A 72,089-nucleotide genomic window follows, 5' to 3' on the forward strand; every position below is an offset into this window, starting at 1 on the left:
TGATGTTTTCCCTTTTCTTAATGAAACCGGTACAGTTTTCTGAAACTATTTTAATGTACATACAAAAGTATTTCTGTTTTGAAATGTCATAGAAGCAGATTGTTCTCAGTTGAGAAAAGATATCTTTTAATTCTTCTAAGATTTCAAATCAAGCTTTTTCTACGTGTCTATACCGTACACAAGTTTATTTCCAAATCTGTGTATTTATATGGACAAAATGGGAAAGTGAAACAGTAGTTCTGGTGAAGAGGTTAAAATGTAAGACTAAATATATTATGCATTATGCAGGTATTAAATATTATGTAAAATGGAAGAATATAATCAAAGTAGCATTTTAGAGTAGTTCATATTGTCTGTGAGATGGGTATACACATATACAACCTCTTTGTCCTGTAAAAAAAAAAAATGGAGAACGGAGAGTACTTAGGCTGACTTTGTTAGGCCTTTGTCAAAAATTAGTTTGTAAGAATTGATCATAAAAGAATGGAAACTATTCACATGGCCTCTTTTCTTCAGAATATGAATCACTTTGAAATAAAATATTGAAAACTTGCTAATTTTAACAAAAATTTATACAGAATTATTTTAATTTATTTTTTTTTACTTCAACTCCAGTATAGTTAACTTATTATTATTGTGATATTAGTTAGGATTTGACACTCTCAGAATTATTTTTATTAAGCCCATCATTATTAAACAGAGCCAGCTTACTACAGAAATTGTAAAATATTTCCTGTTATTCATAATAGATAAGAAATGGGAGTGTTTCTTCTGTTGTCTAGTCTGCATTTCAATGTTTTCAAGGTTTCACATCCTCCAGAATTTCCAAAATGCATGTTTGATTTCAAAATACTCTCTAACATTAGACAGTAGTGTTTGAAACATAGCCTTATTTTTTTTTTTCTTTTTTACGATACTGGAGCATGTTGCATATTGTTTAAATTGAAGTGACATGGCAAAGATTAATTATTGGGGAATTATCTCCTAACAGGGATCTTGTACAGATTGCTTTTGTTCTTTCATAGCCTATTTTTATTCTGAGAGTAGAAGTTACCGCTCTGATGCGGCAGGGCGAGCAGCTCCCTTTGGTCAATTATCAGACATCTGCTTTTTAATTACGTACCACATAAATTGTTAACAGTGAAATCTAAGAAACTTATTCATGGTCTGGTTTAATAATATGTGCGGAGAAGATCTCAGTGATTTTAAAAAGCATAGAAAGGATCATATTTCTTACAAATAGATACTCTTGAAATAGCGTTGCCTAAATATGCAAATAATAGATACCTCACTGACAAATATTGAACACAAATTAATGATCAGTTCAATCATATCATGTTATTTCTCATTGTAAGTAAAATTTTAAGATGCTCTTTAATTATCTAATTATCTAATAGAATATATTCATATTTTTACCATATCATTTTACTTAAATGGTCTATATCATGATTACGCACATTGCTTCCTTTCATTTTAACACAGTGACACCACAGATCCATGGCAAAATAAAGTAAAACCTATGGTATATTTTCCAAAATTACATACAGTTGAATAACTGAAGGGAAATGCTTGAAGAGATACTGCCTTATTTTGTTTCTTAAGCAGTGTTTAAGGTTTATTACTATCACTATCATTATTATTCCTCTTGTTTCCCTTAATATCTTCTTTGAAATCATCACTATATATCACTTACGTCACCTTGCAAAGAGACAGAAAATTTGTAAGTAGGCATATCGGACACTGGTAATATATGTCTCTGGTCACAGTCTGGAGTCTTTAGGCCTATTGAGTAAACTGTAACTTTTAATGAGGGAGCAGGATGATTTCCATATAAATCCATGATCTCTCCCAAGATTTCTCATGTCTTTCTACACTCACTAAAATTTAGATATTCAAATAACAGCCTTTCTGTTTCACAGGCATTCATAAAAATATCATAAGGTGAAATAATCAGCCTTCTCCCTCTCGCCTACAGAAGAAAATTTAAATGCCCTTTACTGGATAAGATCTTCTCTCTGAACTGATTCCATCATCCATATTCATGTTGTCATACTTTTATTTATTTTAGTCCACCATTGTTCCTCATCCTTCCTTCATAAACTAGAAATCTGAACCTATCCTATGGTTTAGCTTCACCGTATTATTTTATTCTCAGGGTACACCATAGACTCTGACTCCATCATGATCTTGTTTACATTGTTCAAAAATTATATGCATTCTTTCCCTTCTCACTATCCCCGCTTTACAACTTATTCTTTAAGCCCCAGCTTATTTCACCCTTTATTGAAAATGTTTGTCCAAGTAAATGAAGATTTCATGGCTTCCTTCTTTATTCTTCAACACTTGTAAGTTTACATACCTTATTTGAATGAATTACTGATAATTTATAATAATTATTTCTAGTTGCTGGCCAGAAATAGTCACATGCTCTTGCCTAATCATGAAGGGAATAAGAAGTGTATTCTTTCACTTTGCCCGGAAGTGAGGGAGGGATAACCACATAACGGTAAATTCTCTACTATAGTGTAGTATCATATACTGGATTGAAACAAATCAGCACATTTAATGGGTTGGGATTTTTTTTAAGTTTATTTATTTTTGAGAGAGAGAGAAAAAAATGCAAATGGGGTGAACTGAGAGAGAGAGGGAGAGAGAGAATCCCAAGCAGCCTCTGAATCATTAGCATGGAGCCCAACATGGGGCACCACGTGGGCCTCCAATGGGACTCAATCTCGGGGTCATGAGACTGAGCCTTTCTTGGGCTTAAGATTCTCTCTCTCTCTCCCTCTTCCTCTGCCCCTTCTACATTCACACTTTATCTCTCACTCTCTCTCTCTCAAAAAAAAATTATTTAGTGATGATAGTATTGATATTGCTGGAAATCTCAAGGGCATAGAATTAGGTCAAATGGATGGACCACAGCCCTATTTACTCAATTGCCAGTACAATCGAGCAAACATGCAAATGCAATTTTCAGTAACTGCTGCTGAATATAGCAGTTTACACATTTGTGTTACAACTTTTATAAGTGTATTTTCTTCCATGGGCAAATTCTGTTTCAATAGAAACAGACCCATTTTTACTTATTCAGTGTGTATTTCTATAGAGAAACTAAAAGTAGACGGTGTTTTCTTGTTCTTTGGGAGAATCAATGAAGAAAAGAATTTCTAATTAGTGTATGTATTACTGGGCTTTTTTCCCCAAATAAGTATTCTTAGATGAATTAAATTGACCTTAAATTACATATTAGCAGCTAAGCTCTTACCCTAAATATATGTAACCTGTTTTAAATTTCAGTAACATTTTTAGTCAAGGCCATACGTGTAAGTGCTCTCTCATATTAACAAACTTTCTTAAGCTGTAAGGGAACAGTCTGTTCTCAATATCAGCATGTCTGTGTCAGCACAGATAATAAGTACACAGTGCTCGCTTCTCTTTTCTATTCCATCTCCGTGCTAAATCTCTCCTCCCCATTACACTGTGTGCTGTCTATATCCACGTTTACAGATATACACCTTCTGTTTGCTGTCCACAAACTGTCCAAGAATAAGATGAATATATTCCTTCTCTCTTTTACTTACAAACCCCACACCAGCCCAAAACCAAAAGATTAAAACTATTAAAAAGAAGTGTTTATTAAAAATTAAGCTTCAAGAAATGGCATCATTTGTGAAGGCTCACATAGTAAGTTATGTTGCCTCTCCATTTACATTTCTGAAAAATGAGCTCTATTTTACGTGATGATACTTCTTATGCTTAGGTATAAATCATTCCCAAATATCATCTTTGATTATACTGCTAGATTGCAATAAGATGTAATTTTAATCGAGAATGTTTTAATGAATTTAATGTGATTTTATGTTTTTCAGAATATTTTGACTTCCATAATGTTTTGATTTTTCAAAATTACCATCGAACAAAATAATCATCATATAGGTTGCATTACATAGGAGGAAATTGGCATACAGAAAAATAAATAAATTACTCAAAATTAATCTGCCACCTGTAATTCATGACTGCTAATCTCCCATCAGCATTTATGCCACTGGAAAAAACTGGCTTCTCTTCAGTTGCACCACTATTTTAAATAAAGAAGTGGTTTTATTGCCAAGAGAAAAGAAATTGAATCCGTTGAAGGGGTTTTAATTCTTGCCTATGTGCCCAGCGATGTAAAAGGACTATTAAATACTTTGTTTTGATCTGAGAAATTACTCACATATTATGCTGTTTTACACATTTTTATAAATTAGGAAACTTATGCTTAAGAAAAAATAACAGTTCCGTGGTACACCCAAAATTATGAATCTGGAATTTCAACTCAGAGTCATCTGAGTCCCACATAGTGCTACTTTTTAGCACTGCAGTAATTGTAGATCAGGAAAAACTACATTGTATTGCATAAGGATAAGAGGAAATCCCTTTAAGCACACATATACTGAATATTTAGTTGTCCGTTTTTATATAACATAGTTAGTAACTTTCAAACTGACTCGGCCTGGTGGCAGTTTTCTCCTTCCCGATACTGCTGTTTTAATCTCATCATTCTACTTTAAGTGTATTACTTATTCATAGTAGTGCTTTTTTTTTCTAGTTTTATGGAGATATAATTGATGCTTTATTGAGATATAATGTAGCACTGTATAAGTTAAAGGTATACATTGTGATAATTTGATATTGGTATAAATTGCACGTTTACCACGGTAAGGTTACATAGCAGTCCTTCTCACGTAATTACCATTTCATGGTTTTTGTTGTTGCTGTGGTAAGAACATTTAAGACCTATTTAAGAACATTTAAGAACATTTAAGAACATTTAAGAACATTAAAGAACATTTAAGATAGTACGGTTTTGTTGACTATGTTGTACATGTTGAGCATGAGACCCCCAGAACTTACCGTATAACTGGAAGTCTGACCAATATTTCTCCATTTTCCCCATTCCCAGTCCCTGTTATCCATCAATCTACTCTCTTACTAGGAATTTGATGTTTGTGAAAATGACTTTAGATATAATACCATAAAATGGGCTCAGGATATAGTGACAAACCCCATATACTGAAAAACTCGTTCAATACAAACCTTTATCAAGAATGGGGAACTGTGGGCTTGCATTTTCTATTTTCAGAATGTATTTGGTTGCTAAGTTCTACCAGATGAAAACAGATTATATTGTGTACCTGGCTATTCTTTCATTGCTTTACACATCAGAATTATTTGTGAAAGTACTATCAAGGAGAAGTATCCAATAGACAACACTGTGACTTCAGTCTGTGACAGTCCATTTTCTTTAGCCTTCCAAAAGTTAGATATACTCTGGTGACGTAGTAGCAGAAGGAAAATGTCTTTCAGTATTAGTTTGTTAGTGAATTCAGCCATATGTTTGGAGAGCATATATCGTCTGCAGAAAAACCATATGAGACAACATGTAGATGTTATATTAGGTCAGCTGCAGTCACTGTTTAATTTACCTTTCATTTACCTTCTTCCATTGGTGGATTTTCAAACATTTGTCTTCTACAAACAATACTGTAACAACCCATCGCATGTGTCTCGTACACGTTTCTGTAATGTACATATGTAAAAGAAGTATCACTGTGTATATGTCTGTATATAGAATTTTGTTCTGTAATCTATAATTTTCTGGAAATATATTGAAATAACGCAATACAAAGGGAAGTGACATAAATGAGTTCTGGAGTGATGGAGCCCAATCGATTTTTGCTGAGATGCTATTCATGTGTTTAAGTAGCAGTGTTTGTCATATTGCCACTTCATTACATATGACCCGTATACAGTTGACAGCATCTCATTCATTGCTGTCTACAGTTCAGTGACAGATATTTGGCGTCAATGGTGAAAGAAACTTTTGCTTGACCATCAATCTTCAGAGTCCTACAGATAGGGAAATGATGAGATAGGTCAGTAAATAAATGGCGCAAGATAACAAATGACAATATAGGAGTTGGGCTTTGTTACTTGTAAAATTACTTGACTACAGAAATCTGCGTTAGACTAAATATAGCCACAGAATGTTTAGTGCTACCCCCGTTAAGAAGGGAAGCCTATTTCCCTGTACACTCACCTGACCTTACAACTTGCTAGGTGGCAATAATGATCATGTGATGAGGCTTCTGAGTCTCCTTCCCAGGAGACCTTAAAGCGTCTGCGCTCTTGTTCTTGGATGCTGGGATTTCCAGGTGATGGAGGAGATTGGGTTGAAAGATCATATAGAGAAGTCAGCCAGTCCAGCCCAGCCCAGCCACCAGAGAATCTCAGGTGCACCAGAAAGCTCAGGTGAGACCAGCAGAAGAACTATTCACGACCCACAGAACTAGAAGAAATAGGAAATCATTCTTATTTTAAGCCACTAAATTTTGGGGTAGTTTGCCACACAGCCATAGATAACTCAGATTCTTCCCCTTGGTATTATAGAAATTAAAGACAATGTTTATCTGATAATTCTGTATATACTTCCCCAGTCTCTTAACTAACAATTAAGTCTGTATCTGGGTTTTTGTCTCCATAATCCAGCCTCCCTTCCATAGCCTCCTTCCCACAAGTAATTAATGGCAAGTTCTCAAAGAATTTTGTAACTTGTATTCATAGTAAGTATTAGTGGCTTTTTTTTATGTTGACTATTTTTTAAAATGTTTACTATTTTGAGAGAGAGAGAGAGAGAGAGAGAGAGACCGAGAGACAGAGAGCGCACACAGGGGAGGGGGAGAGAGAATACCAAGCAGGTTCTGGGTTGACGGTCTGACACAGGCCTGGATCTCACAAACCATGAAATCATGATCAGAACTGAAGTCAAGAGTCAGACGCTTAACCAAGTGCCACCCAGGCACCCCAATATTAATGGCCATTATTATATACATAATATTTATGAAAAATAGTAATGTTATCCATTTTTCCTTTTAAACCATAAATTATAAATCTTATTTTGAAAAATTATTAATTTGTATTACTCAATATATGTTCAGATTAAATAATCCAAATGTCTTATTTTATTTGCTTTTAAAATCAGAGTTTAGTTCAATTTTGGAACAATTAAACCACATGCATCTGTCATGTTGAAGCATTGTTGTCACTACAAACAATCCCTGCCTTTGTCCTGCTAGCCTTGGATATGATTTACCCTGTGTGATGCTTTTCTAACAGACATCAAAATACCAATGGGACTACTACATATTTAAGTCCCTTTGATATAGTCACTCTGTTAAATTTGGTATATTCAGCAAATGGCATCCACAGCAGCTGACATTTAAACACACTGTCATATGCATAAGTGAACAGGACCCTCCTGGGTTGATGATAGCAGAAGTTGCACTTGTGGCTCAGTTTTGGAAATCAGAATATAAAGTAATTATAACCCAGCTCAGGCATTTTCACACAGTCCCTTCAGACCAGATCTCAGTCTATTCAAGAGGCACTATACCAAAGGTCTACAGTTCTATGCTAATGAGATGGGATGAATGTTCCTTTTTTTTTTTGACCCAATGAGTAAAAATCCATTGCTCCCTGGGAAGATTGGTTATTACAAGTTTTTTGTTTTTGTAATTCATCCAAGTGGTTTAAAGTCTTGTGGCAGGAAGATAGCTCTGTGGCTTGAAACAAGAGCATCCCCACCTGGGAGTCTCAGGCTAAACAAAAGTCCAGATGAGGCACCGTGATTGGTAGCCATAGAATTAGAAATGTCACCTAAGCCTGTCACTGGCCATGGCTTAAGTGAGGCTTCAGGAAATGGAGTTCATCACGATTATAACGATTATAAGAATAACTGCATTTGAATTACTTCTTCCCATTTAATAGGGAAATTAAGATTTAAATGTCTCATGAAATGTTACATTGCTTAAAAAGGCAGAATTATAAAATTTATTTCAAGTGCCCTGACTCCAAAACGATTCTGTTTGCCACCATATTTTGATTCCTTTGACACAACTTCCTTAAGTCAGCCATATTTATCTGAGCTGTTTGGGGGGAAAAGATTTATTGTAATCGTATTTGTGGTTCAAAAATCCTATAGATCTATATTTATAGACAATCTTACATTAGTCTTAAAATACTGGGAAATTCAAATTCTTAAATGATCTATCTTCTTATACATATATGCCTTATATACAAACATCCTGTGTGTGAGGTGCCCCTTCAATATTCAGTAACCATCCCTTTAGAGTTTAGAAACGTGGGACAAATTTTTATTCTGCACATTTAGTTAATAGCTGCACAAAGTAAATCACTCTGACAGACAGAACCCTGGGGCAAGGGGAGTGGAAAAGTTTCTCCTTGCTTGTAAACCTCCGTTGTAGTCCCCAGAGAAGACTAGAAAATAGGACCCAGCATTTCAAGTACTTATAATTCCTTGAATCAAAGTAGATACATAATCCTTATTATTATAATTCAATGCTCATGGGCTCTTAATGAAACATTTAATTGAAAATAGATTTTAAATTAGATGTGAAGTTTACCAACTTGTTAAAAGTGGTTTAACATTTAATAACTTCAGAAGTATTTTTCTGTAAAACTTTAAATTTATTTGTTTCCAAATGCATGACTCATCCTGGTCATAATTCAATTGCGTAGAGTCTGAAGTACACATTTCTTTGCTAAATTCTCCATCCTATGTAGGGAGCTATTTGAAAAGAACACTGAGTTACCTCAGGATAAGTTACCTCAGAATAAAAAGGCATTTAGACCTATTTCATAGATACTAGGTACAAAGTTTAAGTACATTTTGATACTCAGTGTAGGATTTAATTTAATGACACTGACCCTGACATTTAATATAGAAGAGACTGTTGTGTGTTGCGTTGATAGTTCAAAAAATCCTCAGGGGGAAAAATTATTTTGAGAATAATATTCTTCTTACAGACAGTCCAATTTAGCTTGCCACATTACTTCCTCAGTTGCTTGGCCAGAATGGGAAGGATGTTGGTCCCTAGAAGTAGAGTCTTAAGATCCTTACCTAAGAGTTCATTTCCTCATTCCCTCTGCCAGTATGATTCTTAGCATTAGGAGGGCATTTAAGGAATTCACAGGTTCCTATTTGTAGAGCCAAACTTAAGCTCGTCACCTTCTGTTTTAACCCCGAACCATACTCAGTGCACTGTGATAGTGGAACTTCTGGTTAGCTCCTAACAGAATTTTTTTTTCTTATTTTAAAGTCCATAACCTGTCAACCTGCCTAGTAATCCATTCACTCTTATAGTATGTCTTGGTTTGTTATTCCTATTTTCAACCAGGAATTGGAGTTCTTTCCTTCTCCCAATTTTCATAGAATTGTTCAGTAGGTATTCTGAAGCCTAATCACTGAAAATATTCTGTTAAATTCTTTTCTAGTCCCATATTTTTCTACTATATGCTGATAATTTCTATAAATATAGATAACTCCTAAAAATATAAATATATATGCCCAATAGGTTGTAGTAAGCTGCCTTATACTTTCATAAGCTGTTTATCTCATTTATTACCCAGTATTATATATATGTACATATATATTCATATAGAATGATAGTACATATATACACACATGTATATGTATATTACTGTATGTAACGCATCCAGTGCATGTGTTTATAGCAGTAAGTAACAATAATTTGACTAGTTTTACTCTGTCGTGCAACATCCTGAGCAGTTTCCATGTGTCAATTCAGAGAGCAAGTATTATTTCACACATTCATGCATTTTATGTACGAAGAAACTAAAGCGCAAAAGCACATGGCATTTAAATCACCTTCTTAATTTCGTGTAGCTAGTAAATGACAAAATAGGAACCGAAACCATATAAACCGGACTTTCCAAAAGAAAGATTTTATGACATATACATACATTCTAAGAAACACTTAGAATCCTTAAAACCATACGTGGCTTGGGAGATGGCGCTCTACGGGCTTATCCGAGGAGGTAAGATTTGCCTTTGTTAGCAAGTTTCCCTGACAGTGCCTCAAGGGAATGCACGTGCTCTTTCTCATCACACCACATTTTCCTGCAGTCAGGCCTTAGCCAGCGTGTTGGAAGAGAAGATTGCTATAGGCAGCACCGAGGATCGCCTCTAGCCTAGCCATCAGGCTTCTTGGAAACGGGAATGCATTAAAACAATTCACATATCTACTTTCCAGGGAAGGCTTGGGACCGGGTGATGATTCAGGAGAGTTTGCTGCTTCACTCCCAGAGTCCACTGAGACTGATGGGTCTCCATGGCATAAAACAGTATGATATTAAGAGCAGACCATAATTGTGGCTTCAGAAATAGTCTTTCTCTGGTATGAATCTATTTTAAAAATGACCTAAGCAAAGTTTATTTTAAAATTTGTAGTTCTACATGTTAGTATGATTACTTTTGACGATCCTTATATACTACCATAATTTCTAGAACATCAGCCCCAGACTCTTCGCAATATCTTATTGTCAACTTTCAATACATCTTTCACGTTGAGAAGTAGTTACTTTTTTTTTTCCACGTGCGAGACAAAAGAAGAGGTTGTTAATTCTGAGACAACTGTGCTCTTCTTTTTTTTTCATGTTTTCTGGGGTGAAATGCTGAATAACTATTAACTAATAGTGAATACTGGTAACTATTCAGTGTCATTCCACTGAAAGTAAAATTCCTGCATACTGTGTTGACATGCTTCTACTGGGTATTCTCAAAAAATTTGATTTTATGGTTCTTATTTTCATGCAAATTAACTTTGTAAATGTGTCTAAAACTTCTGAAGCAGTTGTAACAAATCCTAATGTATATGTGCCTATAAATACTGTATATTTAGGATATCATGGTCTAATTATCAGTTACTTCTGAATTTCTCAAAACCCTTTATTAAATATTTGTTGAAATAGTATATAGCATTTCAGGCAGCAAATTCTGCCAATGAGCCAACACCCAGAATGGTTTGAATTTTTTTTCTCCAAATAACTCCAAGATAGTTTACTTTTTCATGATGCAATATAATGCATATCTGAACTCTCAGTGTTATCTAATAAAAGATTAACATTATGAGAAGCACAAGGAATAATAGTTTGATTAGTCAGAAAGATTCTAACATTTGGAATGAATACCTACCCACACATAACCACACACACACACACACACACACACACACACACACACACACACACACTTTAAGGGGTCAGGATAGCCCACAAGAGAGGTATAAATACCATTGGACCAACAGGCGATAATGTGATATAAGGAGAGTTGTACATGAGAGGCAATAAAAAATGTTATGAAGTATATATAAGATTTCATTTTATAGCCAATAAAAGGTTAAGGAAAGGAGGTTTCTTACTGAAAAGTTGAAGAGCATAGAAAGGCGGTTTTTATTTGGGGAAATATAAAGAATATGTGTGGGTAAAGGTGAAAGGAGGGTGAATTCTCAGGAGTTGATCTAAGGGAGGTATTAAGGGCCAATGATTATACTTTGATGGTGTCAGGTAAATGCCTGGTCAGAATTGATCAAAGGGTCAACATAATCCATCTGTCACATTTACATTTTAAGAGAATACAGTAGCACATATATGAAGGGTTGAGTAAGGCCAAGTAGGAAAACAGGAAGAAGAAATTATGGTAGGAAATCCCATTAAAATTACTGTCATAATTTTTATAAGTAATGGCAACTAATATAAGAAATATTTAGCAGTTCATATCAACGGATATTAAAGTTCTGTTTAATACGTGTATGCATACCTTTGCATGGAAAAGTTTGGAAGGGGCCAAAGAAGGTTTGAGTCCTGGCACTCAAAGGTTAGAGGAATATAAGCCTGAAATAGGTAATTTGGTTACGGAAAGGCTACACTAAACTTGTATCCAATCTTGTTCTTGGCCCACTACATCTTTTGAAGTTGCCGTGAAGTCTTGATCAGTAATTGCACTTAGTCATTTTCTAAATCTGTTTTGCATTCTCTTGAGTTACTGATTTTAAATGACATTATAAAAGAAACACTTCAACTAGCTTAGTTTTTACACTTTGGGCACAATATTTTTCGAGTATTTCCTCGACCTTAGTTTCTAGTGAGGGGTGACTGGTAAATCAGTTATTTCCTATGGATTATTAAGGATCCTAAGGATTATTAATGTAACTATTAAGGATCCTAAGGATTATTAAAGTAATTAATATAAAAACTCAACTTCATAAAATACGTTATAATTTAACATGAATAAATTATTGCTTAATGAAGGTCATCGTTTCCCCTGTATTTTGCTGAAAGCATATGATATTCTTTTGAATCTTTCTGTTAGATTTACCACCTAATATATCTAATTATTTTGGAAATTTTACCTAAAATTTCAGAAATTTAATGTGGAATTCTGCAAGTAATAAAGGTCAGTTTCACTCTTTGATTTGATGGAGTAATTTCACATATAAAAAGATTATCAGGACCACATGACATTTATTACTCAATTTTATTTATCATTCCTTAATACTCCAATGAGGTTTATTTTAATTATCCACAAATGTTCATTCAACCTAAGCTGAATTATCAAATGACACTGAAGCATTCCATTCTGGGACAACTTGCAATATCTTTGAAGAACCTTTTTCTCTGTTGAAAAAAAAAATCATCTCTTTGATAGGTAGAAGTCTGGTTCCTAATTTAGTCTCTTAGAATGTACCTTTAAAGTAACACCTTCTAAGAATCTTTGAAGCATTACATGATCCATCATATGTCCTCTTGATACTTTCTGACTGTTCCTCTTATTCATAGCATATATATCAAAAATAGTAACTCATTTTTTTTTTCAAATTGGTTGTTTGTTTCCCTCTGAAAAGCTCTGTTGAGGTCAAGACCACATCTGTATTCCTCCATGTTATATTCTCAGCATCTAATACCAAACATAATAGGGAGACAAAAAAAATGCTTGTTTAATAAGTGCTTAGCAAGTCCAAGTGACTTTTTCAAATACCTGGATACTATCTCTTTCCTGACTTTTCTTTTCCTTTTCCAGGCTAGTCATTCCCAAACTTGTCCATATGACTTAGTTTTGTCACCTATCTCCATCTTAATTGCTTTTTGAACACATTCCAGGGTGTCTAAATGCCTTTTAAGTTGTGATCACCAGAAATGAATGCAATTATTTTCACTAGTTTTCTGTTTTTCTGTTCTGTGTTTTATGTTCAAAATGTTAACACTTTGATAGTTTTAAACTGAGACCTCAAGCTCCCATCGGGTATTTTGAGACTGTTAAGCTTCACCTGCCTATGATTCTATCTCTCTTACATGATTACTGTACAAAGTGATACTCAAATATAGTATTGGGCGACATTTCATTTATTTTCTGCTCAATTTTTAAAAGAGGGGTAGATTTTAATTGTTTTCTAAATAACTCTAAGAGAACACAACATGGAGTGATGGTTATGATGCATACCTTAGACATTACATCTGCAAATCAACCAGAACACAGCTTAAAAAGAAAAAAAAAACCTCCATATAAGGTTTCATTTGGAGAAATAAAAATCATACGCTACAGGGGCGCCTGGGTGGCTCAGTTGGTTAAGCATCTGACTTCAGCTCAGGTCATGATCTCACAGTTTGTGAGTTCGAGCCCCGCATCGGGCTCTGTGCTGACAGCTCGGAGCCTGGAGCCTGCTTAGATTCTGTGTCTCCCTCTCTCTCTGACCCTCCCCCCGTTCATGCTCTGTCTCTGTCTCAAAAATAAATAAAAATTAAAAAAAAAATCATACACTACTAACAAGGGGACTAGAGCCAAAGAGCCAAATTCTTCTTCTTATATTTTACTTTATTTTGCTTTGGTGTAAATGGTGATAGAGGGTGGGAGGAGGGGTTGGACTTGGTGAGCTAACATGTATATTAAGTTATTTGAACTATGTAACATATCTTCCTCACCATCATGAAATGAAGACATTTGCAATGAACTGTTTACTTCCATTGTTCAGAAAGTATCTCAGATATAATACATGAAGCTTTTGTTTGCTTTGGTGGTGTTTCCCCTCTGTAATTTACTAATATCGTCCCAAAATTTCTTGACAATAAGACAACGTGGGTGGTGTTTGCACTAGGATTACTCTTTAAAACTGACAATGTATTCAAACTGCATTTAGATCAATTCTTCCTGAAGTGGAGCCCTTATTTCACAATTCTCAAGAGTTACTTCAACCCATAGCCACTAAATACTTAACTTTTAGTATTGTCCTGTAAAATCACTCAAGGATAAATAATGAAAGACTGTGGCGCAATTAAGCATAATACACAATGTAAGTTTTGAAGAGTCATTTTGCAATGTGTTTTCCTTATAATGCAGCTCTTGCTCCTCTGGTTTCTTGCAGTGTTACTGTGCTGTCCCCAGAATGTGTCTCATTGAGTTTCACAAATGGTGTTGTCAGTTCAACTTGACATCTGCCATTTTATTTTTCTCCTGTTTTGGTTTTCTATGCTGATATCCTCCGATCTGCTTAATCTGCATCCACTGCTGCAAAGTCATCAAGGCACTCAGCAGACACCAAGGAAGTCTATACTTTAATTTTTTCGCTCTTCTAGAAGAATGTTTGTCTTGTTCACTGCTCATTACTTGTGTGAGTGTGATGAGCTTGCGTATTCTACAAGTCACCCCCAGTGAAGAAATTGCCCTTCAGGCTTTCCTACGTTTAGCAAATAGGAAACAAGATATTGTTTCTTAGATTGTTGAAACAGCTTTAACATTTACTTGTTCTTTGTAAGAGCTCCTTCTTCAAGATGCTGGAATGAGGACAGTACGAATAACAATTCCCCATGTTTAGGTAATTATTCTTAACCGTCTGTGCTGTTTTTGTTCAAACTTGGGCATTTCCACTTCCTCTACACTTAAAATTATTTGTTTTTCAAGAAGTTCCTAGTAAAAGATATTGCCATACATTGTCCAGCTATAATCAGACATGTTTGCATATTAAATGTGATTATTTCTTAGATGCCTACTTTGCCTCTTCAGGACATACAGTATTATGAGCAGTGTGTATATAAATCACCAATATTCTTACAGTCATAGCATTGCATGATCTATATCGAAAAACGTATATTTCCTTTAACAACAAGTTTTTTTCCTATAGAAATTCTATCCATTTCCAGGCAAACATATAAAAATGAGCCAATGTTTACTATATCATATTATTTCAAGCACCAGATTATCATAGATTCTTTAAAATTTGTCTTTAAATATTTTTTCTCCACTGAGTCTGTCAGGGCCACGTCTATATTACTTTATACCTAGATAGCGACTGGCACATAATAACCAGTTAAACTGGTAAAACCAATTATTTTGGAAAGAATTTTTAGATTTAGAGGAAATCCTCAAAGGTAGTGCCAAAAGTTCCTATGTACCCTTGACTTAGGTTTCTGTAATGCTGGCATCTTACGCAGCAATGATGTATTTATCAAAGTTAAAAAACATAGTATTGGTACAATACTATTCAATAAACTATAGTCTTTACTCAGACCTCATCAGCTTTATTGCTCACTTCCTTTTTTTCTTTTTTTTTTTCCTTCCAAGAAGCAATTCAGGTTCACAAAACTTCCTGATCTTTAAGGACCTTGAAATTTGAAGAGTACAGGCAAGGTAGACTGACTGGTCAATTTTTTCTCCCCTTATAGTTGATCTTCTTCAACCTAATTCTCACCAGCTTCAATGCAGTTTCTTCATGTTTCTTGTGCTTGAGGTTGGCTGAGATTCTTGAATCTGTGACGTTAGCATCTTAATTGAGTTTGTGATACTTAGAGCCATTATCTATTCAAATATTGTTGTTCCCTCTTTCCCTTTTGGGATTTCAAATCTATATATTTCAAGTGACAAATTTGTTCTACAGTTCATTAGGTTTTCTGTTGATTTTTGTTAATTCTCATTACTCTGTTTCATTTTTTATTAGTTTCATTCCTGGCGTTTCAGTTTATTAATTTTTTTTTAGCATGGCCTACTTGACCACAAACCCCCATTTGGGGTATCCTCACCTCATATAGTTTCATGACAATGTTTTATTTGTATCATGTTCATATCTTCCAAGTCATCTCTACTTAAATTTTAAACCTACAAAATACAATTATATTTCTAACATCTATGTCAATTCTCTGTCAGTTTCTATTGATTGACTTTCTCCCTCTTCACTGAGGTTCTTATTTTCTTGCTTCTATGTATGCCTGGTAAATTTTAATTGGAAGTCAGACGTTGTCATTTAAACATATTAAGTAAAGACTTTATTTTGGTTTTCCATAAAGATTATTGAATTTGGTCTGTGGTGTTATTAATCGACTCGAAATGAGCTTGAAATTTTACAGTCTTGCTTTTCAGATTTATTCAGCAAGACCAGAGAAATGTATGTGATGGAAAACTTGTTTACCATGTCTGAAACATTAGTCTTTTTTTGTACTCAGCCCAATGCTTCATGAACGTTGTTTTCCATTCTGATTGCCACAGGCCTAAGTCCCACTCGGAAAGGAATTAACTCACCCTTTGTAATTGTTCTTCACAGCACTGGGCAGTCTCCTTATATCCTTGTGTTGATCATTACTCAAGCGAATGCTGCAAATGTCTGGTGTGCTCTTTCTGTGCAGCTCCCTTTTCTGAGATGCTCTGCCCTGAGAGCTCCATGTGCCTTAGTCTCTCCCAAATCTCACTTTTATCTCCTCAACTCAGGAAGTAATCTACTCCAAATGAGTCTCCTCTCCCCGTGCCATAGCTGGGAAACTTCTTCAAAAACAGTTCATGTGAGCAAACATGGGACTCCTCTTTATTGCCTTCCATTTTTCAGAATTATTGCCATTATTTGCCTGATGTTCATTGTTTTAGAAACCATTTTCTCATCTATTAAGTCTGTTTTTTATTGTGTCTGGCAGGAGATTAAATTTGGTCCAAGTTACTTCAACCTGAGTGGAGGTACAAGTCGAAAACTACTTTTGATTTTAGTCCTGAACTCTAAAATATTCATGTATAGAATAATATTACTTTATAAAGTTATATATTAACATGTGGAATAATGCATTACTATATGATAAATAACATAGTATATTTTAATAATAACTTTGATATACTACCATATTCAATTTACTAGTTAGTGTTTTTCTAATTACTAGGTTTTGGTTTCTAATTACTATTTGTAACATATATTGTACCACAAAACCAGAAATATATTTACTTTTATGCTAAATTTTTTTCTTTTATTTTTGACATTTCCACTTGTGAAATAATGATTTAATAACTTTTGATAAATCATTGTATTAAAACTATTAATGTTATTTAAAATTTGTCAAATAAATTCCCCTTTTTCCCGAGTATAACTTGAGAGTCTGGCATTTAAAGTAAAAAAGAAAAATGAAGAAGCTGAAAACTATTTATTGTTACATGCATGTTTTAGTTCATACATTTATACAATCTTCAAACTAAAATTTTCTCCAAGAGAGTAAAAAAAAGGCATGGAATAGAAGATGGAAAACAAGAAGTCATATATTACTATTCCTTTTTCTGGTGAGAAAATTGAGAACTGCTGATTATAAATGACTTGGAAAAATTCATGCTCAGGACCATTGGTAGGACTCAGAACCATATCTCTGTCTCCAAGTTACTACTTCTTTCTAATGAATTTCATCTACCCTAGTTCTAAAAATTGTTTTTGGATTTTTATTCCCTGATAAGAGTAAGAGTTCTACCGAAAGAAGAGCCTAGAAGTAATCCCTCTATATCATTATATTAGGAGCAAAATTGCAAAGCAGAAAGAATTAAATGTTATTCTAGTCTTACTTAGGCAAGATGTAGGGCTTTTAACCAAGCTGATTTCTTTATTTTGCTGATACAAAACATTATGGCTACGTGAAAAGGCAGACATTTTCCTTATGGACAGAAGGAGAAAGACCTTTTTTATCCAAATAGATGGATGAATATATGATGGATATTGCAAACATTCATATTAAAACTACATTACTCTTAAATCTATTTGTGATTCTTCTACATTTTATCAGTTTCAAGAAACCCTAGTAAATGATACATTTGAACTGTCACATGAGATTAATTTGATGGGTTAATCTCATAAGATTTATAAATGTTGATGAAAATTACTAGTTTGCCGAACTTAATAGAGCTAATTTTAGTGGTAGAAGAATCACAATATTCTGTAAAATTTTGTGTCAAGGGCTAATTGAAAATAGCACAAAACCAAACCCAATGATTAAATTCAATTATCAAATCTACACCTTTATACATGTATACATGCATATAATGGCAGCTGATATGATCATTATTCTAATTACTACTTTGACTACTAGCTCAAAAGGGCACTGATATATCTTAATAACCTCTGCTCTATAAATATAGAGAAAATTTTTTAAAATTTAAAATCAATAAATTTGGCTATATATGTACATAAAAAGAGGATAGGAAACTAAAGTTATTGCAATAACCACTTACCATTCATCCATTACTACTTTATTCATATTTGTGTATATACGTAGTTTTATGTGATGTATATGTATAGGCTTCATGTGAGACAGATGTTTCCCCAAATAGTTAATAATAATTATTGAAGTTAACAGTATTTTAAAATGTAAGAGAACATTAATACAGATACAGAACTTATTGGAAGTGGTTGCAATTAAGAGATGTGGAAATAAACAGTATAATCAAATACAATGTTATCAGAGTAGAAATAAAAAAACTACATTAAAAAACTATAGTATGTGTTTAAAAAGAAAACAATTTTAAAATGCCTTATCATTAAAATAGTTTACCACTAGATTAGAAAATTAGAAGGGAAAAACTTAATACGGATACTATCTCTATTAGACTCTTCTTATAGAAAATATAACAAGTTGTATCTTGATAAAAAAAATTCAGAACATTCCTGCTCTTATATCCAGGTTAATAACTTTCTCCTTTTTATTTTTTATGACAATACGAGTTCTACAGTAATATAAACAGACTTGAACTGTACCCCCCCCCTTTAAAATTGTGGGTGTAATTTAAACTCTCTGAACTGATTTCTTAATATGTGAAGTTGATGATACTGGAGAGGTACCATACACATCGCTAGTTGCTTAATGCCCAACACAACAGATTCTCATTAAATGACATCTATGAATTTCTCAATAAATATTTATTAAATATCTACGTTATGTAAAAAACTATTTCGGAATGTTTGGGATGTACACACATACAAATTTGAATGAAATGCATGAACTAGTGCTTAATGTAATTTTATGGGTTTTTTTTTGAGACAACCCAAGGCAAAACCTTTATCAGCCCTTGAGCATTGTGTATAGAAATACACTGATGCACTCCACCTAATGTCTGTTCTGATATCTTGGTATCTGCTTTTGAACCTGGTCATGCAGTGTAATTTTGTCTCTGTGACCACAAGTGTATGAAAGATGCCTCCTGGAGCAAGACTGACAGTCTCCTGAGACTTAGGCATCTGGCACATATATTTCTGGTTCACAGTTCAGAAACTAATCCCAGTCTACACTGAGAAAGGACTCTGACACTGCTCCTCTTAGGCTTGATCTGCTCTAATGTTTGCTTGGTCACTCTCTCCTGCTGTATCATACCCTTTATCCTTATTGAAGCTTTACACATTTTGGAGTTTCATGAATCCTTTAAATTTTCTAACCCTGTGTAACTGCTGTACTTGTTTTATTCCACTGTGAATGCCCATGTGCTAACACATACTCTCTTAATTACCAGTTAATTATTGAAAACTTGATTATTATAGGGTGTAGTGCTCTACTGTATACTCCTATTTGCTGATGTGGGGCGCCTGGTTGGCTCACTCCATTAAGCATCTACCTCTGGATTTCAGGTCAGGCCATGATCTCACAGTTAGTGAGTTTCAAGTCCTGCATCAGGCTCTCTTGCACTGGCAGTGTGGGGCCTGCTTGTAATTCTCTCTCTCACTCTCTCTCTGCCCCTCACCTGCTTGTTCTCTTGTTTGCTCTCTCCAAATAAATACACTTAAAATAGGATTGTTAAATTCCCATGCCCTCCAAATTAACTGAGGCTTTGATTGTGATTACTTTGAATATGTAGATCAATTTGGGGAGATTTACTATCTTTCTGATATTTTTCTTATCCATAAATATTCTATATCTTTCTATTATGCATTTTAAAGTCTCACTAAATTTTATTTATTTTCTCCATAAATGTCTTGGACATGTTTCCTTTTATTCACTGTTATTACATATTTTTTGTTTTTAAAAGTGTTAAATTTTATTTCCAGATATCTCTTTTCAGAATATAGAAATGTAGTAGATTTCTGCTTAATGTTTTTTAAATCCAACAAATTTGATATATTCAATTAAATTTCAATTTCAATTCTGTATCATCATAAAATTATACATGGAATATTTTGTTTTTATATGTTCTAATATCGGCTACAAAAAATTTTATCAACTATTTCTTAAACTTCTGGGTTTTTGGTGTTTTTTTTTTTTTCTTTTTATTTCTTCTTCCCTCACTGCATTGAACAGAACCACCAATATAATGTAGTAAAGATGAACTTTAATAATAGCAGTCATGGTCAATTGCTTTATATCAAAAGATTATTTCATTGCCCCATTAACTAGGTTTATGTATTTATTAAGGTTATACCTTTTCTTTTAAAAAATTTTTTTTAAAGTTTATTTGTTTTTGAGACAGAGAAAGACAGAGCATGAACGAGGGAGGGTCAGAGAGAGGGAGACACAGAATCTGAAGCAGGCTCCAGGCTCTGAGTTGTCAACACAGATCCCGACACGGGGATCGAACTCACGGAGTGTGAGATCATGACCTGAGCCAAAGTCAGATGCTTAACCGACTGAGCCACCCAGGCGCCCCAAGGTTATACCTTTTCAAATTAGAAAAGTTGCTTACTCTTTCAAGTATTGCAGAGAATTATAGCATGATTATTTTTAATTTTTTTCATATTCTAATATACTCTGAAATTGTTTAATTCAAGATAATTCTTCTAAGAAATATTTTTGTCTATAACTGCACAGTTCTTACCATATCAATTATTTGTGACTTGTATTTTTTACCTCTTAATTTTAATTTTTTCTATTTTAATTAGTTCTTATATGAATTTTAAGTATAATACATTAATCATGTACATTTGCATCTAATAATTCTGTTACTAATATCACTAGTGATATAATTCTTCTATTTCACTTTTTAAAATAGTACCTTATTTCTTTGCACCTAATTTTGTGTTTGTTCTTTGTAGCATGAGCTTACATTCACCATCTGCCTGAGTCATAAACAGTCCAGAATCACTCTACTCTAACATCTTGCTTGAGGTGTCTTTGTGTGACCAATGTAGTATGTGAACTTGTTGCATAAATTTACGTGATTGCTATCTTGCCTTTCCAAAATCTCAAAGGTGATTGTAACCCACCAGCTAAAATCTAAACCAAGGTCCAAATAGTCAAAGTGACCTCCAAGGTAGAGAATTATTTCTTGGTTCAATCATACACTAAATTTGTAGCCCTTTATGAACCCAGGCATATGGAAGAAAGATCTGCAATTAGATTCTCTATCCTGTGTGTTTGTTTTTTTTTCTTTTATTTTTATTATTTCTTGTGCCTCCTGCTGAGGAATGAAAACTGAAGTTTACACCCAAGCTCAATATCAGCGTGTGAATTTAGGTTTAAATCTAAATCCATCTTACACATGGACTTGACTAGCTTTTACTTAGTCTTTTTGTTCTAAGAAATCCTTGTTTCTGGCTGGCTTACTGTTTCATTTAAGACTTCTAGAAAAACATACAGAATTTTTCACTTTTTGAAAATTTAGTCAAGATATCAAATCAGATATATGACACAATTTGAGGTAGTGCTTGTCACATTGTAGAATATATGAATAGGGACTTGTGATATTACAAATGATACAGCCTGTACAAACATATTTGGCTATCTGATCGGGCTCTCAGTATTACCAAACAATGAAGTCTTAGAGGATTTTTTTTTTCAAAATTGATGCTTTTAAAATCATTTGAATATAAAGGATATTAACAGACTAAATTTTTTTTTTAAACTCTTCTCCTATACTATGTATCATAAAAGATCCCATTGAAAGGGAGCTTGAGAAAAATGGCATGTACTTTCTTTTGGCAGTTAAATACTTCGAGGTTTATGATGACAGAGCTGTATTTTATGATGTACTGTGGGTATATAAATCAATGCATGTGTTACATAGACAATAGAAACAAAAGGATAGAAGCTAGTCAAAAATGAGAAATAATGTAAAATAATGTTTTATAAAATAATTCAAAATTATTAAATGGGGAAACTAAGTAAAATATATAAGAAAATAATAAAATTCCTATGATTAGTGAAGACAAAAAAAAAGCAATGGCTAATTGTAACAGAAAAATTTAAGCATTCAGAGAGGTTGCTGAAATAGCAAGTAAGCACAAAAAATGGGGAAAATGCAATATTGAAGATGTTCAAATTGAGATTTTAACATCAGAAACTTGTTAATTTAAGAACTTATTTTGGGAAGTGAGTACATAATTACAGGGTCAATCACAAGTCAAAATAGATGTGTCATGCTCTAAATCCATTGCATGAAATCAAACCAAACCAAAACAACAAAAAAAGATGTTAAATTGCTAAATGAGAAGTAGAATATAAAGAGAATATAAAAGGAGAAGGCAAATGATCCAATGTTATGAAAGCCACTTGAAGGTCTTGTACAATCTTAACATCCAGAAAATAAGCTACCTTTTACAAAACGAGGTAACAAATATGTTATGTCCTTCAAAATGTTAAACTAGACAGCTCTATGTGAAATTATTCATAACAATACTAGTTTAGAATATCCTCTGGCTTGCAATTACTGGTGTAGGTATTTCTAACTTCCTTCAAAAATGTCCATAAAGATAAATGAAAAGATAAAAGGAATGATTGCCAGTAAAAATTAGGATTGACTACTCACATCTTCTCCCAGAATGTAGGAATTATCTTACCTAAAGATAGCGTAATAAAGAGCATTGAAAAATCCTGTTAGTAAAATATGGTCGTGGAAATAGACTTAAATTGCCTACCTCAAGTTAGATAGAAATTCCATTTAACCTTACTTGATAAGTATGCCTTACTAATATTCATTTACCGTGAGTCCTCTCCTTTGAGAATATTATCCAAATTTTCACTCCCTAACCCCAGTATTATCCATTTTCACACATCCATTTGAAAACTAAAAATCCAGAAAAGAGTCTTATTTGACACATTGGTAATATAAGTTATAAATTCTCTTATCAGAGTTTAACTCAGAAAAGAAAACCCATTCTATAGAGTTTAGATGAGAAAAAAATAATGCAGCATGTTGAATACAAAGAAAATCTATAAAATGGCTCAAGGAGCCAGCTTGTAATGGCCTCTAGAAATATCATGCAGAACATACTATAAAACTGATAAACCAGGAGACCTATTAACCCTCTAAGAAAAATGGAAGTGGAAAATTCATAAACTGCCACGCAAATAATTCAGTTCAAGAACATATTTCCTTAGATCATATTGAGATAAGAAAGCTGAAATCAGAAAGGCACAGACACCACTACTGTCATCATTTTCACTTAATCCTGATGTGATGTCACTGTACTTCTGCAAAAAATATTTCCAAATATCACCAATTTTTTGACAACATCAAATAAGTAAATGAAGTTGTATAGGACCTAACATCTCATCAGCTGCTGTATCTACTTCTGTGTGCCGTTTATTCTTTAACTGACTCTTAATCAAATATTCGCATTCTGTATTCTAAAGAATACATTAAAAGTTATTTACTATTGCCTTACAATTTCAGCCAAGGTTTTAGAATAGCAAGAATTTACCCTTCTTCCTAAAATGATAAAAACAAAATAAAACCAAAAACATACAAAATATAGGAAACAGTTTTCAAACTGGATATCCAGCAATAAGGGACAGTAATCCCTGAAAAAAAAAGAGAGATAAATAAAAAAGCTGAACCCTACAACTGTTCCAGCTTACTGTCTTGAAGGAGTTTTCAGGTTGTTGGGAATGTGATGAACTTGGCAGAGTCCCTGCATTGAGGAGTCTGAGCTGAGAGTCCAAGAAGAACGAGGAAACAAAAGTCCATAGAATAGTCTATCAGAGAGGAGGTAGCTAGACAGCACCCCAAACATATGATAGGGTCCCAGTCAAGTATTGAATTAGTTCCAACATTCATATGAGGAAACTATTCAAGGTGTGTTGGTCAGTCACAAAGAGGAGTGAGTCCCCTTTGAAGGGTCTTTAAGGATTACTCTAACATGGTAAGGGAAATTATACTCAAGAATATGAAATTAAAGTACTTAATATACCCACAGGTCCTAAAAAGGAAGACATAACATGCCCAGAGGGCCACACAAAGTCACCCAAAAGCTTGGATACAGTTTGGCTATGGCAGGGAAGGAAAGAGCAGAACAAGAACCTGTGGGCAAATGCTTTTATTGAGAGCAATGGATGTGGTAGGTGGTGTTTCACAGAAGACATTCTTAACGGGTAACTTAAATGTAACTGTATCAACATGGAAAGGAAGGAGGAGTAAAATGGGGATGCCATCACTGACATTTGGGGAGACTTTCTGGCAACAGATAGCCGCTTTACAGTGCACAAAGAGAAAAATTCCATCTGAGTTGTAAGTAACAATTTTTGGCACTTGACAGGCCTGGACACAATGCCTATTCCATAGACTGTAACGACAACAACAAAAGCATTAATTTATGTGATGTTGAGTACTTTGTACAGTCTTGCTTCAGTAGCATAGAATAATTAACCCAAGACTGAGCACCAATTAGACTCAGCTAATCATAAAAGCAAAACATGAAGGCATCAAATTCTTTTCAATAATTTATTTTAGTGTTTAAGAAAAAAACTTACCTAAATACAAAATACCCAGTACTCAACTAGGTAAAATATATAGTGTACTGCATCTAATTAAAGATTACTTGGCTTGTGTGGGGAAAAAAATGACCCATAATAGAGTAAGCAGTCAATAGAAATAGACTCACAACAGACACGCATGTTGGAATTAATAGGTAGGGACATTAAAATACTATAATTGCATTCAGTATGTTCAAAAAGGTAAGTAGAGATCTGAAGATATAAAAAAGATGAGAAACCATCTTCCAGTCATAAATCTATAATACTGAGAAAAAAATACAACAGATTAGATATTGCAGAAGAAATGATTAATAGGTCTGATGTTAGAAGACAAACTATCCACAGTGAAACACAAAGATAAAAGAGAATTGAATAAATGAAAATAACTTCAGTAACCTTCAGGGCAACTTTGTGTGGCCTAACTCACAGATAATTAGAGTCTCTGAGGGACAAAAGAGAGAAGGGAAACAAATATTTGAACATGTAACAGCCAAAAATGTCCCATCTTGATGAAAGTTGTAAATCCATAGATCCAGAAAACCACAACCAACTCAAAGCACAAGCAACAAAAAGATAATGACAACTCATATCAGAATTAGATTGCTCAAAATTCAGTTATAATAATAAAATTTTAAAAACAGTCAGACAGAAGAAAAAATAGACATGTCACAGAGGAATGAATGTAAGAATGACATTAAATTTCTTCTTGGAGGCTATATAAATACAGAAAAACATCTTTAAAATACTGAGAGAGATTTAAAATTTAGTAAATTAGTGGCTGTAGCATTCTATACCCAGCAAATATATCTTTTAAAAGCAAAGCTAATAAAAATACTTTTAGAGCTACAAAAGCTGGGGAAAAACATACTACCAGCTGACTTTCTGTATAAGAAATGTTAAAGGAAGTCTTTTTGGCAAAAGAGAAATGATACCATATGAATGTCTGTCTCTGCATAATGGAATGAAGAATACCAGAAATGTCAACTATGAGAGTAAATATACAGTTATTTTCTTATTTTTTTTAAAGTTTATTTTTTGAGAGACCAAGATGGGGGAGGGGGGAGGGGCAGACAGAGAGGATCCAAAGTGGGCTCTGCACTGACAGACTGACAGCAGCAAATCCATGCAGGCCTTGAACTTGGGAACCATGAGATCATGACCTGAGCCAAAGTCAGATGCTTAACCAACTGTGTGATCCAGATGTCTTATTTTTATAAATTATTTTCAAGTGGTAATTGACTCTTTGAAGCAAAATAACAATGCAATCTGAGGCTTATATCATATGTAAAAGCAAAGTACTATAGCAATAATATAAAGGTTAGAAGAAATTAAATGACAGTAAACTTTCACAACTATCTTATACTATAAATGAAGTAAGTTAATATCACTTTAAGGTAGAATGTAATAAGTTAAAGATTCATCTTCTAAACCTTTAATAAATGTGTAAAATTATAAAAGAAAGCACTAGATTCATCCAAAATATGGACTAGTGTCTGGGCCAAGTTTTAGTGACGGCTGCTGTCCCTCTGCTGTGCTTTCCCATCAGTGACCTCATGCTACAGACAGTTGTTTTGGCATTTCTCTTGCAGATTAAAGCTTTTGTTCAATGGGAAAGATATGGAGAATGTATATCTGAGAAAAATTGGAGGAAATAGGTCTGAAAGGGACCTTGGACAATGGCTGTTTTTTCCTCCTTCAGCCAGCACTGGGAGAAGGGTCTTAGGATTATCCTTAATATTTCCTGTGACTATAGGATAAATTTGTTGGAGAAGCCTGCCAGAGAGTGCAAATTCCACAATATCGATAGTGACTAGATTTTTCACACTGTTATGCTAGTCCATTAATGGTCTGAAGCAATTTGTTAAGAATTTCTGACTCCTTTCAAAAACTGATATGCCTTTCAGCAGTATCTGCTTCAAATAAGCAAATTCTCAGGTTCTGTTTCTCACTGCAGATGATAGTGTCTCTCTATGTAATGTGCCTGTGATCTTAGTTACTTGATGCATTCAAGAATATTCAAAAACATATTAATATTTTTTAAGATTTTGAACAATGGTCTGGGGGAGGAGCCAAGATGGTGGAACAGTATGAAAATTTTTTGTGTGTCTCGTGTCCATGAAATACAGCCAGACTAATACTAAACCATCCTGCATACCTAGAAAAGTGATTGGAAGATTAACACAATAATCTGCACAACCTGAACCACAGAATTCAGTAGGTGCACGGTGTGGAGAGTTGAACTGGGGGAGAGAGAAGCTGTGGAGGGCAGAGAGCCGCTTTTGTGTGCGGAGAGAGGATGGAGATGGTGGGGAGAATACAGGAAAAGTACCCCTCCCCAAAAGCAGCTGGAAAGAATGTGGAAAATTGGAAACAGCCACAGGGACTGAACTAAAAAGGGAGAGAAGATAAAGGAGAGGGTTTAAATTCCATTAAGACTGTAAACAAGGGGAGTGCAGAGTCTGAAACTCTGCAGCTCGATACCTGGCAGTGCTCTGGTGGGAAGGGCAAATTCCCAGGAGCAGAGTGGGGTCCAGGAGGTTCTTGGGCCACACGGGGGAGAAGCAGTCCCACTGCTGGAAGAACAGATTTTTCTGTAAAGGCTGTGAGGCCACCTGGGCTCAGCAGACCCCAGAGAATGGCCACATTCGCTGCTGCTGGAACAAGGACATTGGGGGTGAAGCCTTGTGCCAGATGTGTGTTGTGATTTTTCCATAATCCCTGAGGCACTGCTGCTACACTGTCTCACAAACTTTTTCCAGGGCAAGTTGGCACCTGGCCACAGTCTCTTGGCATTGGCAGCAGCACGGTCTGCAGGCATTCCTCGGTGTGGCCAGCACCTAGCCATTGCTCGGTGAGACCCTCTGCAGAGGGGTGGAGCAGGTCAAAGCTGCAGTCGCTCAGAAGTGGGGGCCCAGGGAAGGCAGCTGCATCTGAGACAAAACTCAGGAGGGAGGTGCTCCCTGGGGCTGGATCATAGACAGTGTGGAAACAGGGAGTGGACTGAAGCTGAAGACAAAGGATGGATGCGCTACTGCTGATTGGGGAGAACAGAGTTCCAATACTAGAGACTGGGTAGCTGGGTGACGCCATTTTCACCGCTCCTGTGCATGCACATACACACCTACAAGAGCCACAACAATCCACCCCAGTAGGCTAGCAGCTCCATCTAGTGGAGAACGGAGCCATTACACTAAGCCCCGCCCAACTGGGCCAACCCCATTCTTCAAGAACACAAGTCTCACTCCTGCCTTGTTTATGGACTGTAAAGTGCTTCATAGTTTGACTTCTAGGGGAAAATGAAATAATTTCAGTCGTGTGTCAGTCTGTTAGCCGATACAACTATTTTATTTTCTTTCTTTTTTTTTCCTCATTTTCATTTCTTTTCTTTCTCTGAATACAGAAAGAGAAAAACTCATTTTTATTTTCAATTATTATTAAAAATATTTTTCTTTAATTTTTTCTACTATACTTTTGCTTTCTGTAATTTTTTTCAAATTCTATTTTACTTCCATCATTTCATTTTAGTCTACTTCAGTGAATTTATATTTTCAAATTTTCAAACAATTTCCTTTTTTTATTTTGTTTCTTTTCCCCCCTTTTGTCTTTAATCTATCAAGCCACTTTCAACACCCAGACCAAAACACATCTAGGATCTAGCATCATTTATTCAATTGTGTGTGTGTGCTTGTTTTTAATTTTTTAATTTTAATATTTTTTAATTTTAATTTTTTCTACATCATTAATTCCTTTTCTCCCTTCAAATGACAAAATGAAGAAATTAACCCCAAAAGAAAGAGCAGGAAGGAACAACAGCCAGGGACTTAACCAACACAGATACAAGCAAGATGTCTGAACCAGAATTTGGAATCATGATAACAAGAATACTAGCTGGAGTCAAAAATAGATTAGAATCCCTTTCTGTAGAGATAAAAGAAGTAAACTAGTCAGGATGAAATAAAAAATGCTATAACTGAGCTGCAATCTCGAATTGATGTCTTGGTGGCAAGGATGGATGAGGCAGAACAGAGACTCAGCAATATAGAGGACAAACTTGTGGAGAATAATGAAGCAGAAAAAAAGAGGGAGATTCAGAAGAGCATGATTTAAGAATTAGAGAAATCAGTGACTCATTAAAAAGGAACAACATCAGAATCATAGGGGTCCCAGAAGAGGAAGAGACAGAAATAGCAGTAGCAGGGTTATGTGAGCAAATCATAGCAGAAAACTTTCCTAACCTGGGGAAAGACACAGACATAAAAATACAGGAAGCACAGAGAACCCCCATTAGATTCCACAAAAACCGACCATCAACAAGGCATATCATAGTCAAATTCACAAAATACTCAGGCAAGAAGAGAATCATGAAAGCAGAAAGGGAAAAGAAAAAAGTACTTAACCTATAAGGGAAGACAGATCAGGTTCAGAGCAGACCTATCCACAGAAACTTGGCAGGCCAGAAAGGAGTGGCAAGATATATTCAATGTGCTGAATCAGAAAAAAATATGCAGCCAAGAGTTCTTTATCCAGCAAAGCTGTCATTCAAAATAGAAGGAGAAATAAAAAGTTTCCCCGACAAACAAAAATTAAAGGAGTTTGTGACCACTAGACCAGCCCTGCAAGAATATTTAACAGGGACTTTCTGAGGGGATAAAAGATGAAATATATATATATTTTCCCTCTTTTTCATTTCTTTTCTTTCTTTGACACACACACACACACACACACACACACACACATATGTATATGTGTGTGTGTGTGTGTGTATATATATATATATATATATATATACATATATATATATATATATATATGAGAGCATCCAAATATATACATCAATTAATCACAAACATAAAGTCATTGATAGTAATACCATAATAGTAGGAGACATCAACACCCCACTCACAGCAATGGACAGATCATCTAATCAAAAAATCAACAAGGAAACAATGGCTTTGAATGACACACTGGATCAGATGGACTTCACAGATATATTCAGAACATTTCATCCTAAAACAGCAGAATACACATTCTTCTCCAGTGCACATGGAACGTTCTCCAGAACAGACCATACACTGGGACACAAATCAGCCCTAAGTAAGTACAAAAAGATCGAGATCATACCATGTGTATTTTCAGACCACAATGCTGTGAAACTCGAAATCAGCCACAAGAAAAAATTTGGAAAGGTAACAAATACTTGGAGACTGAAGAACATCCTACTAAAGAATGAATGTGCCAACTAAGAAGTTAAAGAGGAAATTAAAAGGTATATGGAAGCCAATGAAAATGATAACACCACAACCCAAAACCTCTGGGACGCAGCAAAGGTGGTCATTAGAGGAAAGTAGATAGCAATCCAGGCCTTCCTAAAGAAGGAAGAAAGATCTCAGATACACAACCTAACCTTACGCCTTATGGAGCTGGGAAAAAAAACAGCAAATAAAACCCCAAACCAGAAGAAGACAGGAAATAATAGAGTAGATCAAAAATTAATATTATTGAAACCAAAAAAACAGATCAATGAAACCAGAAGCTGGTTCTTTGAAAGAATTAACAAAATTGTTATACCACTAGCCAGTTTGATCAAGAAGAAAAAGGAAAGGACCCAAATAAATAAAATCAAGAATGAAAGAGGAGAGATAACAACCAACACAGCATAAATAAAAACAATAATAAGAGAAGATTATGAGCAATTATATGCCAATAAAATCGTCAATCTGGAAGAAATGGACAAGTTCCTAGAAACATATACACTACCAAAACTGAAACAGGAAGAAATAGAAAATTTCAACAGACCCATAACCATTAAGGAAATTGAATTTGTAATCAAAGATCTGCCAAAAAACAAGAGTCCAGGTCCAGATGGCTTTCCAGGGGAATTCTACCAAACATTTAAGGAAGAGTTAATACCTATTCTCATGAAGCTGTTCCAAAAAATAGAAATGGAAGGAAAACTTTCAAACTCTTGCTATGAAGGCAGCATTAATTTGATTCCAAAACCAGACAGAGACCCCACTAAAAAGGAGAACTATACAACAATTTCCCTGATTAACATGGAGGCAAAAATCCTCAACAAGATATTAGCTAACCGGCTCCAACAATACATTAAAAAAATATTCACAACCAAGTGAAATTTATACCTGGGATGCAGGGCTGGTTCAATATCTGCAAAACAATTAACGTGATTCATCACATCAATAAAAGAAAGGACAAAAACCATATGGTCCTCTCAATAGATGCAGAGAAACCATTTGACAAAATACAGCATCCTCTCTTGATAAAAACTCTCAAGAAAGTGGGGATAGAGGAGCATACCTCAAGATCAGAAAAGCCATATATAAAAAACCCAACCATAATATCATCCTCAATGGGGAAAACCTGAGAGCTTTCCCCCTAAGGTCCTGAGGAACAAGACAGGGATGTTCACTCTCACCACTGTTATTCAACATAGTATTGGAAGTCTTAGCCTCTGCAATCAGACAACACAAAGAAATAAAAGGCATCCAAATTGGCCAAGAGGAGGTCAAACTTTCACTCTTCACAGAAGACATGATACTCTATATGGAAAACCCAAAAGATTCCACCAAAAAACTGCTAGAATTGATTCATGAATTCGGCAATGTTGCAGCATATAAAATCAACACAAAGAAATCGGTTGCGTTCCTATTCACCAACAATGAAGCAACATAAAGACAAATCAAGGAATCAATCCCATTTACAATTGCACCATAAACCATTAAATACCTAGGAATAAATCTAACCAAAGAGGTGAAAAATCTATACACTGAAAACTATATAAAGCGTATGAAAGAAATAGAAGAAGACACACACACACACAAAAAAAAAAAATGGAAAAAGATTCCGTGCTCCTGGATAGGAAGAACAAATATTGTTAAAGTGTTGATACTACCCACAGCAATCTACATATTCAGTGCAATCCCTATCAAAATAACACCAGCATTCTTCACAGAGCTAGAACAAATCATCCTAAAAGTTGTATGGAAACAGAAAAGACACCGAATAGCCAAAGCGATCTTGAAAAAGAAAACCAAAGCAGGAGGCATCACAATCCCAGATTTCAAGCTATACTACAAAGCTGTAATCATTAAGACAGTATGGTACTGGCACAAAATCAGACACATAGAACCATAGAATAGAATAGAATAGAATAGAATAGAATAGAATAGAATAGAATAGAATAGAATAGAGAACCCAGAAATAGACCCAGAAATGTATGGCCAACTAATCTTTGACAAAGAAGCAATATCCAGTGGAATAAAGACAGTCTCTTCAGCAAGTAGTGTTGGAAAAACTGGACAGAGACATGCAGAAGAATGAACCATGCAGAAGAAAGTGGTCCACACTTTCTTACACCACGCATGAAAATAAACTCAAAATGGATGAAAGACCTCAATGTAAGACAGGGAGCCATTAAAATCCTCAAGTAGAAAGCAGGCACAAACCTCTTTGCTCTTGCCCGCAGCAACTTCTTACTCAACACATCTCCAGAGGCAAGGGAAACAAAAGCAAAAATGAATTACTGGGACCTCATCAAAATAAAAATCTTCTGTACAGTGAAGGAAGCAATCAGCAAAACTAAAAGGCAACCGACAGAATGGGAGAAGATATTTGCAAGTGACTTTTCAGATAAAGGATTAGTATCCAAAATCTATAACTTATCAAACTCAACACCCAAAAAACAAAGAATCCCGTGAAGAAATGGGCAAAAGACATGAATGGACACTTCTCCAAAGGAGACCCAGATGCCCAACTGACACATGAAAAAATGCTCAACATCACTCATCATCAGGGAAATACAAATCAAAACCACAATGAGATACCACCTCACACCTGTCAGAATAGCTAACAACTCAGGTAACAACAGATGTTAGCGAGGATGTGGAGAAAGAAGATCTCTTTTACACTGCCGGTAAGAATGCAAACTGGTGCAGCTACTCTGGAAAACAATATGGAGGTTCCTCAAAAAACTGAAAATAGAACTACCCTAAGACCCAGGAATTGCACTACTAGGCATTTATCCACAGAATACAGGTGTGCTGTTTTGAAGGGACACATGCACCCCCATGTTTATAGCAGCACTCTCAACAATAGCCAAAGTATGGGAAGAGCCCAATTGTCCATCGATGGATGAATGGATAAAGAAGATGTGGTATATATGTACATGGATTATTACTCGGCAATCAAAAAGAATGAAATCTTGCCATTTGCAACTATGTGGATGGAACTGGAGGGTATTATGCTAAGCGAAATTATTCAGTCAGAGAAAGACAAATATCATATGAAGACTTTAAGAGACAAAACAGATGAACATAAGGGAAGGGAAACAAAAATAATATAATAACAGTGAGAGGGACAAAACGTAGGAGATTCTTAAATAGAACAAACAGAGGGTTACTGGAGGGGTTGTGGGAGGGGGGATGGGCTAAATGGGTAATGGGTATTAAGGAATCTACTCCTGAAATCATTGTTGCACTATATGCTAACAAATTTGGATGTAAAATTTAAAAAATAAATAGAAATGAAAAAAGATTTTGAACAATGTTCTTTCTAGTTCTCTACATCTCTGAGCTGAAGGCAGAATTTGCTTCATGACCTTTCAAGCTCCATTTTCAGGGGTATACATATTTAGTATTATGTTTTATCATAAAACTATTTTCTTTATCATTATTAATATTTGTTATGATTTTAAGTCTAATTTATCTGATAATAACATAGTTACCCTAGATTTCTGAATATTGTTTCCAATATATAACTTCCATCATCCTTTACTGTTAATTATGTATATATGTTTAAGGTGAATTTCTTATAGACAAAATATACTTGAATCTTGTTTCTGTTATACAGACTTGACAATCTCTGCCTTAATTGGTATCTTTAGACTGCTCTCATTTAATATGGTCATTGACATTGTTGGTAAAATCTATCATCTTTCTGTTTTCTATTCATTATTTTTTCTCTGTTGTACTGTTATATTTATAATTTTATGATTTTATTTCCATATTGGTCTATTAATATTTTTATTAAAATTTAATAGCTGTCTTGGGCTTAATTATACATTATAGTTAATAATCTACTTTCAAGTAATTTTAAACAGCTTCATATATATATTCTAAAGATCTGACTCAAATTCTAGTCTAGACTCAATTTCTTTATTTTGTACTTTGTACTTTTGCTGTTATAAACTGTAATTTAACATATGTTCAAACCACACTATATCATTACTGTGTTTGCTTAGGACAGTGAGTTTTCTTTTAGAGAAATGAAAATATGGATTAAAAAACTCATCTTTTTTTCTATTTCTAGTGTTCATTTCTTTGTGTAAATCACACATTTTCTCCATTATTATATTTATCTCTTTGTCCTTTAAAATTTCTTGTTGTGCTCTGATCTGTTGGCAGTGAATTGTTTTTGGTATATGTTGTCCCTTGTTTGTTTTGCCATAATTGGTCACAGACATTATTTGTGCATTTTTGAAAGATATTTTTGCAAGAATTCTGAGGTGACAGTTTTCTTCTATAGTGCTTTATATATGGAATGACTTTACATATATCACTGCATTTTCTTTTGACTTGCATGGTTTATGATGAGAAGCCTACGTTTATCTAACCTTCATTCTTCTGTATGCACTAGGCCATGCTCCACTCCACCATGCCTGGTTTCATAGGTGTTTCACCCATACTTGGCAGTTTGTCATTAATTTTGGAATATTGTTTACTTTTCTATCTTATCTGTGATTACAGTTATAAGTCTATTAAACATTTTTATGTCATTCCACAACTTGCAAATGTTTGTTCTTTATTTTTTAACTACATACTTTTTTCTTTCGGTGTTTCAGCTTGGGTGATTTCTTTGGACTTATTTTCAAGGTCCCTGATCCTTTCCTCAGCTGTATCGAATCTAGTGATACTGTGTTTTTCATTCTGAGCATTTCCATTGACTTGTTATCATGGTTTCTGTACCTTTGGTCCAATGACCTATCTGATCATGCATGCTATCAACATTTTTTCATTTGTCTTTAACATATATATTTCAACATTTTAAAATCTCTCTCTGGTGATTCCAACATCTGGATCATGTCTGAGTATGTTTCTCTTGATTTCACTGCTTCTTGGCAGTGACTTATTTTTTTCAATCACTCCATAATTTGGGGATAATAGCCAGAAATAGCATATAAGAGAATATCTTCTACCTGTATGCTTTTGTGTAGATAAATATTTCCAAATGCCTGAAAATGAATAAATCCTTGACTTTAATAACAATGTTTTCATCAGTCTATCTAGAAGTTGAGCTCTGTGTGTTTTGCTATCGTTCACTTTATGGGACTTTATTTTTTTATATAAGACTATATGTTTAGTGTGGAGACTTGTTGAAAAAAAGATTGTCCTTAGCACTCCACCCTTAGCTTTGGGTCTAACATTTGCACTAAACCTTACAGAAGGATGTTCTTCTAACACCATTCCACTGTATATTCTTACTCAAAACTTATCAGCTGATGGTGAGACAGAAATTGGGGTTGGGAGTGTTTTCTGTAGTTTCGATGAAACCTCAGTTTTAGGCAGGCAACTTGTCAGTAGATACCTGAATGGTGGCTTTTCAATGTCACTGTTTTTGCTCTCCCCCAGCGGTAGTTACATGTTCAACACATATTTTTGAACCCTCTCATTAGACTTTTCTTTTTATTCCTTTGATAGCTGCAAAAAGATTTCCCCTGTACTCTAAGGATGACAGTATTTATTGTTCCTGTCTGTAGGAAGACTTTTTTTTTTTAATAGGAGAAAAAATCTGGATGAGTTCTATTCTTTCCTGCATTGTTTGTTTTTCTCATCCTTAAGATCTATACTATGATGGATGCTTTCTTAGGGCTCTTGTTAAGTGTGTGTGTGTGTGTGTGTGTGTGTGTGTACAAGTATATGAGCATGCACACGCATCATTTGGCCTTAACCTATTCATTAACAATATTAGGTAAATGTTTCTCACTGGTGTCTGACTCATTTTGCCCAGTTAAGCAAGCATGTCTTATCTCTTCTCTCAGGCCCATTTTTCTTTAGTTTTAGAATGGGTGAGTTTCTCTGCCATTTGTTGGGTTCAACAAAATCATGACTTTCTAACTTTTATCATGGTGGTTGTAAAGATGCGAGTGATGGTGTTCCCACCTTTCCACAGTCTAGGAAGTAATCAGAGTGCTGTCCTTGGTTTAAAATATATCTTCAAATTCTTTGCTTCTCTTTCATAAAAAAAAATGGAGCGTGCATTTCTTTTTCTTAAATATAAGCCTGCTTTCATGATTTACTTCTACAAAATGAAATGTAGGAAAAGTGATGCTACAAGCTTTTCCAGGCTAAGTCAGAATAAAAGATCGTTTCTCCTTGTGTAAATTTCTCAGATTTTTGTTCCTTGAAAGCCCTAAACCTCCGGAAAGGATGCTAGCTTAGTTGAAGCTGCTGTACTGTAGGAAGACTGTGCAGAGAGAACACAGTTAAAGGGGGACACTAAAGGAGCTTCCCTAGCAGTCCCAGCCCCCGGCCATTTGAATCTTCCCAGTTCAGACATGAGACGTCCAAGTGAAGAAGCAGTCAAGATGACCCCAGCCCTTGGTATTACCTGACAGAATCCACATGAGACTCTGAGAGAGCCATTCAGTCAAGCTGCCTCCAAAATTCTAACACAAAAAACAAATGATTGTTTTTAAGCCACAAACTTCTATGGCGATTTGGTATGCAACAATAGATAGATGACATAGAATTTTACTTATTAATTCAAATTTATTTAGAAATTTCACTCTATAAAAATCTATGTTGATTGCTTTTCAGAAGTATTCTTAGTGGGTTTTTATATTTGATTTAAAATGAACAGAATGAACATGATCACCATTAGGATAATAGCATTCCAGAAGCTGTTTAAAGTAACAGAAATCAGTTGCATTTTTCCCAATTCCTTACAGTTATGACAGAAGTTCTTAACTTTGGATTGTGATCCTGTCAGTTTGCATAAATAGAAATAGAATTATACAATATTTTGAATTAAAATATTTAATTAAATATTGGGTATTATTTAAAGTAATACCAGAAGAATGATAGATATCTCCTTTACACACAAATCTACCTAGGTTTTGGCCAGATCATTTCCTTGCCCTTAATATTTGTCAAATTATGTTATAGAGTATGTTCCCTGATTCCCAGATCTATTTTAGAGCTCCTTTTTGTTCTTTCATAGGCCCATAAATTTCACTCTCACACTCTCCTATAATTACCTGATTACCATATTGAATAAACTATTTAAAGATAGAAACTATATCTCGTTCAGTTAATATCAGAAACTGATGAACGGTAGCCAATTGGTATTTGCTGAATATTGAATGCATTATTATATGAACTTATCAGGTAAAATGTCAATCTCTGTAGGCAGTGGATATAGAGTGGTCCTTATGTTTTTCCTTTTGTTTATTTTTTTAAATTTTTTAACATTTATTTTATTTTTGAGAGACTGAGACAGAACAGGAGTGGGGGAGGGACAGAGAGAGTGAGACACAGAATCTGAAGCAAGCCCCAGGCTCTGAGCTGTCAACACAGAGCCGGACGTGGGGATTGAACTCACAAACTGTGAGATCATGCCCTCAGCTGAAATTGGGCTCTTAACCACCTGAGCCACCCAGGTGCCCCTGTTTTTCCTTTTCTTTAGATCCTTGTTCCTCATGCCATAGAACTGCACGGAAGAGAAGCTCATAAAAGTATTTATTCTTTTTCTACATATTATTTTTAGTGTCCAGAGCAAGAGAAGGAGACATGAAGTTTGATAGTATCTTGGTATAGACTAAGTTTTCCCAAATAAGGGTCTGAAATGTGATCGGCTTTGGGAAGAATAACATAAGCAACTGCATTTGATGCTCACGCTACAGATTCTAAAAGTAAATGAAACCAGAGGTGAACATAATTTTATAACCTTTGAATATGTTTGTAAGAGAAACATCCCCAAATCAATCTATACCTAGGAATAGAAGTGTACCTGCTAAGGCTTACATTGAAAGGTGGTTATATACAAGAGAGAGGAAGGATAGGACTTAAGAATGATTTTTTTTATTCTAAACTACTACAAATGTCTTAAATTTCTTTTAATAATTATTCTATTATTAAATCTTCGTATGTTTTAGCTTGAGTTTATGGTTTAGTCAAAACTTACACCTCAGAGGAAAAATGAGAAAACGGACAATTTCGGTAGGTATATTTTGTTGAATTGGACAGGGTATACTCAACTCCAACATAGATGCATGTTAAAAATATGTCCACAATTTTTTCTATAATGATTTTTGGTGCTGGCAATAACTTCATGAAATAATTAACACCAGAAGTCTCAAAAGGTACCAGATAAAATATATTTATCATCTTATACAACATACCATTTTTAGTTCACATCAGAAAAATAGCTTTTACAGTTTGCTACAGATGCTTATTTAAAGTCGTATGGTGATTCTTCAGTTTGCTTTGTTATATTTGTTTTGGTCTAAAGAAGGATTGATTTCTATATTTTTTGTGTATTGACATACATTATTTTTCCATTAAATGAATCATTTTTTTAGTCATCTTACTATTGTTTTAGTTTTTGGATGACCCAAGATCTTTGGAATCATCTCTTCTATCTTGCATCTACTTTCAAGTATCCCTAATCACTTTGGCCAATAAAAAGCATCAGTAAAAACCAATACATTGCATTTATGACACAGTCCCTTACTAGTCCTCTGACCTTGAGTAAATTACTCAGTTCTTTTGAGCCTATCACTTTGTTTGTAAAAAGGGAAAGCTTTTTTATGCAATTGTATAAGTGAATAAATTAAATCATACATACAAAACACTCAGTACTGTGGTAGGCATTTAAGAGATGGATGGCACATTGGACTTGCTTTAGCCCTTTACACCATAGAAACAGAGTCTATGGGTGATATGTCAGGGTGGCCAAGTTGAGGAATTTGAAAACAAACGTCTTAGATTCTCATCTCATTAGTGTAAATACATTGGATGTTTTGTGACTTTAGACAGTTTCCTAAACATATGTTTTTCATCTCAAATATTACCTATATAATGAGAATAACAGTATGGGAATAATAGTAGTAATCTCCACCTTATGGACTTGTGAGATTTGATAAAATTGGTGAATGTACATTGCTCAGGTAAAAAGTCTAGAAGATTATAAACATTCAAAGATATCAATTGTAATTACTTTGTCTACTAATAATATGTGATTTAGACTGATTTCTGATAGTTCCAGAATCTTAGCCATGAAATTTGATTGAATTTCTGTATGCAAATAGTGTGTTTAAGTTGGAACATGCACTATGTACAAAAAAAACCTATTTAATATTATAAAGGTTTATCTCTAAAATAATTTATAATGGTTCAATTTTTTTTGCATGTTATATTCAACACTTAGAGCATATTAAAGTCTCAGAACCGTCAATTTAAATCTCCATTACATAACTTACTCTGTCAGGGGTCCCTAAGGCCCCCCAGACTCTGTGATTTGCTAGAAGGACACAAGAGAGAAAAACTGTTATACTCACAACTGGTTAATTTTAATGAAAGGCTACACACACACACACACACACACACACACACACACACACACAAAGGTACTGCAGAATGAAGTCCAAGAGAAAACAACTAGGTATCCACACCTAGGGGAGTTTCTCAGGGATGCACTTTATTCAGTTAATTCTCCCAGCGGCAATGTATAACATTGGCCAGAGTTTTCAGGCACACAAAAAACAGTCATTTGCCATAAATGCAGTGTGACTCAAGGCCTTAGGCATATGAAAACACTCGTAGACAAAATATTCCAAAAACTTAGAGATTATCTGCCAGTAGCTGGACAAAGGCCAGTTTTTAAAATAGGTCTTTCTTTAGAATATGTAGGGTTTGAACAATGCAGGTCTGCTGAGTTAACATTTTATTAACAATTGTCCTCTTTGTATCATTCTTCCTAATATTTTCCCTCATTTAGCTATTCCTTCTCAAGTTTTCTCAATATCTTTAATAAACTTGTTCCATGTTAAACCTTTATATCATTAATTATTAATTAATCTCACAGTTTATTATTTCCACCCACTTCCCATCCATTGGAATATTTGATTTTACATATGTTTTTTTTAATTTTCTGGTTTCTATATGTATGTTAAATATATGCCTCTTTTTGTAGGTTTTGCTGTCTTTTCATTCTGATCAGCAATTCTGCAAGGTGACTGCTCTATGTCATTAAAGTTATTGGACCAAATTGTCTTTATTTTGCTAAAACATAAACTTATGAGGCCTCTGTTATTTTTTTTTAATTTTTGAGGTATGATTTAAATATAAGATTGTAACATGTTTAAAGTGGAAATCATGGGGATTTGATATATGTATACATTGTACAGATATTCCCCATATACTTAGTTACCACATTCTTCACCTCACCTCATATATTTTTTGTGAGAATATTTAAGTTCTACCCTATTAGTATATTTCATTATGCAATGCCATGCTGTCAACTGTTGTCACCATGTTTTACATGAGATGCTCAGAACTTGTATAGAATCTTATAGCTGAAACTTAGTACTCTTTCACCAGTGTCTTCCTATTTTCCCCAAACCCTAGCCCCTGGCAATCACTTTTTTACTCTCTGTTCTTATGAATTTGACTTTTTTTTAAAGATACCACATCTAAGTCATACTGTACAGGATTTATTTTTGTCTGGCTTATTTCACTTTGCTTCATGTCATCAAGGTCCATCAATATCCTCACAAATGGCAAGTTTTCTTTCTTTTGCTACACACACACACACACACACACACATATATATGCACACACATATATATATATGTGTGTGTGTTATTTCTATATATTTATATGTAAATAATCTCACATATTCTTTATCAGTTCATCCATTGACAGAAACTTAAGTTTGTTCCATATCTTGCTTGACATTTGTAAAAAATGTTGCAATCAGTATGGGAGTACATGTATCTCTTGATATCCTGTTTTCATGTCTTTTGGATATATACCCAGAAGCTGGATTATGGTAGTACTTTCTGAATTTTTTGAGGAGCCTCCACATTGATTTCTACAGTGGTGGCCAATATTGACATTCCCACTGGCAGTGCGCAAGGAGTTTCTTTTCTCTGCCTCTTCGCCAACACTTGTCTTTTTTTATGTTAGCCATTCTAAACAGGATATATAAACTTGCTAGTATTTTCTTCACAAATACTACTAATGCTGTATTAAATAAATTAATAATGGTCCAACATTTAAGAATAAAATGGAGTGGAGGCCCCTACTGATGACAGAGAGCCAAAAATATGGAAATTTGAAAAAAAAAAGTGGAGGGAATTGGTTATTGTTGTAGCAGCAGGTACAAGTGATAGGAGAAAAAAAAATTTGCTGCAGAGTTCCAAAAAGTCTAAGAAACTGGCATCACCACTGATCTGAAAATATAAAAAAGTGGTGGGACTGCTAAGAGGAAGATTTTCTGAAAGTTTATACAAGCAGCACATGTTTCTTCTAGACATCTGCCCCCAAGGCATTAATCACATTGAAGTCAAGTTCTTCACTCTGACAAGAGGTAAGTTATTCTTCCCAGAATATGAACAAACTAGAATCTAGCATCGAGGCTCTTAAGCATATCAGAGTGCTAGCATGTGGCCTTTTACTGAAAAGGAAAGGTTTGTAAATAGAGTGAATGATGAAAATGGCCTCTCCTCTTTAGCTCCCAGAAAACTGGTATTATGATTATTTCTATCACAGAAAGATATAAAAATGTATAGAGATGGTTAAACAAAGCAGAAAACATAAACATCAGTAATTCCAAGATACGGAAAATGATGTCAAGTCCCAAATCATCACAATAATGTACACTTATTAATACCAACATAGTGTAAAGTTATTCTGATATAATATTTTAAGATTGACATCATAAATTTGCAGTTACAGTCCAGAGGAAATATGATAGTTGGAAATGTTGGTCTTGCAGCTCTAGTAATCGAGGAGAAGAGAACATGGGGGCAGGGACATGTCCTTTTCATTATAATCCCAATAGTGTAATATAATGTTGGGGATATGTAAATATGATAACTTTTTCTGAAATCTATGTAAAAGTTTAAGAGATGAATAACTTCTGTAGAGCAACTGCTGTATTCTGTGGTCTACATAAAGGAATGATGATTTGGCTCCAGGCAGAGAAAAAAGCTGATTGGAATTTCAAAGGGTTATGTTGCTACACACTATTTGTTGGTCATTTAAAATAGTTGTTTTGACAATGCCAAGTGCTACTGAGGTTGCACAGCAAAAGGAACTTTCATTCATTACCGGTGGGAACACAAAATGGTACAACCACAATCAAAGAAGGCTACACACTTTTAAGATTCCAATTGTAGGACATTTGGGAAAAGGAAAAACTATGGAGAAAGTAAAATGATCAGTGGTTGCCAGAAATTCAGGGGATGGGATGAATGAACAGGCAAAGCACACAGGATTTTTAGGGGAGTTAAAATAATATATAATACCATGCATATGTCGATTTGCATCATCATACATTTATCTAAACCCTCAGAATGTACACCACCAAGAGTGAACTATAATATAAACAATGAACCTCGGGTGATTATAATGTGTCAATGTAGGGTCAGCAAATTAACAAATGCACCACTCAGTGGGAGATAGTGGAGAAGATCATTCATATGTGGGGGCAGGAGGTATAGGGGAATTCTCTGTACCCTCCTTTTTAAATTTCCGGCTTTCATGGACCCTAAAGGTCAGCCAGAGGTGAAAGATTAGCTTCCCTAGTGTTTTTGAGCATGCATCCGGTCTAGGGCATGCCTGTGGCTTCCTATATTCTTCTGTATAAGTGAACTTTTCAGAACACTTCTTCCTCCACATACTCTATCCCAGTCTCTTCCTTCCCAGACTTTTGGGTCTTGTGCCATCTATAATCCCTTGTCTTAGACAGCTGTAGCTTGTATATTTTTCTTTAAGTGCTTTCAGCATATACCACACAGGAGATTGTTTCCACCCTGAGAATGTTTTGAAGTTGGGGAAGCAAAGGCCAGCAAACCCCAAAGCTATACCTCAAGAAGCCACCAGACAAATCAAATTCCACAACTACAATTTTTTTGACTAAAAGGTCCTCATTGTTCACTCTAGCATCAGCAAGCTATACTGGGGATGTGTGCCCCTCCCCGTGACCATAACCAAGCTTGGGGTGAAGGATGATAGACAGTTAAGTTAAAATGCAGTAATGCTTCCTTACTGAAATTTAGCAGCTTCTTTATTAAGCACTTCTCTGGCTGTTGTAAGATTTTGATTCAATTGCAGAGCTCAAAAGAAGTTTATTCTGACAAATTTTCGCCAGCCTAATTGTTACATTAGTAGAAAGATAGACATTTGGAGTTCTGTACTCTGCCATTTTGGGCGAATCATCAGCAAAGTATTTTCTACCCTCCAAATATAGCTTGATTAATAGTTACCATATATTTACTGCAACAAAAACCATACTGGATTCTAGCTGGAACTTATTCCTTCAGATGTTGAACATTAAAAATATTTTGAAGCTTTAAAAACAATGTAAATAATCAAATCACAGTGGGCAATACTTTAATGACCCTAAATCTGACAATAATGGTACAGAGAGTAAATCATGGTAAAATCAGAGCCTAAGTGTTTGGAATGGCTACCAAGCAATCCTTTCCTTTATAAAGGATAATTTTAGGGTTGAAAAAATATATTGTGAACATAGAGCATTGTGCCCACAAGCAGAATGTCTAGTTGGCTAGCCTAAAATATAACTAGAATAAGATTTTACAACATGGATAAACATCCTTTTATATCATATTACGTCTAATGTCACGAAGTAGTAGGATATATAGTATCTATCATGTCGGTACCTAATTTTCTTCCGGTCATTTCCTGTCTCTTTCTATTGCTAATGAAGAAAGCATGCTGTTACTACACAATTGGAGACTGATTGGAAATCTCATAAGTATTTTAGGATATTTTCATTGCATTAATTGCATGCTTATGCTAGGTAGCCTTGTTTATTTTTCCATTCATAAATTTTCCTTTAAATACATATATAATCTGTGTCTGTATTGTCAAGTATTCCAATTTTACATTGAATGTGATCCTTAGATTTTGAGAAAGTACTGGTAACTGTTAATCTACCCAGACTCACAGGAAGAAACATTCCTTTGTGTTGTTTGTGTGTGGTATTTTTATCTTAATCCTAGTTACACATCATGAGTATGAAACTGGAGATCGGGTGGGATCTAGTGACTAAGGGCAGTGTTCATGTTCATTTTAAATGTTGTATTCTTCCCTCTTGTAATCTGGACATTTCTTTAAGAATTCTTTCTGCATGTTGCCTTCCCCTAGAGCATAAAAAGGGAACCAAAGATGGCAAATCACAAGTTTGGTTCCTTAATCCTTTGAGCTCTGAGCTCTGCCTTAGAAAATTCTTTGGAAATCGGCCACAGATATGCAGCATATCTGTGAACAGTAGCTCATTTTGTCCCCGAGGTCTTGTCTTGGATTCTTCCAGTGTCCATTATTCCTTATACTCCCACTACTTCCAGAAGCAGGATGGTTCAGTGACTCTGCTCTCCTACCTTTGTACAAAAGTTGGAAAAAAATCTCTCTCAGACAAGTGTGGGAAGACCTAAAGAAGGAATATTGAGAGCTGTCAGTGCATTTTTTCACTTTCCCCTTTCACAAACTTGTTTATGAAAACTCTTCTTTTGTTATCTATGAGAAGGGATAATCACTAAGGAGAAATTAAACCATTTAACTTTATTTAATTGTACTTTTTTAATTTTAGAAAATATTTTGGGGATGGTGCCTTGAATATGATAAAATTCAGATGTGTTGTCTATTTATCTAAGTATCCGTCTAATATAAAAGTGTTCTTCTCATAATTAACCATGGCTATTCCTTTAACAGTGTATCATGGCAATCGGAATTTAACTGCAGGTTTAAAAAAATAACATTTAAATTACAATATGCAGAGATTTTCACTTTAGATTTTGATACTGTGGAAGGTATGAATGAAATTCCTTTTCAACCTAATCTTGCCTGTTAATTTTTAACGATTTTTGTTTAAAGCAGTTTTCAGAGTGAGCCTCTTTATAACTATTTAAATATTATGCACACTATAGACATGTGCCATCACCCGACTTGTTTTCTTTCTTCTATATATTTTTTTTTCTTTTTGTAGTGATTGCCTAATTTTTATGTACTTAACTTTACTATTCATCACTAACTCACCATCAAACATCCTGTCCAAGACTCCATTTTAGGACCATAAGTTTGAGGGTCACTCTTTAGTGTGAATTGTGTGCTTTCCAGACCCCTTGCACCCGAAACACCTGAGGACTTCTCTTCCGCATCATCTTCAGTATCTTCTCTGTCCCTCCCTCTGGTGCTGGAAACCCTGGGTCCTGGAACTGTGGCTTCCTCCTTCTTGCTTTACTATCATTTTGTAAGATATCGTTCTTTGTAAGATGACTTTCTGAGAATGTTGAGAGTATTTGCATATCTAGGGATGCATCTATTTTACATTCACACTTGTCTGATGACATGACTAGTATAGAATTCTAGCATCGAAAATAATTGCGTACAGATCTGAATTCCTTGGTTCTTTAAAATGTGGATTCCAGGACTGTTTTAAGTCTTTTGAAACTGTAATTCTCAATCATTTAAGTGTGTGCATATGTGTTTGTGTGATTTCTCTCCGGAGGCCTTTAGAATCTTCTCTTTTATTTCTGGCATTTTGAATTTCAACAGTTTAACAATGATGAGTCTTGGTATGGAATTTTAAGTTAGATTGTCCTTCAGTATGTAGAAAAAATTTTTTTAGTATAGTTGATAATTTCTTCCCCTTAGTTTTCTCTGCATTCAGTTTTGGGGATTCTTTTACTTCGTTGTTGGACTTCTTGGCTTAATATTCTAATGTTTCTACTTGTTTATACCTTTTTTTTTGTTTTCATGTACAATTTTTACAATGTTTGTTTGTACAAACTAGCGGAGGGGCAGAGAGAGGGGGAGAGAGAGTCCCAAGCAGGCTCTGTGCACAGACGGTGGTGCAGTTTCCATCTCAGGAACTGTGCAATGGTGACCTGAGCCAAAATCAAGAGTCACACGCCTGCCCCACTGAGCCACCCCAGGCGTCCCTCATGTGCAATTTTTAAAGAAATTTATTGGCTGCATATCCAACAATTCTAATGTTTGTTTAAATTTTTAAAGCTTATTTTTAACCCTTATAGATCCTTTTTATTCCTAAAGGATTCCCACTATATATTCTCCTGTGAATAAAACAGCATCCTATCAATGAGTCATTTAGTTTGTTTTCTTTCATTATGCAATGGCTTAGATTTTTCTGTCGATCTGTTTTATTCTTTTATTTTAGAAGCTTTCTTCAAATCTGTATTGGACCTAGTGGTTTCTTTACATGTAAGAAGTGTATCTCTATGGAGATTAATGTATCTCTATGGAGATTAATGAAAGCTTTGTCTTTGATGAGCATCACTATTGGTCGCTCACACTGGAACCGACTATTTCTTTTTAAGGAAAAGTAACTGCCATTAACATTTGATCCATTATTTGGGGCTAGTATGTTTCACAAAAAGAATTGTCCAACCTGCCCTCATTATCAGAAATGTGGCAAGTGTGGGAAATGCTTCACCATTCAGTATGTACACTTCATCATTCAGTCCGCTTATTTTTATATATTCCCTTGCCCTCATTTGTGCTTTGGGTTTCCAAATTCTCTGATTTGACCTTCTGAGAGAGAACAAACTTGCATTTCTTTACCATGTTGATGGTTGGCGTTTTAATTTGCAGTGGCTACTATAACAAATTAGTCACACTTGGTGACTTAAAACAACAAAAGCTTATTTTCTCATAGTTCAGGATGCTAGATGTCTGAAATCAAGGTGATGGCAGAATTGTACTCTCCCCGGCCACCCTGCAAGCTGATGGGGGGTGGTGGGGTGGGCAGGATGTGTTCCTTGTTCCTCTCAGCTTCTGATGGCTTTTGTCATTCCTTAGATGATGGAATTGACATGCTCTTCTGCCTCCATTTTCACATCACCTTCCCCTCCATTGTCTGTGTCTTCTCTTTTTCTGTATCATATGTCCCTCCATTTTTTTTCTTTTTTTTAAAAAAAATTTTTTTAATGTTTTTTATTTATTTTTGAGACAGAGAGAGACAAAGCATGAACGGGGGAGGGGCAGAGAGAGAGGGAGACACAGAATCGGAAGCAGGCTCCAGGCTCTGAGCCATCAGCCCAGAGCCCGACTCGGAGCTCGAACTCACAGACCACGAGATGGTGACCTGAGCCGAAGTCGGATGCTTAACCGACTGAGCCACCCAGGCGCCCCGCTCCATTTTTTTTCTTATAAGGATGCTTATCATTAGATTTAAAGCCCATGCTGGTGACTTCTGATCCGAATGAGTTTACATTCACAAGTTCCAATGGTGAGGAGTGGACATATCTTTTGGTGGGACGCTATTGGGTAGTTTTATGACAGCACAGTTCAGAGAGGGTCAGGATTTGTTTTTCTTGTACAGGCTTTATACCAATCTTTTCATTTTTTTCAATGTTGCACCAAATCCTCGTTTTAGAGGCATTTGTTAGAGAATATTCTGGGTTCTAGGCCATACATTGTTTAATGTGATTTTTTTTTGTCACTATAGCCACAGTTCTTCTGTACTTCTGCTATGATAGTTACCCTCTTGCAACTGTTTTCCAGCTTCCATAATGTATTCAGTCACACTTAGCTACTGTCACCTTTTCTGATCTCCTTGTCATTATATCCAGTGACTCTTATAAATGTCCTTGTATGAGTATTTTAAGAAAGGTTTAACAGGAAGTTAGGAAAGTAGAGAATCATATACATTGTATTTTCTGTGCTCAAGTAGAGGAACTATAACTAATTTTTACAAAATCATAAACATGATAACATGTCTTTTTAATAGTATTGTCTTGTTTTTGTAAGTTTCAATGACAAAGGAAGAATACTTATAATTTAAGGCTACATTTGGAACATAGGAGTAATGGTATACAGCTTTTTAATCTCCATGTATTAGTGAAGTGCAACAAGGTGGGTTTTGTTTTGCTAATTACTATCAATAGACATTAAATTCTCTAGAGCATATAAATGTCTTGTAAAGATTATGAGTGCCCTTCCACTAAAGCTCTTTTTCATTCTCTGAAAGCATTTGGCAAATTTACTGTTTCATGAATCAGCAAGCTTTGACCCTGCAAATAAAATAATTAAAGGAGGGATTGTGTAAATCACCATTCATAATTAATGTTTTCTAAAAAACAGGTAGATCTGAAAATATTTGTCAGTCCAAATCCACCTAATGCATTTATATGAGTATCTTAGGTTATACATAGTACCTCCTAATTCATCCTGCTGATGTTTGTTTTCTCAAACACTTTAATGGCTGAAAAATGATCCATCATTTTGCTATCAGTTGCTCGGTGTGTGGTCAACTTGACCCAAATGAATAGTCTACAGTTCCATTAAGCTAACTAAATAAATAATAGTAAAAAAAAAATAAAATATAGTAAAACTACATTTAAAGAAGTTAAAAGATTGCAATAATTTATAGAATTCATAATAGACTAGCGATCAGGATCAGTGTGTGTGTGGATCCCTCCTCATGTGCTATTGACTAAGTCAATCTACCTTCTGGATTTCAGTCTCTTTATTTCTAAGAGAAGAACATTTGCTTGCAATTTTGCATCAGAGTCTAGCATATGGTACATATTCAGAATTTTTGAATGAACACATTGCTGGTTGGAAGGATTAAATTGTGGATGAATGAAAGAATAAAATATATATTTTAAAGGTTTACTGAAAAGCCAAAAGCCATGAGGAGAATTTTTGCTAGGAGTTTGGACTTCTAAAATAGCAATCATTTTGTGCAAGCTGGCAAAACACTCATTAAATATAAACCTATAAAATCCATTTATCCTTGAAAAGGAGGAAATGGTAGGGAACAGTTACCTTTTCTTGCTGCATCTACTGATTTATTTACCGATGAACTACCGCAGACAATCAGAAAAAGACTCAGGGAAGAATTGGTCTCAACCTTCTATTTAGCTTTAAAACCCAGACTTCTCTCTATCATTTCTTCTTGTTATCTATTTTATGATCTTAGAACTCATGATACCCTGGGTAAACAGCATTCTAGTTGCATAGTATACTTAAAGAAGTTGTTTTGGGAATTAGATCATACACTTTGAATTTTCAATTCTCTATTATGAAATGTACTTTAACTTGTACTATGGAGAAAACATTTACTTTACTTGTGAAATCCTTGGTACATAGGTACTCACAAAACATTGAAAAAGGTAGCAAATGCACTGCTCCACAAACACTGCTGACTTAGTATAGTTTCCTTTGGTGGCTCGTTTATTTCATTAAAAAGTGGAAACAAATGCATCCTTTTATTAGTCCATATCATTTTAGGGTGAACAAGGATATGACTTGAAAAATTATATAATGCTACATATTTTTCTAGTTTATTTATTTATTTTGAGAGAGAGAGGAAGAGAGAGAGAATCCGAAGCAGGCTCTGAACTATCAGTGCAGAGCCTGAGAAGGGGCTCAAACTCACAGACTGTGAGATCATGACCTCAGCCAAAGTCATATGCTTAACCTACTGAGCCACCCAGGTGCCCTGGTATACATTTTTTTATATTAAAAAGATAAGCAGGGACAATAAATGAGTAATAAATATATAAAATCTAGTAATTGAAATAGGCAATATAGTGAATGAAAAATGGTATACAAAGAAATGCCTAATATGCAGAACTCCAAAAGAGATTCGCACATTAACTCTTTTTACAGAGAATATAATTACAGTGGCATACTTTAAAAAATAAGAATAGGGGCGCCTGGGTGGCTCAGTTGGTTAAGCGTCCTACTTCAGCTCAGGTCACAATCTCGTGGTCCATGAGTTCGAGCCCCTCGTCGGGCTCTGGGCTGATGGCTCAGAGCCTGGAGCCTGCTTCCGATTCTGTGTCTCCCTCTCTCTCTGCCCCTCCCCCGTTCATGCTCTGTCTCTCTCTGTCTCAAAAATAAATAAACATTAAAAAAAATTAAAAAAAAAAGAATAAAGCCTAAATTAAATTTGCATATTATGATTACAATAGTTTGATGTTCAAAGAACACAAGTTCAAATAATACAAATTAAATAATAGAAGTTTATTTTCAAATGTTTATATTTCCAATATTTCAAGTATTTTCAAAGATCAATGATGCTTTAATTAATTTACTTTTGGATAGTTTCTGAATATTGCTGTCATCTATTTCTATCTCCCACAATATTCATCTTCATTCATATAAACATTAACTTAAAAAAACCATCTATTTGATGCCTACATTGTGCTGGTATCTAAGCACCTTCATATACCATCTCCATCTAATTTAGTTTTAGAAGAAGTCACTATAAGATATAACAACTAATATCCTCAATTTGTATCCAATATGATTTTTCGCCGAGAGGTAATATAACCTTCTTGAGTTTACATAGCAAAAAATGAACAAAATTAGGTCTTGATTCCAACCGTGACTGAATTTAAAGTCCACGTGCTTAACTATTATTATCCCTTATGAATTTACGTTAAATATTATAATTAGTGACATAACTGTGATAATACAAGTTGCTATGGATGCAGAAAGTAAGAGATAACTGCTTACAAGATTAGGCAAACATTTCATACAATAAGTGATATTTGCCCTAAGACTTGCAACTATAAAGGGAATTTTATCAAGCAGAGAAAGAGGAAGGGGTATCAAGAAAAAAAAAACAATGATTCAGTAGTTCCATACCTGCCTATATATCCAAAGGAATTAAAATCAGTATTCTGAAGAGATACATGTACCCCAAGATTCATTGTAGCATTATTCATAACAGCCAAGATGCGGAAATAACCTAAGTGTTCTTTAATGGATGAGTGGATCAAGAAATTGTGACATATGTAGAAAGATAGGTATCAGTTGTAGTTGTCCTTTTTAGACTTCTTACCCAAGCCTCTTCATTACTACAGGTATCCATGCCAAGGAACCATGTGATAAATACTTAAATTGTTATCACTCTGAGTGTATATTTCAAATGTGTAATTTTAGATGGTGCAGTTGAGGCCCTATGCCAAAGGAAAACATTATAAGTGAAAGGGATCAGTCCTATTTCCTTTAAATTGCATGGAAATGCAGCTTGCTAAATTATCAAAACAGAATTTTCATCCTAATTATAGTCCCTACTAAGGAAAGACTATGCATTCTAAATTGGACTTTGTGTTTTGAACATTTAGTCGTATAACATTATGAAATTTCCTAACGACTATTTGTTCATCACATTTAAAAAAAAACCTTTGATAAAAATATGAGAATGACATATAACATAAACTATTAACTATCATTGACATAGAGACATCATACTTTCTACCTGAAATAACATATTTAAAAACATGCCAATTCTTATATAAGTAGGGAGATAGATAATCATAGTTTTGGTTTCTTATTTCTTATTTATGGGATAAACATCCCATAGACTCAGTAGTAAAGAAAACATGCATTACTTGAAAATATTAGAATTTCAAGTAATAAAAATTTGAACTTTTTCTTATACCAAAATAAAGTCAACAATGACCACAGATTAAGGGAATGCCAAAAACTGTCAGTGAACTTCATAGATATCTGGTAGGTTTCCCAATTGTTGGCAGGTTTCTCTTGACCACTGTAGTGAGTTTATTCTGTCAAATACATCACCATTGGAAGCTTAATTTTCTTAATCAATGGAATTCCTAGTTATTAATTTCAGTGATTTCACTAATACTGTGTTTTGCAGTCACCAGAGTCACCAATCTGCAGCAAAGCTGTGTGTTTTCTGCTGGCTACTGCCATATGGTGCTTCAAGACGTTCTATTAGATGGTGGACATGCCCAGATATAGCATATAGTCTCTCTCTTCATCTATCCTCAACCGCATTTTATAATCGCAATACGATTTATTTAGAAATAAGGCGCATGGGGCTCCTGGATGGTTCAGTCGGTTAAGCATCCGACTTGGGCTCACGTCATGATCGCACAGTCCCTGGGTTCGAGCCCTGCATTGGGCTCTGTGCTGACAGCTCAGAGCCTGGAGCCTGCTCCTGATTCGGTGCCTCCTTCTCTCTGAACCCTACCCCCTCTCATGCTCTGTCTCTCTCCAAAATAAATAAACATTAAAAAAAAGTTTAATAGAAATAAGGGGTCATTCTCACAATTTTGGGACTCCCAGTAAACTAGCGCATTAATTTAGTAAATAGGAATAATCATCTCATTTTAAATGAATGAAACTTGAGAGTGAAATATTCCATGTGTGGACAAGGATATTTACTGATCCACTAATATTTCCTTTATACCCCTATATTTTGTGTTGGTTTTGATTTTTTTAGCTCCTCCTGATGACAGAAAGCAATATAATGACTATGCCTTTAACATCAAATTTAGAGTCAAAATCATTTCAGTAGTCACATGCTCTGCATTGCTTGACTCCTCTCACTTTATAGATCTTATTTCCTATCTCTTCCTTCCAGTAGACAAACCAGCAAGGTAGATATCCCTGGAGCATACCAGCTGTACTTTATCTGTTCCCTGAGCCTAATCTCCTTTTCTACCAGATATTTCCAAGACCATTCCCTCAGCTTTCTTTTAATCAGATGTCATGCTTTTAACATCAGCCCCATGCTGTCACCCAGCTCTCCATCTTTGCTCTATTTGTCACCAGAACACTTATTCTTACATGATATGCATATGTATTATATATTTACTTCTTTGTTGCGCTTCTCTAAATAGATCACGATTTCCATGAGGACAGGGATTTTATTTGCTTTATTCATTGTTCTAGTCCCAAAGTGTAGGCAGTGCCTCTCACAGAGTATCTATTTAATAAACATTTGCACTTAAGTGATTTCCATTATTATTACTTTTCCTGTATATTTCTCTGTCTCTCTGTCAAAATAAATAAACCTTAAAAAATTTAAAAATTATTATTTGGGGCAGAACCCCGGTGACCCCTGTGTAATTAAATGCTGCCTATTCTCTGTCATCTTTTCCAATATCGCATAGTTTATGTAGTATTATTTTTAGGAAGTTTCACATATATGTGTCTTGAATCTTTTGGCGTCAGTTTGCACAGACTTTGGTTCAATTGTCCCTGTGGATAACTCTCCTTATTATCTTTTAGTGAGGAGAAAGAAGGTGCCTTCTTCCTAGAATTCAAATAATTCAGAAAACGAGGAGTAAAGGCGTAAAGCACTAATGTTAGAAAAAATTTATATGGATACTTACACCTATTATTTTTATAGCCATTACTTCAGTTTTTAAAATAAATTTTAATGAGTTCTTTGCTCACTATTGCTTCTTACATCCCAGCCTTGCCTTCTGATTTCACGTCTCTTTTGGCCGGTACATATCTTTTAATAGTTCTTTCAGTGCATGTCTGTGGGTTATAAACATTCTGAAAGTGTTCATGTCTGAAATTAGATTTATATCACCCTAAATCTCAAATAATAATACATTTATTAGATGGATACTATGTACGTTACCCTTCTTCAGTATTAATTATACATCCCCCAAATTCACGTATTTCATATATGGTCAGTGTCAGAGACAACTTTTTTTTTTTTTAATTGAGGTTTAAGAGTCAAATATACTTGTATTGAGAGCATACCTTATTCATTTACATTTTAGTAAGATCTATAATTTAATGTAGTTCTCATTGAATCTAACATTTCCTGGGTATTTCTGGATAACTCCTATCTAACTCTTCATTCCATACCACCGATTTCTAGGACCGATGCAAAACTGTCTCTCTGGAAAGTTAACCGTATGCGTGTACTAGCTCTACTTATCCCTTCCTTAGGTTATTTTATTATTACTATTTTTTTTGCAAAGTCTTCCTTTGAGACTTCTATATATAAATAGATAAAAGTTCTTTAGAAGATTATCTGAGTCTACAGATATCTATACATAACTGATTTGACTTCTCATCCCATTCCCTTTGTATATCTTGGCATTTAGATGCATTCTGTGATATTTTGTTTTACGATGAAAAGGAATAAAGTTCATTTCAACTTGTAAAATTCATGCTATGCAAAGGCATATACGCCTTAATTTAAAATGTTTTATTTAGCAAACCATAACCCACTATATAAAGAATGAATATGATTCTAATAATGATAATGTCTGCCACTTTATGTTCTATTTTTTGGCCAGTGTACTAGTTTTATACATATACCGCCACTTAAGAAGTTGACTTAAGTTTTGCCGATATAAAATGAATTACCAATGTAATGTTAGATATTAAAATAGAGAGTTTAGAACTCATATCTGCTTGGAAAACACTACCCCTTTCCGCTCTATACTGACACATGTCATATAATATCAATTTTTACGTTAAGTATGTTTATCAAAATAAAAAAAATATGTATTAGAAATACAGGAAATGAAATTCCAGGGAAGGTCTATTTTTTTCATAGTTTTAAGATTCTGCTTAAATATTTTTATTTATTTTTTAACACTTATTTATTTTTGAGAGAAAGAGACAGAGCATGAACAGGAGAGGGGCAGAAAGAGAGGAAGACACAGAATCTGAAGCAGGCTCCAGGCTCTGAGTTGTCAGCACAGACCCCAACACAAGGCTCAAATTCATGAGCGGTGAGATCATGACCTGAGCTGAAGTTGCACTCAACTGACTGAGGCACCCAGGCACCCCTAAATATTCTTAATAATAACCAATTCCTCTATTGTATACTACTATTTTTTGTGCTACATTGAATTTACAAAACAATCAATTGCAATGTTTGTGTTTTACTGTTGGCATGAAATTATGCTTAGTATTATGAAGAGAAGAAAAATGTTGAGATGCAGTTCCTTCTCCTTGGTCTCGAAAATCCAATACAGAAGTTGCTATTATAGGGTAGGATAAATAGGACACAGGCACCTAAAAAAGATTTGCTAACCTTATAAGCAAAGCTATTTAATGGTATTTTACCAAGATGCAGTAATGGAAGTACAACAAACATAATGACTTACTTCTCTTCTGAAGTTTTGTTACAATTTTGGTTTACAAAACCAGAAACCCCAGAGTCTATTCTTAACTCCAACAATTTGATAGGTAGAGACGGCTCCATTTCATAACTGGGAGTATCCATTTAGCTCTGTGTTTCTGAGTTTAGGCCATTGTGTCTTGTTCCCAGTATGAGGTACAAACTTGCTTCCTGAAGTTCTAGGACCTCTGTTTCTGGATGATTTTCATTCTGCTATAAATTCTCCTCAGGAGAAACATCTATGCACAGGATGATGTATCCAAAGCACTGATAAGCCAATTAAAACACTAAAATATTGAATGTTATATTGATGCATCTTAAATATATGGAAGATGAAACTGCGGAATATTTTTCATGCTTGCCAGTGGAGTGCCTTTCATCTTCTCTCCTCAAAGCTAAGTTTGAGACCAGCTAAATATTGCAAATGTTCCTTTGCATACATAGTCTTTTGACTTTCTGGAAAAAATGAAAATATTCTAATAAAATAAAATAATTTGGAGGTACTGAAAATCTAAAGTACACATTTAGAGAAAAATGAACAAAGTAACAAAACTGAACTTTTCATGAGCGCATTTTGACTAATACCTGCATTTTTATCAAAATACAAAATTGCCTTTTATCCATTTACTTGACAGCATAACTAATAGACCCATCAAAATGTCTTAAAATAAGCAAAGGGGCGCCTGTGTGGTTCAGTCAGTTGAGCGTCTGACCTTGGCTCAGGTCACAATCTCACAGTTCATGGGTTCGCGACACACGTCAGGCTCTGTGCTGACAGCATGGAGCCTGCTTCAGGTGCTCTGTCTCCTTTTCTCTTTGCCCCTCCCCCACTCATGTTCTATCTGTCTCTCAAAAATAAATAAACAGCAATCAATCGATAAATTTATGCATACATACATACATGAATGAATGCATGCATGCATGCAAACATACATAAATATGTACTTTTTCCTTGAGTCTCATCTTAGTTCTTGTCCCATGGAATATAGGAACTCTTTACAAGGCTCAAATAATACTCCAGATGAAGTAAGTTGATTTTTTGTTTTATTTTTTATTATTTTTTAAGTTTATTTATTTTGAGAGAGAATGCAAGTGGGGGAAGATCAGAGAGAGAGGGAGAGAGGGAATCCCAAGTAGGCTTGGCACATCAGTACAGAGTCCCTTGTGGGGTTCAATCCCACTAACTGTGAGATCATGACTTGAGCTGAACCAAGAGTGGATGCTTAACCGACTGAGTCACCCAGATGCAATAAATTTAAAGACCCATTCCCCACCAGAAAACCATCATGTAATTTGATTTTTTTAATGATTTATAGTGAAATGAAAAATATCTCATTAGAATGATGACATTGGGAAAGAAGAGAGAGATCAACAAAACTTTATGCATGAAGTCTTATGCTCAGTTTATGGGAAGATTTAGATGATATATTTAAAGATTTGAAGTCTGAATTCTTCCTGTAAAAATTATATTATCTCTGATATGAAAAACAGAAAGAATTTATCTTGTGTAAATGATGTAAAGTGTTAGGTTACATTTGAGGACCATACAAATAATGTAGGAATGAGTAATCAGAACTGGAAATCAATAATTGAGAGTTTGTGTTAGGGTTCTCCAGAGAAGGATAACCAATAATATATCTAATTTATATTTAATATAATTATAATATATATTTATAATTATATATAGTAATAATAATGTATAAGACTATACATATATGTGCGTGTGTATATATATGTATTGGTTCACATGATTGATATTATTATGGAGCCTGAGAAGTCGCATGATCTGCCAACTGCAAGCTGATGACACAGGAAAGCTAACAGCATAATTCCAGTCTTAGTCTACGGGCCTGAAAAACACGAAGTCAGTGGTCTAAATCTTGGTCTAAGGGCAGGAGAAGACCAATGTTCAGCTGAAGCAGTGAGTCAGGAAGGAAAAATGAATTCCTCTCTCTTCTGCCTTTCGTTGGATTCAGGCCCTTAAGAGATCAAATATGCCCATGCATAATCGGAAGGGTCATCTACTGAGTCCGCTAATTAAAATATTAATCACATCTAACAATACTCTCACACACACATCCAAAAATAGTGTTTCTGGGCCCCCTATGACACAGTCAGATTGACATATAAAATTAACCATGTAGAGTTGTATTCACCCAGGTTAAAAAAAAATGAAAATGAATGACGTCACTACTTTGAGGATCTGAGATGAAGAGATTTTTACTTGATATTAGGAAACTTTTACCTTTGTAGAATATGAGAACAAAGGAATCCAAAAGGAAAAGGAAGAGTGGTTTTAAAATCAAAATTAAAATCCCTTGAAAAAAATTTAAAAATTCGATAGAACTTTGTAATATAACTTTCTGTAAATGTATCCCTGTTGAGTTTGCACAAAATCATGAGCAATACCAACTCCATTTGAATTCATACGATGTCTTAGAAATTCTCAGAATTCAACATACATCCTTACATACTCATTAGTTAGGAACTGAGAATATTCTTATGCAAACATGTGCCTACCTTCACCGTGGCTCATGCAGTTTACCATGTTATCCCAACCAACATGCAAATGCCAAGAATGCAACAGACTTTAAACTATGGAAGTGGCAAAAAGGATGCGTTTGCCCGTGCAGTCTCTTTGCTGCAAATAAATTTCTGGCATCCTTTTTTATCCTCTCTTATTTCATTCCGCAGTTCTGGGTCACCCTTGGTCCTGATCCTGTCTGATTACTAAGCAGATACAGTGTTCAGCACTCCCTGTCAGATGTTGCTGCTATTTTCCCAGTGGGTGCACCCTGTGACCCTGACAAAGATTCATCATACCACTGATCCCTTTGATTGCTGTGCTGATTTCTATGATTGTTGCCATCTGCTATACATATAAACAACATCAACAACAACAAAAAAGAAAACGAGGGAGAGAAACAACTAACGAAATCACTCTAAACGGAAGTAGACCAAATTGTAAGTCTTATTTGTTGCATCTCACAGACGGGAACTGAATTAAACAGTCTAAAAATCTAAGAGTTTATAAAAATTAAGGTACATTTTAAATATGTTAAACTTTCACGTATGACAACATATAATTGTAATTAGCTTTAAGGCTTAAAGGACAGATAGTTATCTTCACCTCTATACAATTCACAAAAGCAACACAAAAGAAATTGAAATTCTAAAGAATAGCATCTCCATGAAAAATTTTAATACATTTTATAGTATGTCTGAGTTCCCTGACATATTGAATTAGGCAATGGCCTTACAATTTATGCATTTACATATACACATATATATATACACATATATATACACACATATATGTATATACATATACATACGTATATGTATATACATATATATGTATATACATATACATACGTATATGTATATACACATATATACACATATATGTGTATATATGTATATATATACACACATATATGTGTGTGTATATATATGTATATATATACACACATATATATGTGTGTATATATATGTGTATATATATATATATATATATATACATATATATACACACTCACACACATATTGTTTCATTTAAGACTTAAACATCGAGAGAACATTATCATTCCACATATGGTTAAATAATCAATGATTTTGGTATTCCAAATAAACTTAATGTCACATATATAAAATATCAAAGCTAGTATACCGTTCTGTTTTCTACCTGCAACCCAGTAAACTTTCCATCATAAGACAATGATACATATCCCTATACAATTCACTTTTTATTTTTATTTTACAGAATTTAGGGCTTTTCTACCTTCTAATTTGTTTTGAAACTGAAATCACAAAATAGAAAGAATTCTTTAATTGAACTACCACTATCATGTGATATGAAACTAAAATGAAAACTTAGAGTTTGTTTGCAAGATGGAGGGGATGACAATGTATTGTTTTCAAAGCACAAGGAAATATCTTTGACATGAAGTGTTCCTTAACTTTTATGTGTATTAAAATATGTTCTTATAAATAACACTAAGATTTTAGAAGATTAAGTGTGTAGAATTTGTTTACATTTGTGGGTATATTTTTATGCTTCCTCTTCTTTTAATGTGCACTCATTATCTGCAGAGGGTAAAATAGTTTGTCTACTGAATTAAATAGAAAACTGTTAGAAACAGTAATAAAATGTAATAAGGTAGCTGGTCACAAAAGTGCCATATCAAAATGAGGTTATCCTATATACAAAAATGTCACATTTACAAATTTAAAATACCAGAGATTTCCTAAAAACTAGGAATAAACACAGTAAAAGTTCTAGTGAGGGCCTGAAAAAGAAAGTTAAATAACTGTAAAATGAGAACACGATTTCTTAAAGCTTATTCTCTTTGAGTATCTCAAATAAATGGAATTAAAGTTAAAATAAAAGAATAGTATTATAGATTTACAGATTGGTAAAAATATTTGAAAAATGATTATTTGAAAATTTAATAGTATAAAAATAAACAAAATAGTTGAAAAGCAAAAGCAACTAGTCGGAGAGCCCATGATATAAATCACATTAAGTCTCACTCGAAGATTAAAATTGATTAGTGTTGGAGATGATTTAAGTAAATGCTTATCCTTCTTAGAAATATCAAGTATGTTTTTTAAAATAACAAGATCTAGCAACACCATAGGTTAATTAAATCAGGAACACTTAAGGTTAAGCCCAGGCAACATTACTTTTTTTCCTCCCCAAAGTTCTCTCCCCTCCCAATTGATTCTAACGTGCAGGGAACATAACTGTCGTAAATAAATTCACCTGCAAGGCCATCTGAACATACTTTGGGAAATCTTGCTCTTTGCCTTCCTCTCCGTATCTACTTCTGCCATTATTCTTGGCAACTACTCTCTTCACACTGGCTTTTCAATTTCTTGACTTCCTGAGATTGAAAATTATTATTTTTTTTTTTACTCTCTACTTCACACTTCCATTGTTATAGTTATTCCTGTCTTCATTATCAAAAGTAATTACACATCCCCAAAATTACCATTTGAAGCATTTTACATTCTAATCATTATTTATTATCTTTTTAGGTCACTTATCCTCCCATCATTACTCTAGTAACTCTTTATTGGTACACCCAGTTTCTAATACTACAAACAAGCCTCACCATCTAATTTCTTCCCTCTTCACTTAATTTATATTCCATTTCAAATAAACTTAGGCCCTTTTTAAAATTATTTTTTTCCATTTATCCATCTTCTTCAATAATTGCTGGAAAAAGACCAGTACGTCTTAGGCTCTACTGTTTGTTTAAGGTACTGCCGGACAAGTTTTAAAAAATTATGCTGAACGATGTCACTTAAATGTTATGATAGTGAATCTCTGACAGGCACTCACCATTCATCAAATAATCTTGTAAACTTTTTAAAAATACACTTTTCCCTGTGTTATGGACTAAATTGTGGCCCCCCACCATCCCAATTCTTTATGTTGAAGCCCTAATTCCCAGAGTGACTATATTTGGAGATAGGGCCTATAAGAAGGAAATCATGATTGAGTTAGGTCATCAGAGTGAGCTGTTATAAGGACACAAGTCCTTATAAGAAGAGGAAGAGACAGGGGTGCCTGGGTGGCTCCGTCGACTAAGCGTCCAACTTCAGCTCAGGTCATGATCTCACGGTTCGTGGGTTCAAGCCCTGCATCGGGCTCTGTGCTGACAGCTCTGAGCCTGGAGCCTGCTTCAGATTCTGTGACTCCCTCTCTCTCTGCTCCTCCACCATTCACATCTGTCTCTGTCTCTCTCAAAAATAAATAAAAAAGGTTAAAAAAAAAAAAAAGAGGAAGATAGGAGAGCGCTATCTTTCCCTGTTGCGGGCCAGAAGAGAGATCTCACCAGGACTCACCCTGAGGGCACTTGATCTTGGAACTTCAACCTCCAGAGCTGTGAGAAGGGAAATTTCTTTTATGTGTGAAAGATTAAGGAATATAAATACAGTAAAACCTTGTATTGCAAGTAACCTGTTCTTCAAGTGTTCCACAAAATGAGCACACATTTCTAACAAATTTTAACTTGATATGTGGGAAATCAGATAGCTATGCCCTGGTTAAGCAGATTGTAGGGAACGCATTACACTGCTTTCTGGCTCTGGTGAAAACAGCTAGGGCTAATGCACATTTAGGGGTTGTGTCTTGCCTGTGCTCATTAATTGCTGAGACCATGTTTTCTGTGGAATATTTTATCTTGTTCTCCACCCTTCTTTTGGCATCTGCTCTTTTGTAGTCTTGGGAACCCCTTGTGTTTTTTGCACACTTTTTAAAGTTGTTACTGACATGTTGCCACAGACATCTTTGTGCAATGTTTTCCCTGTGATGTATGTCTCATAAATACGGGAACCTGAGAACAGCTTGGGGAGAATTCCCTTAGCCTCTCTCTCACCTCTCTTGATTTATGGAGTCCTGAGTAATCCTTTCTTCTTCCCCCGGCTTTGCTGGACAAAGCTGAAAGCCAAACCCACAACTGGTGACCATAATGTGATCCCAATTGATAAACAAGTGATATCTTGCAATACAAGTAGTACATGGTGCCAAACATCACATGGTCACAATTGAGTTAGTGGTTCTTGAAATTTTCTTTTACATACAAGTGCTTTGAATTACAAGCATGTTTCTGGAATGAATTAGGCTCACAAACCAAGGTATTACTATATTGGTGTCCACTCTTGGTTCCTGGCACACAGTTCCAAAAATCCCTTGTAAATAGGGGTGCTAGAAAAGTCTTTTCTTCCATAAGTTAGTCTTTTACCCCAGTTCCTGACACAGAGCTCCTAAATCCTTTGGAACTTCTTGGATGATAGCAATGTCTTTGTTCTAAGGAGGTAGCTCTTGTGGGTTCCTGGATGGGGGCTGCTCACCATAAAGACCAACCATGATAAGAAGCTTGTAATTTTCAGTGGCATCTGGGTGGAGGAGTTGGTTAAGTGTCTGACTCTTGATCTTAGCTCAGGTCATGATTTCACAGTTTGTGAGTTCAAGCCCCATGTTGGACTCTGAGCTGATGGTGCTGAGCCTGCATAGGATTCTGTCTCTCCTTCTCTCTGCCCCTCCCCCATCTGTGCTTGCTCTCTCTCTTTCTAAATAAATAAATAAATAAATAAATAAATAAATAAATAGAAATAAAATTAAAAAAAAAAAAAAGCTTGTAATTTTTAGCTCCATACCCTAGTCTTTAGAGATGGGAGAGATTGGAAGTAGATTTAATAATTGGTCATGCCTGAGTGATGAAGCCTCCATAAAAATCCTGATATCTTTCATCCTTACTAGCCAATAAAATTGCTTTTATCAGTGCAACCAGTTACCTTTATCTTGTTGGATATAATGGTCAGTTTTTTGCCTTTTTCTAAATGGATAACCATCACCATAGTCAATGTTAGAATATTTTCATTATTCCCCAAACAAATCCCCTACCTATTAGTAGTCATTAGCCCACTCACCCCGGGCCTAGGTAAGCACTTACCTCTTTTGTTACTATAAATTTGTTTATTCTTAACGTTTAATATAAGGAGAAGCATACAATATGGCTAATTTGCAACTAGTTTTAACTTAGCATAAAGTTCTCAAGATTCATTAGTGTTGTAGCTTGTATCAATATGTCACTCCCTTCTTGGTCTAGAAATATTCCATTGAACAGGTATACCACAATTTGTTTAAGCATTTATTAGTTAACTGACATTTAGGGTATTTTACTTTGGGGATATTATGAATAATATGATAACATTTGTGTACAAGTTTTTGTGTAGATATAGTTTTTCATTTCTCCTGGATATGTACCTAGGAATTGTTGTGTCATATGATAACTTTATGTTTAGCATTTTGAGAAGCTGCCAAAATGTTTTACAAAATGGCCTCACTGTTCACATACCCAATAGTAATGTATGAAGGTTCTGGATTTTCTACATCTTCACCAACAGTTAATATCATCTGCCCTTTTGGTTGTATCTATTCTAGTGTGTGTGAAGTGGTACCTCTATTAGATTTTGATTTGTATTTTCCTAAATAGCTAATGATGTTGAGAATCACTTCATATTCTTATTGACCATCTTTTATATTATTTTCTAGAAAAAACATCTATTTAAATTATTTACTTATTTTTAATTGGTATTGTCTTTTTATTAAGTATTTTACAGATACATGGTTTACGAATGCTTTCTTTCATTCTATGAGTTGTCTTGACACCTTCTTAATGACATGGTATATAGCACAAAAGTTTTTACTTTGATATAGTTCAATGTATCTATTTCTTCTTTAGAAATTTGTACTGGTCTCTCTACTAGGCTATTGATAGAGGCTTGGACTTGGTGTTTTGACCCATCACTCCTTACATAGCCTGCTTTACACAGTACTAAGGGATCTTTTAAAATTAGAAGTTCAGATTATGTCATTTCCTTTCTAAAACTTTTGAAAACATTCTATGCAATGATGTTAAAATAAAACTCTTTCACAATATGTAAATTTGTGTAGTAATTTTTCTGGTTAAGTTTTTTTTATCCCTTCAATGTCTTGCTTTGAAAGAAATAAAATACTATAAAAGTACTGCAAGACTAGCAAAATGAAGTCTCATAGATTATCCACCTAGATCAGAAAACCATTAAAATCTGCTACTTTCTCATCTCTGCGCGTAAGAAATTGCTGCGGCTGAGGTCAGAGAGGTTCTTTCCTGCTTTCTCCTCTAGGGTTTCGATGGTTTCCTGTCTCACATTCAGGTCCTTCATCCATTTTGCGTTTATTTTTGTGAATGGTGTAAGTAAGTGGTCTCGTTTCACTCTTCTGCATGTTGCTGTCCAGCTCTCCCAGCACCATTTGTTAAAGAGACTGTCTTTTTTCCATTGGATATTCTTTCCTGCTTTGTCAAAGATTCAGTCTCCTTTTACAACAGTTACATGTTCAGTACACACAGAAAAAAAAGCGCTTGTAAAAAAAATGAGAAATTGCTTTCAAAACCTACATCAGACGGTGTGCTATTTCACAAATCCTGATGAGATCAGGTCTGTAGAAACTCCAGTTAAATCCTAAAGTTGCTTGATTACACACTCCTTTACCCGAAGTTGAGACAACTTACAAAATTTCAGGAAAGAAAAAAAAAGATGAACCACTGTTATAAGGTACTCAAAACCTATTATTCCTTATTTCATATCACAGTTCATGGGCTATCTCTTCTGTCACCTACCTCCAGGCAAAATTACACCTAACCTGTCAGAGAGAGGAGTCTCTTCAATTCTTAAAATCCTTCTGGGAAGTAGACACCATCGTTCCCTTAATGTCAAAGAAACTTTTAATCAGGAAGCTCCTCTCTGCACCTAACCTTTCCTACTATATATTTAGTTCATTTTCTTTTGTGTAAGTCAAACAGAAATATTTGCAATTAATAAAAGGCATATTTGAGCAAACTGTTTTCATCCACTTAGGTTTTCTGAAGTAAAATTAATCTGGAATAAACTTTTAAGCAAAGAGATGACTGGCGTGGAAGTTAAAGTTTAGAAAATTGTTGTAATCATAGAAAACAGCAAAGGACATAGCTACAGGGAAATTCGCCTGAAAGGAATTAGAAAATTGGATTCTTTGTTGTAATAGAGTGAGAAGGGAAGTGAGACTACGAAAAGTGGTAAAAGGCTGAGGACTAATAAGACAGTCTGGAATAAAGAATACAAAACTTAGCTTAAATATGAAAAATGAAGTAGAAAAAGAGAGGTATGTGTTGAAATGACTTCAAGTTTATCCTAGAAAATTTAACAAAGGCATATATGTATTTGTGTGTATACGTGTCTTTGTGCATTCATATGTATATCAGTTATAAATATGTATACTATCTGCTGTTATAAAATAGCATATGCCGTTTTGTCATTTACAATTGTATACATATTTAAAATTGTTATGTAAATATTTGATCAGCTATAGATTATTTATTTGCTTTTACATTACTTCCAATTTCAATTCTTTGCTTAGGACATTTATGAATGCACACACGAATCACCTCAAAAGTAACAAGATATTTTTTCCTCAGTTTATACTTTTTTGAGCATCTGGACTTGATGAGTGCATTGTGATTCACTTTGTGTTAATGACAACATCGTAGACACCCGTATTACTATATGTCATAATTTTGCATTTAAACATTCCTTAAAAGCAAATTTGGCAATGTCGTGAGTTTTTTTTTTCCCTTGCTGACATGAAAAATATCAAGTAAGTTACTTCCTATTGCTCTTTCAGGCACCAAGTTGTCTCAGATACTAACTTAATTGTACTTTGTCAAATTGTAAATAGCCCCTAATTAACAAGCCTCTCCTTCAGTCTCCTTCCACACAATATATAATCAATAATTCTAATGGTAATATTCATGGATGAAACAGATGAAAGAAGACATTGAAGTTGCATAATAGATCAATGTAACAAATCATAAATTGTAATTAAAGCGAATACTTTTAAAAACCACATGCCTATAGAAACTTCTTTATGGTGAAATATCAGCAACGTAGTGCAAATGATCCTGGATCGATATGACTGTATTTATCTTGGTCAAAGCAAATTAGAAAACTCTCCTTTCTAATGACAGCTGCCTATGCTGTATGTCATTAAAAGTTTATATTATATAATGCATTTTAATTTAATATTAAGGAGAAAAGCATATGCATACAACTACATTATCTATATTTAATATATATTTTAAAATTCAAACACAGTCTCTAGAAGGCAAAGGAATCATTTTAATCATACATTGTTCTTTTATATTTAATTATTATCAAGTTAAAGTCTGCATACTATGTGCCAGTAGTACACTAACGTCTGTGAATATAAAAATTGAAGAAAATCATTTAATATAACTTCTGTCCTTAGGGACCTGATCGTTTCTGGAAATGTAGGTAGATAAGAAATACGCTTTTCAGAAGTCCATGAAAATTAAAGCCGTATTTGAAACATAAGCTCTAAACATGCTTTAGATGCTTTTGATTTTTAAATTATTACTTAGTTATAAAAAATGCAGTAAATATGTGCTAAATATACTCCCTCCAAAAAAACCTGATGCAATGAGGAGAGAAATTTAAAGATTTTATCAAAAAGAGAAATCTTTCTGAGTAAGAAAAAATGTACATATATGTACATATATTAAAAGCAAAATTCATGAAAGTGTCACCAATAATGAATTAATTTTTCTAAGCATATTCATATATACATCTGTTCCCATAACTATAGAATTACCAGGGATCCCCTGGGAACCATGATGAAAGTATCAGCTATTTGTTTCAGAGTATACATGCATATGGAAATCATCCATCAGATGCTTATTGGATTTACAAAGGTTCCAAAATCTGTGAACAACAGGATGATATAACCTATCCCTGCCATAAATATGCTTAAAATTTGGGACTCTATGGGCAAGAAAAATCAGTAATAATTCAGTACAAAAAATACCAATTTAGATGGAGACACGGTGGTATAAAAGAGTTTAAACTCAATCTCATTATACAAGAAACTGTAGAAGAAATGCCACTTAATTTGATTCCTAAAAGACAGAAGGAATATAAGCAACTGATTACGTAAGGGCAATACTTTTGGAAAAAGACACGAAGGCCATTTTTTTTTTTTTTTAATTTAGGAAGGTAACAAAGGAGAGAGGGAGAAAAGAAAATTAAAAAAAAAAATAATGTGGGGAGAAAAAAGTAAGGAAGAAAACAGAGCAAACTGTTAGAAAACTAAGGACTCAAGAAATATTTTGATTGTGGAACAAGAATCTTCTTTTGAACTGTAAGTGCTACAAACACTATCACTAATGCCCTTGTTTTGCAATCGTAGTGATAAACACTATTGGACCATTCTAAAGATTATAATGACAAGTTAGAGCTAAAATTAACCAAATACCCAACAATGAAAACTTCTCTATCTTTTGCCAAATCATGGCTTATACAAATGCCTAAGTTGTCATGTTTTAGAAGCTAATGATTGCAGCACAAAACGTTCTGTCAAACACGAAACTGACAAAAAAATTAATTCTGATTAAGTAAGTCTGTCAAAGAGCACAGTTAATTTAAATAATTACTTATTCTTTTACACAATATATTTTAAATCAATCTTTACTTTTCAATATTACTTTTACTAATATTCTTAAGTCCCTTTAAAATACTTATTCATAATAAAATTCTATTCCAAATAATTTATAAAGAATGTAATTGGTAACAATTCATGGAACGTGAAATCCGGTTTTAAAGATATTACCTTCTAACTAAGCTGTACAATTCTCAATAGCTCAGGTTATGGTAGCATGTGCAAAATGAACAAATAACTCCCAAATCAACTGCATTATATAGGCTTGGTTGCAAATATAAAAATATGACTTTATGGGGGCACCTAAGTGACTCAGTCGATTAAGCGACCGACTTCGGCTCAGGTCATTAGCTCATGGTTCGTGTGTTCCAGCCCTGTGTCCGATTCTGTGCTGACAGCTCAGAGCCTGGAGCCTGCTTTGGGTTCTGTATCTCCCTGTCTCTATATCTCTCCCCAACTTGTGCTCTGTCTCTCTCAAAAAATAAATAAACATTTAAACAAATTTTAAAGGTATGACTTTGGAAAAATCCACAGGTTATCAACCAGACAAGTAGATAAATTTTCTGTAGCCTATAGTCTATTTCTTCTGGTAAATAGGCTTTTTAATCAGAATGTCAAGTACATCCATTTTTGATGTTATTTAAGAAAATTTTGGAATATTCAAACATCCTAAGTCAAAATAATTGAGATTACCCATTCAATAAAACATCATCATGAACAAAATGCTAACTCTTGAAGTTTGTATTTTTTATTACACAAAATTTTTCCTGGATTAACTAGCTATGATTTACTTTTTCTTAAGTAAAATCTAGGCATTAAAACTCATAATAGTTTTACTAGGGAAATACATAAGCCTAATTAAGGATTATAAAACCATATAGAACCAAATGTAAATCTTAGGAAAATCAGTTAACAAACTGTTTGGCTATGGAAATGTCTTAATTTTCTAAATTTTAAAATATCTTTGTTCAGTAAGTATTTCTAAAAGCAACTTAGAATAAAATAGTCACTATGCGCTTCAGTACATTCAAATATCACTCTTTGGCTCAAAACAAACATGGCTATAGGTGAAAATAGTATTCTGGGCTCTTCACAATTGTTTTTATCCTTCTAATCAATGTACTTTTATTACCTGGAATATTGGCACAAGATTATCTCAAGAATATATTTACAAGCAAAATGCACTGCTCAAATACTTTAATTATGACTGGATACTCTTATAGTGTCCTGGATGATTTTCAGTTGAAGGCATAAATAATAGGAATTTTCTTGAATTATCTAAGACAGCATTCAGTTTTGAATTGATACACTTAAATCATAGTCAAAATGGGACTTCCTAATAAATAATCCACATTGTTGTTTAGGAACATGAGATGACTAAAATTCCGCTCTCGGCTTTTGTAACTGATACTGACTTTTGGTGTCAAGATCTTTAAAAAAAAATGGAGGGAGATAATGAGAAATCCCCGAAGAGTCTTTCATGTAACAAACTTAGAAGAAGTGAACATTATGATCTCTCATATGGCATTATCAAGAACTTAGTTATATGGCTACATCAAACTGCAGAAAGAATAAGGAAGAAAATCTAGCTGTGTGCCTTGTAGATAAAGCAAGTGGAATTAGAGATATCTAGGTAATCTTTATCAAATTTTATTCTTCTTGTTAGGCTTCCCTGTCAAACAAAAAACACATTCTAGCCTTTTTTATCCAGTAGTAATACTAAAAATGCCTTCGCCCAATGTTTGTCCAGGCTTACCACATAAAGGGAAGTCCTTTCCTTCAGATTTATCTGTGGTTCACACACTCCACTGTTCTAAAAAAGGAGTCTTCAAAATATGGCCAATGGTGCAACTGTCTGTTTTATTAGAGTAATGTTTTATTGGGACACAGCCATATTCACTTCTTTACATATTAGCTATGTCCATTTTCATGCTACAGTGACAGATCTGAGCGGGATTGAATAGTTTTAACATAGACTAAAATAATTACTACTTAGCCCTATAAAAAAAGTTTGCCAATCCAATTCTAAAAAAAAAAAAAAAAGTTATTTTTCTACCCAACACACAATGGTAGGGAAGAGATAAAATAACCATCTACCCATATTTCCCACAGAAAAATAAAATTCAATACAGGCAAAGAGAAAAATGTGATATTTGTCATTGGCAGAAAGTTTGGCAGACATTTGCCTTGGCAGCTAGGGGAATTCATGGATTTGACTTTGAGTTTGTTCTTTGTGAAGACTGTTCTTATCCATTGTTCACTTACTCTGACTATTCTCTTGCAAGTCCTTCTTTGCGTATTAAGCTACTTGGCTCTAACAATGTCCCCTGTTAATATTGCTGGGTTAAGAGATGCTCTTAGAGATGCTCATAGAGACATGCCTATAGAAACATTATTTCTATAGGTCTATAAGAGGATTTCCAGAAGAGATTAGCATTTGAATGGGTAGAATGAGTAAGGAAGTTTGCCCTTATCTGTGTGACTGAGCATCATCTAATCCCTTTAAAGCTTGAACAGAACAAAAAGATACAGGAAGGGTGCATTTACTATTTGTGTTGAAATATCCATCCTGGTTATTGAATCTTGCTCTTGAATATGAGCTCCGCTGGTTCTCAGGCCTTCAGACTCTGACCAGGACATACACCAGTGGATCCACTGTTATCAAGTTTTTGCCCTTGAACTGGGACTTAACTTGTGCCATCGGTTCTCCAAGTTCTCAGGCCCTTGAACTTGGTCTGTATTACACACTACTGGCTTTCCTGGTTTTCCACCTTGGCGATGGAAGGTTGTAGGACTTCTCAGCCTCCATTATTGTGTGATTCAATTTCTGTAATTCTCATTGGTTTTGTTTCTCTGAGGAACCCTTATTAATACATCAGCCATAAGTGATGAGGATCACTGTTGCTGGGAGTTACTGTCTTTGAAGGATATACACTTTTTACCGTGTTAGTTGAAGGGTCATGTTCTGTTTTAATGCTCAGCAAGACAAAAAGGATTCTTTCTTTGACAAAAGAAGTTTATTAATATTTAGGTTGTATTACTCATTTCTGGTTGATTTTTCTGTGATGCAAAACAGCCCCTAAAATCTCAATGACTTTTAACATCAAGAAAGGTTTATTTCCTGATCATATTATGTTTTGGACATGAGTTAGCATCTTTGATTTTACTCCAGGCTACAAATAGTCCTCATGTCAGCTTCACTTTTCTTCATTCTGGGTCCAGACTATCGGAGCAGTCCCAATTTTGGACATGACATTCTCATGGCAGAACAACAAGAGAGTTGATTGGAATGCACAATGGCTTTTAAAGGTATTGCTCCCAGGTGACATATGCCTTATCCATTCACGTTCCACGGGCAAGCAAATGTAGTATTATTGGAGTAGAGAGGTGTACATAATACAAGAAGGCACTGAAAGTTGCAGGGCAATGGGTTAGAATGCATAATAAGTTCATATGAATGTGGAAAAAAATAAATAGCATAAACAGAAATACAATCTGACTCTGTAAGCCTCAGGACCAGTTTGCTTCCAATCATTTCTTTGCACCAGTAGCTCAGTCAATCTTCTTACCAAAACATAATTCTTAAGCCTATTTTATTTATTTGCTTATATATTCAAGTGCCTCTTTGTATCAAATAAACTACCTTGAAGCCATTAGGTTGGGTTTTAAGAACTTATCCTTAATTTAATCTTTCATGCAAAGCTGAGTCTTAATGAGTCTCTCCATGTGTATTTGGTGTTGCTGCAATGGGTTTTTCCTTTTTATTTCTGCTAGAAAACCAGCCATTTTTTCCTGACACTATCTTTTTCTATTTAATAACTTCCTTAACAATCTGATAACAATCCACGCTCACTACTAATGGTCTGTTTCCCAGCAACTCTCCAGAAAGCTACAGTATCGATAGACACATTGTCTGACTTTCAAATTATCACAGGAAGCATTTGTCCCAAATGTTTTGGCAATGAATATGTAGAATCTTCTATTTGATATCAGTATTCTTGCCATGTAATTTCTAGCTTGATAACACATGTTTTAAGTTACTGTTTGAAAGCATCTCATTTCAAAGTAAAATTTCGGTATATATTAATTTCAGCTACTACAACAGATTAACTATGGAATTTTAGCCATCTGGGTTTAAATTTAATTCTCACATAAAGTATTAATGGTGTGGTGTAGATATTCCGTATTTAGATCCAGGTCAGTTCTGCTATCAATAGGTAGGGGATCAATTTGGAAGAGTGAAGATAAGAACTTTTATGTTCTAGACAGGAGCACCTACCTCTTTGTTTCAGCATCTGTTGGTCAAAAACCAGTCAGATGGACATAACCTAATTAAAAGGAAAGCTGGAAAGTTTGGTCTTGGTCTGTTTATAAGGCACAAAAAATAAATCAATAAGGTTATTTTGCTGTCCCTGCACCAACATGCTAAGAAGTTCATGAATTTATTTATCTCTAGATGATAAGAATGTATTCTACCTTTGGAGTTTTTGTTTTGATTGGTTCCACCCAGTACTTTTGGCAGCATTAATTTATTAGTACACACACACACACACACACACACACACACACACACGCACACACACACAGAATCTGGTTTATAGATAAATAAAACTGGAAGACGTTTATATACCACCAAAAGCTTCACTGACTTTTCCATCCTGGTGAATACACACTCGAATCTTAACCGCTATTAGTTTTGTTTTGTCTTTTTTAGATATGCTCACCGTTTGCAATGCAGGCTTAAATATTTGGTGTTTACAGTTGCACTTACTATTGAATTCTGTGAAATGGCATTTGATGAGAAAACTGAAGTTGCTTCATGTATTCCGAGGTCTCCTTCGTATCTTTTAATATCAACTACCATCAGTTGCATTTTCTCCGCTCTTTATTCTTTTGTGTAGATTTATGTGTCTATCTGTTATCATTTTCCTTCTGCCTAAAGAACTTCCTTTAACATTTCTTGTAATGTGTCTTCTGGTAGTGAATTTTTTTTCAGCTTCTGTATGTCTACGAAAAGTCTACATTTTACCATGTCTTTTTTTTTTTAATAGAGAACATCTCACCTAATTTTTTGAGAGATATTTTT

The sequence above is a fragment of the Panthera tigris genome, chromosome A1 (genome assembly GCF_018350195.1).
Source record: "Panthera tigris isolate Pti1 chromosome A1, P.tigris_Pti1_mat1.1, whole genome shotgun sequence".
NCBI classification, from domain to species: domain Eukaryota; kingdom Metazoa; phylum Chordata; class Mammalia; order Carnivora; family Felidae; genus Panthera; species Panthera tigris.